Below are 72,089 nucleotides of genomic sequence, written 5' to 3'. Positions count from 1 at the left end.
GAGTGTTGTTACATTTTCAAAAAGTAACAGGTACTTATTTCATTGATTAGTTTTATGTTATTAAATTTTAAGTCACATAATGACATGAATTACTGATCACTTTTTATGCACTATTTGTGTATGAACTGAGAACTATCCACACTCTAGTAGGTAATGCATCAGTCTTCAGTCATCTATACATCTGTTCATTATGAGTTGCTATAGAAATTTACTAAATAGTTGATGTTCTGATCACCTATGGAAATGCAATGGGTAAAAAAGACTGACCCTACAGATTTCTTAGAGGGGGAAGAAAAAATTAACAACTAAAAAACGAACCAAGAAAAACTAAAAGGCAGAAGGAGGAGCAGAATGTATCGGCACAAGGAATGAGAAAAAGAAATAGTAATATTTAAAAAAATATATGTCAATGTAGTTTTTAATGCTAATTTTTTTTAAGACACAATACTATACCAGTAATACACATCATGAATCCCACTGTTTTTAATTATATTCTTTCTCAGTTTAGTAATGAGCTTATTAAAACCATAATACCATCCAAGCTTATTTAAAGTAGTACCACAGTACTGCTACTTAAAATATGTAAGTAACATGACATATGTCATGATAATCCATATTTTCAGAAACATTTAGTTTTATTCTGTCAAAAGTACCTCCTAGATAGTTGTCATAGGTTTACTTGTTCTAAAAAGCCAAGCAGGGAATTTTTCTTTCTTTTGCATCGCTGTAAGGGGGGGATGCTGAATGGAGGAGGGTAGTTTTGCCTTGGTTGATTGACCTACACAATAGAACTATGCAGCAGATCCACATTCCAAGCTGATGGCCCTCCGAAGACTGTGGGGAGGGGTGAGGAGTTGGTTTTTTTTCTCTCTGCTTGGAAACAAGAGGCACTTCACTTTTACCTTAACTCAGGCAAGGTGTGTGTTGGAGGGTTCTGAGGTTCACTTTATTTTTCAGACTTGTCATGTGGCTGTTTTTCTGGCCCCAGCTTGCCTCCATTTTTTCTGCGCCCTGTTCTGCCCTCAGCCCAGATCTGCTTGGATTTCATCGGAGAGGCTTGAACCATCTGCAGAGGAACTTTTTGGGGAGGAGGTCGCCCTTTCCCTCCTGCGCTCCCACGTTTGGCAGAAGTTTGTGCACATCGACGAAGGGGGGGGACATCCTGGCCACAGCCAGTCGCAGACAGCATGAGTTTCATGAGAAGAACCCCTTTTTTCCCCTTTTCCCCCTCCCCTTCTCGGTGCGGGGGGAAATCTCCATTTTCGGTTTCTGTCGTTCCCCGGGGCCCCACACGGCGACAGCCGGAGCCCAACAGCGCCCCCTGCCGGAAACTGCGGAGCAACTGCTCCTCCAGTGATCCAACAGCGCGCCCTGCTGATCGTGGCTAGAACTGCGCCAAAGGGCTGCAAGTGCTGAACTGCTTCCTTTTTGAAGGGGATTTTTGGGTAAAGGATTATTGTTTGTTTGGGTTTTTGTGTTCTTTTTTTTGTTCTGCCAATACACGTATATCCTTTGATAAAGGGCTGGTGTTTTTTCTTTCTCCGTAGTTTCTCAATTGGAGCATCTTAATTTTGGATTTACAATCGCTTAGAGGGAGGAGTTTGGTCTTCCTTGTAACTCATCCTCCTTAGCAAAACACTTCAGTCTCATTAAATTGAGACAATAGTACTGATCACCTTAATTTCTAATTAAGCAAATAAATAAATAATTCACCTATGGAATATGATTCAAAGCATTTCACACAAGAAGTATAATTAGAAACCTTTTTTCATTTCTTTTGAAGTTTGCATTGGTATCAATAGGATCTTTTTTCTTGAGCAATAGTGGTGGATTCTCACTTGTAGTAATGAGCATGGTATGAATCTGTGAGGAGAACCATGGAGAATTTGTGCCTACAGTGAGCCATGTGTCCTTCAGCATCCTGAATGGATGTAGCTGTATTCTGAAGGACTACACAGAGAACTTCAAGAAATTTCCAGAAAATAAAAGTAGAATTTATCATCAGAAGGTTGTGTTCCTTTACAAGCTCTCTCAGTACTGGGGTTGACACTGGGCTCTGAGTAATCAGAATATATATTTCTGTAGCAATTCAGTAGTGGTAAGAGCTAAATGTAAACAGTCAGACAAAAAAAGGAGATGTGTCAGATCAGGTTAAACAAACCTCTAATAGTCTTCTTCACTTTTTTTCTAAATCTCTGAAGATTTTTTCTAAATTAATTTGAAATTTGTATACCTTCCAAATATGTGTAGATAAAAACATATTTCAATTTTTTTCTGTGCTGAAGGAGGAATGTCTGACATTTCTAAATGAGGGTTCTGTTAAATAACAGTTAAATAATATGCTGATAAATAAGTGGAAAACATTATGATTTTATGTAAAACATTTGTGTTGCATGATTTCATATTGCGTAGAACTATATGCAAAACAGAATAAATTTACATCTGAAGTTTTGCCAGTCCTCTTAAGTAGGAAGAAATGAGCACAATACAAAAATAGTCCACAGAAATCAGAGTTTCAACCACTAAAAAAAAATGTTTTGATATGAATAGCTTTATTAGTGCTTGCAACTTCTAGTGAATTGAAAAGTTACCATAAGCTATTAACATATTTTTAGGGTGTGAAATCAGAATTTTCCAAAAGGTGTAATTCTAATTCACACAGCAATCAATTCATAGAATCACTATCACCTGTATTATTCAAGTTATGGGTATGAATGTTTATGGTTTTATCATCACTGAATCTACAATAAATAAAAAGACATTTTAGAATAATTTCCAGTGATGATTGTTACTCTGTTATTACCTTACACGACCCTACTTAGAAAGGAGATCTATGCGCACACACGGACCACTCTTGGCTGTCAGCTTGGGTACATAAAAGCCAAGTGATTTTATATATGAAAAATACTTCTTTGCTCTTTTCCTACAGGGCTCTTAGATAGCTGTCACATTTCATACTGTGACAGACACAACCCAAAATACTGACTTTCTCTGTCAACTCTTTTTTTCAAGTGAAAAGTAGGCTGAGTGAAAATATGCAAGCAGCCACCAGCTCAGTGGGGAAGAGGAGGTCACTGTCAATCCATTATAGTTTACACGTGTAGAGAAAAGATTTGAGGAAGTCGTTTTGTCTTCACCAAGATCACCTGTGTAAATCAGATCTCACCCTTGGATAGCTGAAAGCAATGGGGTGTCTTTTTGCAGATGACTGAGCATTAGCAGGAGATTGTCATAAAAGCAAACTTTCAAAATATTGCTTCTTATGAAGCATATTGAGAAATGTCAGTTCTGAGTTCACCATTGCCTTAATGGCTGTGACCAACCTTACCTTGGACTGCCCCTCAAAACTGGTGATGTGCCTTTCACTCTGCCTCTCTCTGGTCATGTCACAGTCTGGACAGGCTTCTTGATACATGCAGGAATCTATGTCCATCAAATGAAGAACATAAAGTTATTGCAGAATCCAATTTACACAGTTGTGTTGGTTTCAGTGCCAAAATAATTTTTTATTCAATTACGTCTCAATGGCCCCACTCAATACAAACTTTGTAAAAACAAGAAAGTTAACTTGTCACATCTAACTCACAGATTTTCAGAGATAAACGGCTGTTTCCATATAAATTTGTTCGATATTATTTTACTTTACTGTATTTTAAAATTTTAAACATTTTTCCACCATGAAACATTGTTTATTGTAAAATTGACATTTAAACTGAAAAACACATAGTAAATGGAAAGATATTTATCAGAGGAAAGGCATTATCTTATTTTTTTTCTTAGGTTTATAATCAGAAGACAAATAGTACAGGCAAGGAGAGGAAGAAGTATAAAATGGACAAGATGCAATCGTAATTTCTGTGTGGTGGCAAAGAAAGGCCTATGGTAGAAAAGAAAATATAACATTATGCAGAAGTGAGAAGCTTCTTTCCAGACAAAGAATGAACAAGGAAGAAAAACGAAGTTTGGGGAAAGGAGAAGAAAGACACTTGACTTACTTTTCCTCTTATCCAGTACTATAACAAACCGAATTGAAAATTGAGATCAGTTTTTATTATCACATGCAATACAGTTGACATACACTAAAATCCAACCTCTTATTGTACAATACTGAGTGAACTAGCTTTTGCAGCTATGTTAATACATGAAGGTCCTTCAGACTATTACTGAACATTGCTAACAAATAATGACTAACATAAACTAATGTAATGGATACATGGCAAAAGGAAGAAAAGTTAACTACAGCTATAAAATAGATCTATGTTTGCTTTGTTACAAATGTGAGGTAAAAATTAATAAATGTTGTGAATGCTGGACCATAATGGTGTTTATTTGGTACTTGTCAGTAGAAGAGGAAATTGATTTTCAGTAAATATGAACCTACAGTGCACTGTGGTAGCACATATTTGAACTTGATAGAGCCCATGATAAATGCTACTTATTAAGTTTTTTATTGCTTTCACCTTTTTATAAATGTAGTATTGAGCTAATGAAGCATACATAGGAACTGCCATGTGTCCACCCATAGATGCCAAATTTGATATTTTAGCAAATCATAATATTTCTTGTGTAACAAAACTGTTAATTCTGTAAAGTTCTACTATTTCAAAGAGAGTTGGGAATGTTCAGTATTTCGTATTTTCATGAATGTCTTTAGGATATACAATAAAAATTATGATCTTCTGCAACATCACAGTGTTCCTTTGTACTGATATGTTAATATGTTAGAAGCCTCATTCTTGGCTTTTCGCATTGCTTCTTAATAACAAGATCTCCTTTAGTAATAAATCCTAGAAGGTAAGATAATAGATATTCAAAAAAAGGTAATTAAATAGTTCCTAGAAGTCTGATAAAATTAGTCTAAATCCAGTATCAATCAACATACACAAATCAGGATAATATCTGAAGTATACTCTGACAGATGTCATTAGAACAGTATTTGTTAGCAAAAGCCTACGAATGCAGAACAGGTAAGCTAACTGAAACCTGCACATGACAAATAATTATCGCTTATTTAAGTTTAGTAAGCCTATTTTATTTATTTATTTATCTTAAGTAATGCGTAAATAGTTAAACAAATCCAGGTCTTCTAGTAGTATTTCTGGGATAACAAATACTTTTTCATGGGATACATTAGTTTTTTCAAGAAAATATAAAGGAAAATCTTCATAAATAAATAGAAACATACAGAGACTAGATCATACCTTTTTGTACCTACATTTCCCCTGCCATTGCTGAAGGATGGGCAAGGTCCTGGGGTCTAGCTCTTTAAGCTGCAGTCTTAGAAAAGACTTTATCAAGGCCTGTCCGGTAACAGCTTTTTCAGTTTATATCTTACTTCCTTTGTAAAACATTGCAACTCAGGAAAAGCTGTTATAATAGAGAGCATCAAACACATTCATAATATGCAAAGCAGTATAACTGAGGTGTCCTAAAAACAAGCAGAAAAAAATCCATCATTATGCCAAAAGGTGATTTTTGTAATTCTCAAGCAAACTGAGCTCGCAAATACCTAATCCAAATTGAGGCAAAGTATTACCTAGTTTTCAATTATATTTAGATGTGACTGTATCCTTTCTGAATTCTGGCATTAGTAGCATTATTTTCAAATAACAGTAAAAACCCCAGGACAAATAGATTTGTACTACTCAAATAAAGCAGAAATCAGTGTGCAGAACCAGGTCTCACATGGGCTTCCAGGTAGACTGAAACTTTGAAAATACTTTTTATTATTAGCCATGCTTCCTTCTTTTGTATTATGAATTGTAACAATAGGGATAGTACTAGATAATTATAATACATCTCTCATTAGATATGCTATTTTCATTTTAGCAGATTGTGCATTTTTTACATTATGTGATTACTTAGATGTTTATTTGGCACCTCCATTTCAATGGAAATATGCTTAGAGATATGCTGAATCATTTTGCTATCTTTGCTTTTGACCTTAATATGATCTTTTACATTTTTTTAGATTTTTATGTACAATACGAGTAAGAAAATTTGAGAAAATTTGAGAAAATTTGAGAAAAGTCTTACTTTGTTGAGAAAAGAGGTTTTACAATAGTTTGATACAATGTTTAACAATTGTATCAAACTATTTTTTGCAGCCAGTTTCACTTTTCTGTCTTCCCAGTCAACAAGTGTCTTGATGTTGATTTGAGAAAAAGGATTGAGCCAAATGTAAAGATTCTCCTTTACCTAGACACCATTTTTGAGGGAAAATATTCAACACTGCTTTTCATCTTTTGGTTGTTTTTATCAAAACCAAAAGTCAAGATACTGAAAAAAAGTAAAGGACAAAAAATTTCAAACAGCACTACATTAGCAGCCCAAAGTCCTGTGGGAATTTTATTATGTGAATTTTGTCTGATCGCTGGGCATATTCACCTCACTCAATCCTAGAACCTAGTCTCTCTTTGTCTGATATTCTTCCTTATATCAGAATAAAACATAGCTTAACATATAACATAACATAACCTCTTCTACAACATACCTTTTCATTACAAGCCTTTGCTAGAAGGTGCTATGCCTTCATCAGTGCAATGACACTTTGATAAAGCACTAGTGCAATACATCATCAAGGAGCTGCATAGGGTGATGTATTAGTGTAATACATCAAAATGCCACTACTCTTGAGAGGTTTGATCCTGCTTCTGTTGAAGTCTGTAGAATATTAGCATTGAGTAAAATGAAAAGAAGGATCAGGACCATAATGTACTTCATACAAAATTATTTTTATATTCTTGTTTTTCCATCTTTTGAAAATATTTTTAACTGCCACATTTAGTATCTGAATTTTGTATTTTAATGAAGTTTTGTATTATAAGATTTAAGAGAGAAAGACAGTATATTATGAAATGTGTATGTATTATTCTTCCTTTCCATATTCACTACAGATTTATGGGATAATAAAAGGAGAGGATTTTGAGTTTGTATGGCTTGCACTGTGAGATTCAGAGTTTGTTGCAATGGGAATAAACCTTAAGTACTGGTAGTGTAAAAAAATATTTGTTGAAAATGCCATAAGAATCAGAGATTTTAAAAACAGCAACAATGGCCTGGGCCAAAAATCACATATATCAACAGTATCTTGCCCCTGACAATGCCTAAATGACCCTTTCTTAGACAAGAATGAAAAAAACCGCGAACAAGCATGTTGCTCTACCCAGTGTTTGGCACATTCAAGGTCTTTGCTATCCTTTGCCAGTTTTGTGCTCAACCTCACAGAATACTTTCCATATACGGTTTCATAACCTCCTGAGACCTACCAAACCCCCCTGGGGCAGCCCCTGGCATTGTATGAAGAGTTTCGAGATGAGTGAGAAATCCAGAGTATCGTTGTTTCTTTTATGATTGAACATAACACTTTCCTGCCATTCTCAGATGTTGGGAGGAAATGGTTAAAAGCAGAAGAAAGATAAGGAGGATGATAGATACACTCAAGTGACTTAGCAGATGGGAATGCCAAGGCCTGGAGAATATCAGTGTGGGAAATCCCATATATTGTGCTAAGTGCTGTTTACCCTCTGTCTGTTTTGACAAGTACAATCTCTGTGTAGATTGTTTGGAAAGACTTGAAGGCACTCTCACTGACATGCTTGAGCTCCCTGTTTTGGGAGAGAGAAGATCAAATCTCAGGCATCATAAAAGCAAATGTGAGGTCACAAGGTGGTGGTAAAACTACACGTGCCCAGGCTCTTGACAGATTGGTGCCTGCTAGGATTGGACTAAACCTGAACTTGCCTGCTTTCCCACTTGTGTGTCTTCGCCTGGGTGTTGCTTCAGGATCCTCCAGTTAGGTAATGAAATAAATTTAGTCTTTGCATTTCAGCCACGGTTTTCTGGTTGCTCTAGCTAACTGCCTGTGTTGAGTCACACACTAGAACATTTTTTCCTAGATATGTCACTTTAAAAATTTGTTGCTAAATATGTTTTGTCATGATATTTTCTAATATTGAGTTCTGGAACTGCCTTTTTCCTGTAAAGAAAGAGAAAAGGATTATCTTTCTGTGGTCTGAATATTAGTGGTTCAGGGTCTTTCAAGTGGTGTAATTACATAGTCCGTAGTGTCATAAAAAAACCCCCATGTATCTTTTTCCTGATGTAAAAACTTCTTCTGGATAGTTGTGTAATAATTTCCACCAAGTCATATCCACCCAGTCAGTAGAATTTTAGGGCTGCCCTTGATTCCTTGCCAAGACATTGAGCTGTATTTCTGATATGATTTTTAAATAATAGATGTATTATTTAAATAAAACACACATGCCTGAGACATAATAATAAAAACACATCATGCAGTATAATTATGTATTATATAAGAAGCCATGGAACATGACTCATCTCTGTCGTGCTTTGAGCACTTCTATAATAAGTAAGACATAAGAACTTTTTAGCAGCAGATATCTTCTAAGCTATTGTAAGCTATAGTGAATACCTTGTTTCAGGACAGACTTCACTGTATTTTCTGATTTATGTAGAAGTGAAAACCAAAGAAAACAAACATTTTGAAAAAACAAACATTTGAAAAAAATTTTTTTCAAAGTTTCCTCTTAAAGTTTCCTCTGTCAAGATTTTCAAACCTGACAGATACTATGACATTATGAAAATCTTTACAGCTGAATGCATTAACACCTGAAGTTTGTTATTCCGTTTTTGTGTCTGTAGTAGAAAATTTCTCTAAATAGTATAATTGCCACAGATATTGAGCCAAGGAAAAACAAATATGGAAATAGGAAAGCTATTGAAGTGGAATTCAGAGAATGTTTTAAGCTTTTTATCTGTAACAGTTGCATTCGATCCTTAGTCTTCAAACAAGTCCTTGAAAATGTAGCCAAATATAAATGGATGGAACATTTATTGAGCAGTCTTTAAGAAAACAATATCTTAATTTTTAGATTCCTGGGTACTTTCAACTTTCACAGTTTAACTTTTGCTTTTTTAAAGACAAACTGCAACAAATATGCTTTAATGTGCTTGTTTATTTTTGCCCTTTTTTTTTTTTAGACAAACTAAAGAAAATGAATTTACCTTTAAAAACATCAAAGCAGTCTACTCTTTTTCCTACTGGAATTCCTTGGATACTGAAACTGCAGAACTGAAAAATGTGTTTTTCCTAGGTTTCTTTTGATAAGAACATAAAATAAAAGGTCTGAGTAACAAAATTTCCTAAATACTGTGAAAAGCAACTCTGGTTAATGGGAAGATTTGCTACATGTACCAGTGCGTTCTTCTTTCTGAGTCCAATAGGAACAATAATAAGGATTGAAAAAGTAAATATTGCGTTACTACCTCGAGGTGCTGGTTACTTTCATAATGAGTCTTTTGAAGGCTACTTGTCAATGGAAAACTACAGTAACAAAAAAGGAATAGAGAAAGTCCGCTTACTGCCAAAAAGGTTTAATAGAAATTCAATAGAAATTGTGCAGTTTTGAGAGGGAATAGGGATTAGAGGGAAAGATGAGTGGTTTTCTTTGAGAATTTACATCCAATAAATTTAGTTGTTAGGAAACTGGAAGAAAAATAACTTCTTAAACATCAGTTCAAAAAATACAGTTTTCATATGACTTAGTTCTGGATATTGAAAGACAGCAGTGGAAATTGAGTATATAACTCATAAAGACAGCTCAGAGATTTTGAGGTTATAAAACCTGAAACCTGTCTAAGAAAAAGTGAACTTCTAAACAGATGTAGTTAAATCTGTAGATAACCTGAAGGTTATCCTGTCTGAATCAATTGGTGTAGTCACTCAAGGTCTTTATCAGTGCATCATTAGAATCTGAATACAGCTTAATAGTAGGTTTCTTAGACTTAAATATCAGTTTCAAAGCCAAACTTCATGGCCCACAAACAAAAATAATAGAAATTACAAGTTGTAGACAAACTTATGCACAGAGTTGGAGGGGAGCAAAACCTCCTGAAAATGAAAAACAAATTGAGTGCTGCAGGAGAAATAAGCAGCATGCAGCAATGACATTACCAAAGAAAAAGAGTAGCACAAACTCTTTCTGCAATATCTCTTGATAGCAGAATGTTAAAAAAGTAATCACCACAAAAGAAATCCATAAGAAAATGTCTGCATTTAATCATTGTGAAGAACAGCGGGTGATCTAGGGAAGTTTCACAAATTTTAACAACGACTTAGAGAAAAAGGATTCTCAAACATTTTGGATCCATGTTGATAGTTTTGATGTATGATCTGTGGCAATTGGCTGAAATTTACAGCATAGTGAAATAAATTTTCTTAATTAGATGTTAGCATCAAGTGAGGGGTTGTTTCAAAGGAAACTGACTTTTCATCTAGCACTGAAGTCAGGAGAGTTTTACCATTATTAACAGTGAAAATACAATAAGGCCTCAATAAACACCTTTGAATAACCTAGTCTTATTGTTTACTCTGAGTTTAAAAGCTGTCAAACAGAACTTTAATGGGAATAATTAAAGAAAAGTTTACAATAGACTACCACACTGCTTATATGCATGCACAGAGTTTCCAGTAATATATAATTGCCATGTATAATAAATATATTTTTTATGAAATTTTAAGGAATGAAGTACTGAATCAGTGATGGTTTTAGTAGAATTAATATTAAAGAAACTTTCTATTGTTCTGTCCTTGTTTCAGCTAGGGTAGAGTTAATTTCCTCTCAGCAGCTGCTGTAGTGTTGTGGTTTGGATTTGGAATGAGAATGGTGTTGATAATACACTGATGGTTTGGTTTTTTGCTAAGTCATGTTTGTCCTCAGTCAAGAACTTTTTTTGTCTCATGCTCTGCCAGCAAGGAGGTGCACAAAAAGAAACTAGGAGGGAGCATAGCTGGAACCAGTGACCTAAACTGACCAAAAGGATATTCCACACCATAGAATGTCATGCTCAGTATATAAACTGGGGGGCAGTACCCAGAAGGGCAGCCAATCTGGGTTTGGGAAGGGGGATCTGGCATCAATCAGCATGTGGTGAGCAATTGCATTGTACATCACTTGTTTTTTCCCTTTTTATTATCATTATTATTGTTTACCTTTACTATTGTATTTCACTTTATTTTCAGTTATTAAACTGTTTTATTGCAACATACAGGTTTCATTCTTGTCCCCATTCTATTGAGGTTGAGTGAGGAGCTGCGTCCTGTTTCATCTCCAGCTGGGGTTAAAACCATGACATGTTTGAACTTAGGCAATTTTTTAAAGTGAGCTCAAAGAGCAACAGGTGAAGTAAATTCGTCATGTAAAGGCTACAAAACAACCAGAACGGTCCATGCATCCAGCTCCTCTGCACATTTGGGAAACTGTTGTGCTATATCAAGAAGATGGAATTGCAATTCTTCCAGCACAGAGTCTATGAAATTGTGCTTTAGAGAAAATGGGAGTTAAACTTTTGCTCCATGACTAGATTAATAGAATAAGTAGAAAAGAGTAGGAGTCAAAGTATAAATAGGTCACAGCACCAAGCCTGCCAGAGTTCAAGAAGCGTTTGGATGATGCACTCAGGCACATGGTGTGACTCTTGGGGATGGTCCTGTGCAGGGCTAAGCGTTGGACTCGATGATGCCTTTCTAGCTCAGCATATTCTGTGATTCTGTAATTATGTAGTTAAGTTACCATTTCATCTGAGCAAGAGCAAAGAAACAAAAACTAGACAAACAAGTCTTTCAGGAAGGGGGTGTTACAACCCGCCCTTGAGGTGGAGTAATTGAGGTTCTTGTTAATAGATCCCTTGATGCAGAAATCAGTTGTATACATGTATGGCAGATTCATTTTAGAACACTTAGTTGCAAGGGAAAGGAGGTATTTTGCTTATTATCTATAGAAATACAAGAATATAAAAGTATAAAGATATCACTGAAGAAAATATATAAGAAAAAGAAAGGAAGGAAGAAGGGAAGGAAGGAAGGAAGAAAGGAAAGAAAGGGGAGGAAGGAAGGAAGAGAAGAAGCAAGAAAGAAAGGAAAGGAAGGAAGGAGGAAGGAATGAAAGAAAGAAAGGAAAAGAAAAAGGAAGAAAGAAATAAAGAAAGAAAGGAAAGAAAGAAAGAAAAAGAAAGAAAAAGAAACAGAGGGTAAGGGGATAAGGAAAGGAAAGAAAGAGAAAGAAAGGAATAGAGTATGTCACCAAAAACCATGAAATAAACTCTCCAACCAGTTTGGTAGGTTAAATAGCTGATATTATTTAGTGCTGGGTACATGGGGGATCACTCCACCTAAATGCACAGCCAGTAGCATAACAGGCCAGATTATATTCATAAAACTAATACATATTCACTACATTTCTATTACATATTAATTAAACCCTGAATATATGCATATATGCTATTTATTTCTGTGGACTTATTTGGATATGGTTCAGGATCTTCTAATGAATCTTTTCTCCTTGAGAGTACCTCAAATATGTCGTCAGGTCATAATGTACTTCTCTTATCATTCTTTGCTCTGACACACAGTCCTTGTTCTCAGAACTAGGACATCTGCTAGTACATGTTAATCCCTGATGCAGGGATCAAACACTATTGTGCTAAAGTTACAAGAATTTTCCAACATCTTTCCCCACTGCTGCAGAGACTCTTTTTGAAGAAATATAACTTGTTTGGTAACAAGTAGCTTCTGGAGAAGAAAGATACCACTGCATGTGGATGCAGCAACGAGACTTGATAGTTGCAATTTAGATGTCCTTTGGTTGAAGTGATGGTTGCAGTCTTGATCCATCAGGGATGGGGGGAATGCCCAAAACAAAAAATTCAGTGGGCTAATATACTTTCAGATTCTGGTGGGAATGCCCAGGTGCCTTCCCTGGGCAGAGGAGTTTTACACTGTCTGATGCAGCACTGTGGCCCCAGAAATTAGTCTGGGGGTGCTTCAGGGGTGTTTGTGTCCCATTAGAAGGTATGAATACCTTCAGGCTTACAGGTGAATGTCCTGATAGCTCCTCCAGGGCAGTGCCGGGAGTTTTACAGGAGTCTTATCAGGAGGGAGGACACTGGCATGATAAAAAGCATTATCCTGCCTCACAGGATCTGCTTCTTATCAGCCCTTTCCTTTATCTGACTCAAAAAACAGCTTGTTGCTAAACAGGGGTTGGTTTGTCATGGTCATCCTCTGGTGATGGGTGCACATCCACTCTGCATCTGGGCTGTTCTTATGCAGATCAGAGGTTTCACCACCATGTATCCAAAAACTCTCCTGACTCTTGCCTTTTAGTTGGGTGGTGCAGAAAGTATAAAGATATCACTCAGCAAAGCAAGTGCTGCTTTTGCAAGTGGAGATTGTTTGAGTCATTAACCTTTAACATTTCAGTCTCTTACAGGTGGGAAAAAAGAACTAGAAAAAAAAAAAGAGATCCATATGAAAGTACTATAGTTAATTTCTAAGCTAACCAGAAGTTACTGATTTCTATGTGTATTTTCCTACATTTCATGGCACAAAAGCAAGGAAGGAAAAAGAAAGGCAAAATGCTGGAACCTTTCTAGTTTTACTTTCATGTTCTGTTCCTTACATATATCAGTGCATCAGTATATCAGTGTAAAAGTATGTTGCCAAATTTCCTGAAAGCTTGATTCCTTTTACAGAATGGCAACAAAATGCTTTGATTGGCACTTGTTAGTCTGTTCATTCTGAATTGAAATTACTGAAAGTAACTGTTCTTGTCAATCAAAGGCAGCAGGTTCAGCCTCCTTGAGGCCAGTTCAGCATAGGTGAAGATAAATGCCTCAGAAATATAGATAGCAGGAAGAATTTTAAAACAGCAGCACTATTTAAACTAAAGAAAGGTGAGTGATTTTGGGCATAAATTGAGATAAGAAAACGATGAAGAGTTTAATGGGCAGAAAGAACAAAAAACACTAGTATAGAAGACCACTACTATTTTAGCATGACCTAAAGGATTGAATAGGAGATTTAAAACTTCAGGTTTTCACAAACAGTACTAGTATCTTTTGATTCTATTCTTATATAACCCATGGACAATGTTTTTTTTTTCGGAAAACTTTAGATACTAGTTTAATGTTAATATATGTAGCATAGGTATGAATCCATGTTTCATTAAATATCATTTATAACAACATTACACTTCATTATCAGAACTTAATATTTATGTAATAGAGTTGATCCTCAGCTGTAGTCAGGGCTGGAAAAAGCATATGTTATTTGTTTTGGGTTTTACACTTTGATCCAATAACCCTCCTGTCTGATGTTAGTACCTATTCCTCATCTTAACTGAATTTGTAGAATCATAAACCAACATAGAATATTCCTTCTTCAGAGAGGCATTCTCATTGATCAGATCCAAAATATAACCCCATAATAGCCACTGTGAAGAAAATTATCGCTATCCCAGCCAATTCCGGCACATTCAGTGATTGGATCTTTCAGAAATGGTAATTTATTTACTGTTTCATTGCAATGATGCTGAACTGGGATCCATGGAGAAGACATTGTATTTAAGGAGTCAGTGATCTTGATCAAGCTATGATGCTCTATTATGGCTGCACTTAGGGCATGAGAAGTCTGTATGTTACTAATACAGTTGATGACTTATAGTATCTTTGGGTGCATGTGGGTCAAGAGGTGTAATGCATTGATCCTGACTGGGAGACCACTGTGTATAACAGAGTTGCTGATCCATACAGCATTTAACCTCAGCAATAAGTCCCAGTCCTGTGCAGTGCTGTGCAATCAGTACGGCCTTTTGGTGCACGGATCCCTTGGGCATGGGTCAACCTCAGAGAGCTTATTAGAAAGCAGGAGCCTGTAGGCAGCTCCCACTTGGTGCTGTGTGACCTTGCCTTTATCTAAAAGGGAGGAATGGAATTTTTTCCTTGTTAGAAAATGATATAATAGATGGAATGAAAAAAAAGAAAGACCTTTTTTCCATGCACCGGTTCTGTACAGTGTGCCACTGGAAAACCTATTTGGGGTGCACCTTGTGCAGCACAAAAGTGGGGTTCCCACCATCTAAAGAAACACAAGATTTACTTACTATCTATATTCTTCCTTTTACTCTATCTTATTAAAACAGCTATTTTACAAAACCATTTGCAATTGGATCTTTCCTATTGGGATCCAGGAAGAACCCTGCACCATCTCTCTGCCTTGCTTGCCACCCCCACTGCAGAAGTTCTCTCCCAACAAAAGCAAAAATAAAATAATAAATCTCTCTCAAGATTCTTTGTAAATAATAATCACATACTACATCATGGTAGTGCAGGTTGTAGACCAACAGTTCATCAAACTATTCATGATGATACTGCACTAAAGTATTCTGCAAGATATCTTTCTTTTTCTAGTCATAGCAGCTAAAGATCAGCAACTGTTTTTTCTGTTCTAAAAAAAGTGTTTTCATGTACCTATTTTGTTAGGCTCCAGCCATATTAAAAAAATTCTGTCACTTTGAATATCCAGACTTTATAAATAAAAATTCTTCAAATGATACCACATATAACCTTTTTTTTGTCTGAGATTCATCCTTACACCTTTTAATAGCAGCATACACTGACTATATGTATCTTAACTTCTGTTAAGGAACATGATCTACAGAAAAATCTTCAAGAGATTGACATTGTTGGTAAACTTATGAGGTTGATATGAGATCTACATAATCATAGGACCGTGCACCTATTGCACTATAAAAGGTTTTAAGTGCAGCTACCTGAAACACTATTCTATAAGCAAAGGATAGGCTATTCAAACACATCCTTAACTGTTACTGTAAGTGCTTGTCACAGTTTTTTGACTGAACAGGACTTAAAAAATGTTTCCAAAGTCATGAGAGATATTTTTTTCACAAACCATTCACTATTGGAAAAGGTTTTTTATGTAGCAGAGAAAACAGCAAATGGAAATGTCATATTTAAATGTATTGATAAACTGTGAATACTGTGAATACTTTCATTTATGTATGTTTCTCATGGCCAGCATGCTTTGATTAAATAGTGTACCTCAAAGAATAAAGTTAAATAATATATGCTTGGAATTCAAAGCAAGAGCTTCTAATAGCAGAACTTACAGAATAGCAATGACTGCTGCTGATTTTTTCTCCCAGAACCTGTTTGTCACACTTGCTACATAAAACCTTTAAGACCTCTGAGGTTCTTTATTGGCACTTCAACGTCATCTGCTTAACACTCCACTGGTCCGTTCTCAATAGACCTCCAAGGATTCAACTCACTTTTTTTTGAAATGGATCAATAAAAGAAAAAAATATACTCTCTTTTAAGCAAGTATTTATAATACAGTCTGAAATTACTTCCATGAAAAGAAAAAAAATAGCCAAAAGTCCTAAATACCATAATTCCTACTTGTAGAAATAACTTATGTTTCCAAAGAAAACCTCAGCTACCCAATAAGCACATCATAATTACAATCCAAGATGTCACTACAGTCCTATTGCTTAGGTATCTGAAGATTCTAAAACACCCTTTGTAAAAATATGTGATTCCTAAAGCTTCCCATAATATCAGAACTGTTTACATTTAAATAGTCTGTCTAACACTGTGATCATATTTGAATCAGTCAATAAGCCTTGAATCTGAAAACTAGGTATGTAATCTCATCAAATGGCTGTATATGAATAACTGCTCTAAATTCTGCAGCTAGTCAAAATAGTTTCCTCAATTTCTAGTTTTTTTGTGGGTTTTTTGTTTTGTCATATAATAACTTCTTGTTTTTTGATTAAAAGTATAACAAGAACTAAAATGCAATATAATACAGTTTACACAAGAGTACACAACAAGTTGCTACCTAAACAAAATCATCAGCAACAAAAAATCAATGAAAATTTACCTTGCATTTGTAGTTGGTTGGAAATGAGCAATTTTGGTTCATAACTACAATTTACAAATAATCTATTTGATTTACTATTCAATTTAAATGATGCAGCTAAGCATAAAATCTTGTTTGGAATATTGATATTAGAATGAATTAAGTGTCAGGTGAGGTAAAAAGACTGGGAAACTTCCTTCCTGTTTCTAAAAGGATTGCTAATCTCTGATTGCACTTTTGGATTTGCAAAAACGAAATCAACCACATGCATATACATTATTTCAAGGTGTATGCACAGTATAATAAATTGGTATGGTATACCTCTGGAGACAATGAAAATTACAAACCAACAAAACAGAATATAATATCAACATTACACATAAAAATTCTTATTCTAGAAAGCTATAAAAAAACCCAGCAACTTTTAACCCAGTTATACTTTTTCAATAGTGTCCACCATTAGAAAATACTGACCAATGAATCAATAACATGGGAGGAAAAATGATCAAAAATTAATTAAATAAAAACCTAATTATTTTTGTTTTCTGGTTCTCATTTTGTAAGCGTAAGTATAAGAAATTATGATCTTTTGAGAGTATTGGTATTTCAGCATACTGACTTTTTAAAATCAGGTTATGTACTTTTATGTCTAAGTGATGTTGCAACTGAAATCATAACACCACAGTTCATCGATTTTAGAACACATCCCTGAATTACAGAACCTGATGATTTTAAAAACAGAATGAGTTAATAAGTTAGTCTGTTAGATTCTGCAATAATCACATACTTGATATCACTCATCCTGTGGGAAGTGTTTCCACCACAGAATCATAGTCATAGAATCATAGAACCAACCAGGTTGGAAAAGACCTCCGAGATCCTCAAGTCCAACCCTTGATCCAACACCACTGTGGTTGCTAGACCATGGCACTAAGTGCCACATCCAGTCTCTTCTTAAATACCTCCAGGGATGGTGAATCCATCATCTCCCTGGACAGCCCATTCCAATGCCTGATTACTCTCTCTGTAAAGAATTTCTTCCTAATATCCAACCTAAACCTCCCCTGGCACAGCTTAAGACCATGCCCTCTTGTCCTACTATTGGTTGCCTGGGAGAAGAGACCAACCCCCACCTGGCTACAACCTCCTTTCAGGTAGTTGTAGAGAGTGATGAGGTCTCCCCTGAGCCTCCTCTTCTCCAGGCTAAACAACCCCAGCTCCCTCAGCCTCTCCTCATAAGACTTGTGCTCGAGTCCCTTCACCAGCCTTGTTGCTTTTCTCTGGACCTGCTCCAGCACCTCAATATCCTTCCTGAACTAAGTGAGTAATGGTATTTAGAGCACCAAACAAAATGCTAACATTTCTTCCAGAAAAAAACTCAGTATAAAATTTCTCAAGCTCTAAAGACGTTTTGCTTACATGAATATGTACATGCATACATCTCCATGTCCATAGTCCTTTTGATAGGATCACTTTCACTCTAATATGAAAAATTGTAGTACTCACAAAATCTGTACAAGATTTCTTTAAGATATCTTCTGAAGTGAGTGGTTTTGAATGAGACAACAGACATTGTGGCTCTGAAAAACAGACTCCTTGATGATTTTTCAGAGTAAGAAGGTAAATAATATACTTTGTGCAACTATTGCCGGTACTTTTCTTCCTTTTTTACGTGATGAGAAATCAAAAATTTGGACAAAATCGGGAGACATTCATTAACCTGCACAATAAATTCAGTGCGTCAGCTAAAATGACTACTTACAGCTTTCCACCTACACTGTCATTTGAAATGCTATCAGAATAAACTTAGAGCAAAGATGCATATAATGAAATATTTCCTTCTGTTACAAATGATCATTAGCAATAATGTAGGCACCTTCATCTCGCTTAACATTCTCCTATTTATAATTATGCCTGTGTATATCTTTTGAGCTATGCAACAATTAGTTTCCATCGTGTCAGTTGTAAAGATTCAAAACTGGTATGTTCTTGACTCAGTCAGCGATACAACATCACACATTCAAATTTTTGCAAATACAGTTGGGTTCAAAAGGCAATCCAAGCCCAGGATGGCTGTACCATAATGTCCATAATCCTAAAACTACAATTACATATACTTTAAAAGTAACAAAAATATTGTTCTGTTGATGATGTTCTAATGTTCGTACGTTTTTACCAGTGGAGTAGCTAGTAGAGGAATAATCATTATAAAAGTGTGATCTCAGGACTATATATGCAGTATTACCCCAAACTACTAATCCTGTCTGAGATGGTGATCTCTGATGGTAGTCTGCATAATATTCAAAGGCTTTTAAACTGAGGAAGAGAAATTTAGGCCCTAATCACAGCTATTGATAAATTATTTGCACACAAATAAATAAAAAAAATTCCTTCAGTAATTTATCCAATTTTAGTCAGATAAATGCTGTATCTGTTGTGCAGTGGCACATGTTGCCTCTGAAGAGCCTGTTAACTTTAATTGTTTCAGTGACATAATCTAACTGGTCTGATGAGGAAAGTAGATACCTGGAATCATAGCTCAAATTTCATCAGAAATTTCTGCTTCTCTAACAGTGAAACAGTTTGATATTGGAGTGCTTATGTGTCCCCATTTTAAAATCTGTTGACTTTTTTCATGAGGTGTCATGAACCTGAAGTGAGAGGGATCCTGGTAAGAATGGATAAAGGTAGCTTTTAATACCATTGAGGGTTTGAGTGTGAGACTTCTAAAAACGTTTTAATGTCAAAAAACAAGACTTTATGCATTAGGTGCTTATTTCTATATGCACATTAGTGATGTCCATGGATGTCGACATGCCTATTATTTTCAATAGACTGAAGTTTACAAATATATTGCACATATGTAGTAAACTAAAATATAATAATTTTTTTCTAAGAATAGTTTTTTGTATGCACAGTGTTGTTATATTTCCTTGTAACTAAGGAAGGTTGCAAGCCATAAATAAAACACTTTAAAGAAACTTTGAAGTGCAAGCCATAAATAAAACACTTTAAAGGACCTGGGGGTGCTGGTTGACAGCCAGCTGAACATGAGCCAGTGGGATGTCCACGCGGCCAAGAAGGCCAATGACATCCTGGCCTGTATTAGTAGTAGTGTGGCCAGCAGGGCTGGGTACGTGATTCTTCCCCTCTACTGGTGAGGCCACACCTCAAGTGCTGTGTCTAGTTCTGGACCCCTCAATTCAGGAGGGACATTAGGGTGCTGGAGCGTGTCTGGAGAAGGGCAATGAAGCTGGTGAAGGGCGTTGTTCAGCCTGGAGAAGAGGAGGCTCAGGGGTGACCTTATCACTCTCTACAACTACCTGAGAGGAAGTTTGTTAGAGGTTAGAAATTCAGGAGAGTTTTTCTTTCCCCTGCCCCCCCCACCGTAGGAAAGACGGAGTTTGAATGGAAAGGGGGAAGGGAGTTAATTAGCCTTACAAAAGAACTAGCTAGCTAGGCTGCATTCCTCGCTGATGGCCCATCAGAGGCTGAGGGGAGAGGGGAGGAGTTTTGGGAGGGGGTGGCGGGCTCTACTCGGAGGGCAGAACAGCAAACTGCGGAGTTCACGCTCTGGGATGGAGACGAGGATCTGCGTGCGGACATTTGGAGAGAAGGCCTGGAAATCTGTCTTTCTGGCTTTTCGTCCTGGTGAGACCGGACCACCGGACTCTATCGACTCGCACACTGCCTCGTGACTCCAGCCAGGACCTACTGGGTTTTCATCGGAGAGGGGTGAACTGTTTTTTTTCCTTCTGCCTTTCTCCCATTGGGGGAAGGGTCTCCTTTTTCCTCTCAGGTTCTCCCGCAATCCGAGACCACCCCCAGACCCCTCCCCACGTGGTGACTGCCAGAGCCCAACAGCGCCCCCTGCAGGCCAACACAGAGAACTGCAGGCCCTGCACCTCCAGTGATCCAACAGCGCCCCCTGCCGACCAAACTGCGCTAAAAGACAGGGAAGTATTCAGACTTTTTCTTTTGTTTGAAGGGAACTTCTGGGTACAGGACTATTGTTTAGTTGGTTTTATGTTCTGTTACTGTTCTTGCCAATATACATATATCTTTTAATAAAGGGCTGTTATTTCTTCTGTTTTTCCACACTTCCTCAGTTAAAGTCCCCTTGATTTTAAACTTACAATTGCTGAGAGAGAGAATTTTGGTCTATCTCATACCTCATCCTCTTTAGCAAACATTCCAGTCTCTTCAAGCTGAGACAAAGTTGTAGCCAGGTGGGACTTGACCTGTTCTCCCAGTGACTAGCAATAGGATGAAAAGACATGGTTTTAAGCTGCTTCAAGTGAGGTTTAGGCTGGACATAAGGAAGAAATTCTTCAAAGCAAGGGTGATTAGATATTGGGCTATTAGATATTAGATAATGGGCTGCCCAGGGAGGTGGCAGAGTCACAGTCCCTGGAGGTGTTTTAAGGAAAGACTGGACACAGCACTTAGTGTCGTGGTCTGGTTGACAAGGTGGTGTTCAGTCATACATTGGACTTGGTGATCTCAGGGGTCTTTTTCAACCTAATTGATTCTGTGGTTCTGTGATTCTGTGAATAGAGAATGACTGCAAGAAATTTACTTAAGTAGAGATTGTTGTAGTAAAGATCAGTAAAATAAGGTCTGAAAAGTAGAAACTTACAAGGTGAGAAATATTTTAGAATAAAATATAAATATTGCCTCAACTGCAATAGGATAAATCCCAGGAGATAGCTATAAAGATATTTTTAGAATGGGAGATACAATGTAGTTCCTCTTAAAAATAATAGTCTGGTAATACAAAGATCCCAGAAGACAGCACTGTGTAATAAAAAAATACACTAAAAGTAGAAATCCATGACACAGCTGCTGAAACTTGGAGAACTCTATTATTCTATTTCTTTGTGAAATATCTATTGTAAAAACAAAAACAAAACCAAAAACAAAACAAAAAAAAAAAACCACTTAAATATTGTGCATCTGTTGAGCTATACCAACAAAATGATTCCTAAGTGTGATATGATGTGGACTCAAACCACACATCAGGAATCAACTGGCAGAATAACAAGTGGGGTTTTGTGCCAAAGAGGAGCATTCAAGCAGATGTTTATTCTATGACAACTAACTGAGAATTACTTGAGTATAAAGAAAAGAGAACTACATAATGTTTTTATTGATTTTAAAACACATTTGGTGGAGTGTGGCAAAAGAGTTTTTCTGCATCTTGGAGCGTTACAGCGTCCTACAAATCTAAGAGCGATTACTCCTGACTTTAATAAGAATACATAAAACACAAAGAAAGTTATCAGCTCAATCTCTGATTGTTTTCTCCTCAGACATTTCCTTTCACCTCATGTAGTCAACCATATTTTATGAGTGTGTCTGAGTAGATAGCTTAAATAAAATTGTCATGTCTGATCCCTGCTTTCTAGACTGTATTAGCCCAGTAACTTTATCTTTTAGAGCCATCTCATCAAATCCTCGAAGAGAGTTTAAGGTTTAGATTTCAGATTAGAAAAAGACAAGGAAATGCTGTCTGGACAAAATGAAGAAGCTAGATAGATAAAGGAGTAAATTTGAAGCAGAAACAGATTAACTGCTTCAAGTTAAAATGACTACATATAATAATGATATAAGAAAACAAAAGCCTTGACTTAAATGACTCAGTAAGAGGGAAAAAAGTAGGGAGTATGTAAGATAAATCAAACCCACCACCTACAATGAATACAAAAAGTTAAGCTTGTCATGCATTAGGCATATATATATCAATATATGAGAGAAAGCATTTTTAGTAGACTAAAAACTAGATATAGAATGCATGTTTTGGGACATTATACACTTCTATAGTGCCTAGAGAAGTCAACATGCATCAGTCTAGTAGGGTGATTAAAACTCAATTCCTCCCACACTTAATAGAGAACCAGAAGACAAGCATTATAGCTGTTGTCACAGTTCTTTGTATTCTAGAAATTAGTGTGAGTCAGTATTGCAGAGAAATATGAACATTTTATTCTATTTTGAGGATATATGCTGCTTGAAATACCACTGCATGCATATTTTGCATATTGTGAGTGTGTTATTGGGGTTGTAGTTACAGGCAGTTAATGATGCAGTGATAGAGCCTTTCAGGTAGTCACCCATCACTGTTCATGACTCCCCCCAAGTTCAAACAGTGGAATCTATGCATAATTAAGTACAGGTTCACTAAAATATAGTCAGACAGACATGAGAAATACTCTTATTTTTGAATTTTAACAGTCATTTGGCTAAGAAAAACTGCTGTATTAAGACAAATGTAAGCTGAATGCAAGGGAACAGGTGCAGCAAAGTGTTGTGAGTTTATAACCAATACTGTTTTAGATCTACTGAAAATAGGGCTTTATTTTCCAAATGGCAAACATGCAAAATTAAAAGCACCACTTAGGCAATTAAATAATCTTTTAGCTGAAAAAAAACAGCCCCTTCAGTAAGACAAAAGCACAACGACCTGAAATTTGCACCAACTTAAGAAATGAGGAGGAGTGAATCTAGGAGAAAAAATCCACAGACAAAAATAGAGAAATGATCACAACTAGGAATCATGTTGGGAATCGGAAGAGAACCAACAAAGAAAGGTGAAATGGGCTAATCAGCAACAAAAGCTGCTGTATTGGGTCTGGCTGAGCTGGAGTTCATTTCGCCACAGTAGCCCTCACAGTGCTGTGCCTTGCATTGGTAGCTAGAAGGGTATTGATAACATATCAGTGTTTTGGCTGCTGCTGAGCACAGCATCAGCACTGTAACATTACTTCCTCAATTGAGGACTAAATCCTGGGAGGGGACTCAAGTAGGCCAGCTGACCCAAACTGACCAAAGGGATGTTCCAGACCATATGACATCAGCTCAGATATAAAAGCTGAGGCAAGGAGCAGGAAGGGGGACATTCATTGTCTCCAGTGGCTGCCTTCTGAGGAACCATCACACGTGCTGAAGCCCTGCTGCTCAGGAGTGGCCGACCAGTGCTGCTGATTGAAAGTAGAGAATAAACTGTGTTATCTTTTGCTTCACTTTTGCGCATGCAAACTTTTGCTTTGCTTCTGCTTTAATAAACTGCCTTATCCCAAACCACGAGTTGTTTTCCATCTTGCTCTCTCCCCTGTCCAGCTGGGGAGTGGAGTGATAGAGTGACTGGGTGGGCACCTGGCGTCCAGCCAAGGTCAACCCACCACAGCTGCACAGTACTTTTTAGGTCTGAAGATTGGGTGAGGGTGGTGGGGAACAGGATGGTACGAGGAGGAAATTAAGAAAAAAATATACAAAATATAGGTTCAAGATAATCAAGATGTAGATCCTAAGCTAAACAAAAATATTGTTTCACTTTTCAGTAAGAAGCATTTTGGTAGCTGTTTTGAATGAAGATGCAGAAATGGTAACTAATAAACTGTAGCAAGAATCGGATCTCAGAGTTTAACCTTTTCAGCAATCATAATTTTTTTTTTACTCTAACACGTAACTGCAAATCTGAGAGCAGATAATTTGTTTTTTTATTTTATTCTGCATGACTAAGGATAATTACACATGACACCAATAGTACATATGAATGAAGAAAAACATTATTTCAGCAAGCTTTGAGACAAATAATAGATGCAAGAGCTAAAAGTCTGAAGATAAAAGGAAAGCACAAATTCTGTAACAAGGATGTGATTAGTATAGGATTCATTCCTCTTGAGAGGGAGATAAGTATTTGAACTGAGAGGTGGAAAGAAAAGTGAACATAAATTGAAAGTTAATATATATAAGATGTATTTGGGAAAATTTCCTAAGTACCCTGCAACTACAGTTTTGAGGTTTAAATCTTTACAAGCTACAAGCCTCTGAAGGCATGCCTAGAAATATTACTGTTTTTCAGGAAGAAGCCAGAAAGTTTTTAAAGAGGAACCATAAGAAAGAAAGTATGAGTCTCCTGAATAACTCAATTGGAATACAAGTCTGTTACTTTTTATCTTTCTTCCCCAAACGTGGTACCTTTCATCCATCTATCATTTCTGAGAATAAACACTATAACTAAACTGATAGCGTATAAAATAACTAAATATAAAATACAACAGATTGAATCTGCATCACTTTATGATTCTTTTGAGAACACCACAAAAACCGTACTATTGATGTAAGGAAAAGTTTTTGTTCCGTGCCAAGAAACATGTGAATGGAAACTACAGTGTATGTGAAACTCGAAGGACAGAAGCCAGAGAATAATTAGCAACTGCAAAATCTTTCAATACAGACAGTATGTGACAAGATTAAATATAATTACTTCAAATGTAATAAAAATATTCCCTTTCCTACTATTTAGGGTGCAAGCAGAGCACTCTGATATTTCTATCCATTTCAGTACACTGATGAAGAAAGGTAGCAGATGCCATGACAGGGAAAGTCACGGTGCTAGACAAATCTATCAATAGCAAAGACACTGCCTTCACAGAGAGCTGTTTATCTATCTTACACCTCATAGTAAAGTTACATCATCAGTAGAAAGACATGATTTTAATAAAAACATACATAGAAATATTTAAATAAAAATGGAAGAAAAGTATAATTCAGTTGTAATCAGTTCTTGGTTATTTCTGTACAAAGATTTTTTTTTTTAATGTAGCTTTTCCCTATAGATGAAAGGTATTTCTACATTCTTTGCATTTGAATTTAAGTCCAAAGCTTTTAACACTCTCAAAAATAATGTTTTATCATCAAGGGACTTGTGCTCATATAGGCTCGGCAGCTGATTTGCATTTGTTTTTTTCTTTTTTTTAAATTATATGAAAAAGTTCTAATGAAAATAGCAGCTATGATTACTGCAATCTAAAACTACAGATTCTAGTCAAATAAAGTATAAGATTTTTATACATAGAGAATTATATGGGTTGTCTAAGAAAGTACAACTTGATTTAATATTGCCTTTAGGTAAATATATCACTGTAGGAAACAATTGAATAGGAATGATTTTGGTACATAAGAACATCAATGTTGCAAATGGCAACTTTTAATCAATTTGAAAAATTACACAGGTCCTCAAGTAGTATAAAAGACTTTCTGAATATGACAAATGACTTATCATTGTAATTTATAATACCGTACCCATTTGTAGAACAAATCTCTTTGGTGATATTATCTAAGCTTGGTAAGGTGATGCAATATCTTGTTAATGCATGTCATTTTAACTAGTTTTTGATGCAGTATTTGCGTAGAATAGTAAGACAAATTAACACTTGGTCTCTAGTTACAGTTTTAGGAAGTGTCTTTTAAGTGAAACTCTGGAACATGGCTCAGATTTTCTACAAAGAATTTATGTAGAAGAGTTGTTGAAAACATACATTTCCATTCATTTTCATTATTGTTATTAAGACCAGTAATACTGTAATTATGATGGCTAACACAAACTCCCAAACACTTTAACATTTCTACCTGTATATATATTATCTTGGGGTTCTGGATTCAAGGAGATCTTAAAATTTTAATAAATGCTTCATCCATATTCCTACAATATAAAATGTTTCTAATCAGGTTGTAAAATTCAAAAATTATAATGTAAGAAATGGAAAACTCAAGAAGTTATATTGGGTTTTTATATCATTCATTTAGTTACAATTTGTTGTTAACAATAACAGTCAATCTAATTCTTATCTATGACTTCAGTTTAAGTGCAGGTTTTTATAAGATGCATTTTTCTGTATTTGCATAAGAATTCTAATTCATGTTTTAATTATCTATCAGGTACCTTATTTTCATTATGATCTATGCATTCCTTTGCTCTCCTGGTGCTTAATTCAAAGGTGATTTTAGTCATTATAGCCTACCTTGTGTTCAGGAGGTAATAACTGTAATGATTTCCCCCTGCACAAAATACGATATAGGGCCTGTTGCTTTTATGTGAATCTAGTTCCATCACTTAACTTTTGGATCCTGTAACATAAACATAATCTGAAAACAATCTTTTCTGCATCTGATGTTAAGTTCTATTTTAAAGAGGAAACTTATGAAAGAATACTGTGGAAAATTATTTTTTACAACATATTCTTATTTAAATTGAAATAATTTTTTGTTTAGTTCTTGACTTTGGCATAATTTTGCATGAATTATCTGAGATAACTCCAGCACCCTTATTTTTACTGGATATCATAATATGATCAAAGTCTTAACATTTCCACAATCCTAAAAGCCATTAAAAAGTAAAAAAAACCCCAAACCAGAAGATAGACTTCTGGTAGATACGTTGATTGAATTAATCTGGTTACTTGGAAATTGCAGTACTCAAGAGGTTAATTAACACACATTAGAATTTCTCAATATACTGCAAGCTGAACAGAAGGAATAGTAGATTAATACTGATAAAGCCTCATGAGCTGAGTTAGGAAATACCTTACAAGCACTAATGAGTAAAGTTATGAGTGACCGATCTTTGGTTGCTTAGAGACTTCTGGTTCCATCTAATTAACAGCACAAGTTAATAAACAAGACACTTGTGCTCTGAAGGCTTGTTTTAAATCAGTATTGAGATAATGTTAAAAAAACTGACCTCTCTCACTGTAGATAATTTCATATAGGAAGTCAGCGAATATAGGGCTTATTTTATGAACTAGATGTAAATTTTCTTATAAATGCAGAAAAAAAGATACAGATTTATCATGGAAAATATTTAGAAGAAATGGTATTCCCTCAGTGTAGGATCCCAAAAATATAATGTCAGCAGAGAAGGAGGTGATGAGATTATGTAGCAGGCTGTGAACAGCAGGAGCTGGGAGAAACTCCTTACTCTGAGGACACTTCATCACAAGATCTGTAAAAGTTCAACCTTGTGGATTAAGCCTGGCTCCAGCAGAAACAAGAAAGGACTTTTGAAATGATTTTATCAGACCATGTCTAAACCCCTTTAATCCCTTTCCCCTTATGTAATCTTGGTTGAGAGAAATATTAACCTATTGGGTAAACTGCAGAAAAACTTGTGTAATTCTCTAATTAACATAGCTCATCCTCCTCATTAACATGTCCTGCCCCCAAGACCCTTATATTGCGAGGCGCATGTTCAGTAAGATATTCCAGTTTATACCCCATACTGGGATTGCGTAGTTTTTAGACCCCCACTCCTCAATGTTTTAATATTTTTCCCCTGTTTAACAACTACTTCACCAGGACTATGCATTCCTGAGTTAAAAGAAATACTAGTGAGAAGGAGGGAAAATTTTAAATATCTAGAATTAAACTTTGTTGTTCTCCACCCTTCTGTCCCTCCAACTCATGTTGATTTCAGTGGGATTTTTAGACAGTCGGGGTGCCTCAAAACTAGGGAATGTACATTGAGGTGCTTAAAAATATATTTAAAACCTACTACTATACTTCTATTTATACCTTTTTTGACCTATATAGTTTGGAAGAACAGGTACTTTAAGAGAATCATGTCCCTGTGTACAGTTTTGAAAAAGCAGAATATGAAACTTTATACCACTCATCATCATCTTAAAGCTTGTTTTAAGGATATTTCTCCATAAATACATATATATGCACAGAATATGCATATATATATATATATAAATGTGTATTTATGAAATTAAATAGAAAATGGGGTCATTGACGTGTCTAATCCCTCAATTGAGACAGGAAAGCGACAAGTTGCCTGAAGGGAAGTTGTGTTCAAATGCTGACACTGGTGGGAAACTTCTAAACTGTAACTACAGAGTACTCAGTGCCTGAAAAACTTTCAGAACAAAACTTCCAAAATCATTTAAGAAATATATTAGCCTGACTTTAACCTTCAAAACCCATTAATTATTTATATTTTTAATGACACTTCTAGTTCTGTTTTATATACATTCAACAAGTTTATCTATGGTTTAGTTTGCATCAATTTCAGGATGAACAATAAAGTGGTGAAACATAACATATATCTACATTGACAGAAACATAACTCTTAATCTTACAATAAAACAATAATTATCTTGAAAGAAAGCAAACTTTATGGTATTACAGATTTAAATTGATCTACATATGTAAAAATATATGACTGACCAAAATGTAAGTTAAGAAGAAATGAAAAGATGTTAGAGAAAGGACTGAATGGTCTTTAAGGTAGTGAATACAAGAGTTTGAATGTTTAAATTCCTGTTTCTCTGACTTATTTACCTTGTAGATATACAAATTATGAGAATGGTTGGCTTCCCTACATTTAGAGTATAGAAAATATCTCTAAGCATGACAATAAAGGGAAAAAATATTTGTTACAGAACTTTAAATTTGTGTTTGGCTCTGTGGAAGGCCTACTAAAAATTATGTGAATTATTCTGGATACTGAAGGAATATATGCCTATCTTAAATTTTTGGAAGTTGTTCCATTTATATTTACCTTGATTCTGGCATTATTACACCAGCTGGTAAAAAGAGAAAGGTAGCAAAAATCAGATTACTAAACCTCTCCTCACAGGTTTAAGTTTAAATCAGTGATATCACATCACATGTAGATGCAGCAACGAGAGACATTTAACCTTTGAGGAGTTGAAAAAAACTGTACTTGTCTGTCTCTGGAGGAATATGTCAGTGTCATACAGCTTTTGTAAATTTAGCAAGCACAAATGTGACAAGAAAGATGCTCTATAATACAGTGAATCCATAGCAAAAAGCACCATGATCTGTGCCATTTCACAATATTAAAATATTTCTCACCTTTTGTACACGCTTTCCTATTTACAGGCTGTGTATTATTGGTATTCAGACCAAATAATGATGTGTAGGTGTGCTATACTAGTATTCATTTAATAAGTAACTTATTCACTAAATAAAAATAAATAGATACTTACATTACATAAAATATTATCTTATTTCAATTTGCCAGCTTCAAGTGAACTGAAACCAAGAAAAGCACCATCAGGATCAGCTGAAATGCCCCTTTCAAGAGGAGGGAAAACATCATAAGAATATGAAACAAGATGAAACAGAGAAGAAAGAAGTCCATTTCATCTTCAATTGCTCCAGCAAAGGAGTTGTCAAATCTGATCACCTCGACCTCCACATTGAACATTATCAAGGACTGCAGACATCAATAACAGTAGCTCACAGCTAAATTACTATTTTTTAATTTTTTTTTTAAGACTGACAGCTTTGTATTTGTAGTATAGTGATTCATAATACATAAAAATTAAACATTATCATGGAATTAGTAAAGCTTTGCTTTAAAGCAAAGAATGGCCTGTCTTACCAGTCTTCTAAACACCCTCATCACACTGATCTCAAAATTAATGATATAGATAAATATAGAGATATAGACTCAACTGCAACACAGTTACTTATGCCCCTCAACTGCTGAAATAAATAATTAAAAATTTGACCCATGAACATAAATATTGACTCATCAAGTCAATTTTTCCTGAGATGATATTGTTACATATTTTTTTGATTAATGTTTAGTAGATTCTTCTGTCAAACATGAAAACATATATTGACTTTTCGAACAAAATAATTGGTATACAGCCAGCTTTGCTGCAACGTTTCCAAGAAAAATAATAAGAACATTCCCCTGGCTGATCAAAATATAAATCCCTCTTACACATGCACATGTAATGATAATAATCAGATACAATCCTCACTTCTATTCTTACTAACCATAAGCTTATTTCTCTGAATAACTGTTAAAAAAATAGCATTAGCTGAGAAGGTAACAACATTCATCAAGTTTGCAGATGGTGTCAAATGACACAGAACAGTTGATAATTTTCTGTTAAAGCTGAACACAAAGGGACCTGGACAGGATGGAGGAATTGGATGCCAGGAACCTCACAAAATTCAGCAAGAAAGAATGCTAAGTCTTGCTGGTGGAAAGAAAGACCACCTGGGAATGACATGGGCTGGAACCTCACCGGCTGAGAAGCAACTTGTTTGAGAGCGATTCGGGGGGTGGGGGGGGGAGTGTTGGTTGATAGCAGATTGGGCGTGAGCCAGCAGTGTGCCTTGGAAACAAAGAAGGCCAAGAGCAACCAGGGCTGTACTAACATGGCCAGTAGGTGCAGGGGAATGATCATTCCCCTCTCCTCATTGGTCATTAGGCTGTCAGTTTTGTGACCCTCTACTGAGAAAAGTTATTGATTAACTGGAGTATGTTTGGCAGGAGGCTACCAAGCTGGTGGGGGGGCTGTAGCTTGTTCAACCTAGAGACGAGCAGAATTTGAGGGAACCTAACAGTAACACACCTTGCTGAAGGAAAGAGGGAGTCTTCTCATCACAGTGGCACATGATAAGAGGATGAGACATAGCAACCCTGATTTTAAACAGTGGACATCTGTCTGTATATAGGAAAAACATATTTCCTCATGGAGACAGTCAGAAATTAGAGTAGGTGGCTTCAGAAAGGTGGTGCAGTCTCCATCTTTGGGAGTTTTTGATCTCATAATTGACCTACTCTGAGCGAGAGGTAGAAATAGTGTCCTCCCGAAGTCTCTTCTAAGCTGAATGATCCAGGAAAAACATGTTACTGTGTGTGACATCAGATAACTACAGAATGGCTGCATACTTGTTCCATAATAAAAGAAAAAGAAAAAAAAATTCCAGAGAAACTGAAACCCAAATGACTTACAGGACTTCAGTGAAATTTATTTTAATTCCATTCTATTCTAAGTGAGATTAGAGCAATGTTAATTACTGCAGGAATAATGAGACCTCATATCCTCTTTCTAAAAAATGTCATTATGCATGTATAATAGAAAAAGGTCTTTCTATCAAACATAAAATTCTCTTTAGCAAAAAAATGTAAAGTGCTCTATTAATTTTAAGTCCTTTATTTTGTAAACTTTTGGAGTGGCTGACTTATAACAGCAGCAAATAAAATGTTATGAGTTTTTCAACTATTGTGTTTGAAGAACAGGTTTTGATACGTTATGTTTTTCTGAAGCCTTTTTTTTTGGTATAGGGAGAAGTTAAAGTGGGCTTTGCCTTTCAGATTTTATTTAATAAACCTCAGCATAAAAACTAATTAAGACTCTTAAAATAAACTGCAGTTATAATTGTGTATATGTAAATACATATTTATATATATAAAAATTCTTATGAAAAATCAGAGCAGTCAGGAAATAAGACTGGTGTTGTTATTATTTTGCACAGTTCTGTCTGTCTCAGAAGCTCTTTGCTCTTTGCAAAATGTGTGTGTGTAGCACAAACACACATGCACACATAAACAGTCTCATATCTTCACTTATTCAATATAATAATTGAAAACAGTAGCATCACATTAATATAAATTAACTCCACTAGCATTTTACCCTATATTTCACACCTTTAACAGTACTAAAGTGAATATTTTTTTGTTTCCTTTCTCATAAAGGAAATTCATTTATTCATGTGCTTATTATGCAATGATTATACAAAATTATTAATATTTTATAAAATTCTAATAGGATTAGTCATCATTAGTCTTTGTTCATCAGTCTAATTGTTCACATGGTTGTTTGAATGAATTGTAGAGAACTTACAGAAGGACCTACAGGTAAATATATTTATCTATTCTGATATAATTCCATAATTTTGGAATCCAGATTAAAGTTCAGTAAACAAATAGTGGTGTTTGTTTCCTTCTTTTTTACTAATCCTTATTAATATTAATTATATTTTATTTAATTATGTGATGCAGTTGCTGTTAATCATTGCAGATAAATTGCAATGTCTCAATTTTTTTAGTTAAATGCCTTTTAGGGTACTTCATCTGAAGTGTTGCAAATATTTATTAAGCCCCTGCTATCAAAAACTTATTTAAAAATCACAAAAATACCAAAGCAGTACAAGTATTTGTTTCTCAAATGGAAATGAAAAGGTGGAATAATATTTTCTTTATAAATGTCAAGTAAGGGAGAGAAATCTAAAAGGTGGTTAAGTGTTGTACAACATACAACATTATTTTTAGATGGCTACCTATTCCGTATGCTAATAAATTAACCATAAAATAATTTAAAAGTATTGCTTTGTAAGCATGCAACAAAAACTATAAATGAAATTATGTTAAATCCATAGATTGCTTTGAAAACTCAATCTTTATAATTTTTTTAAATAATTATTTGTTAAATAATTAGTAATAAAATAACAATTATTAAAATTTAATAGTTAATAATGTCACTTTTTTTAACTGAAATTATAATTTCATTTAAACAGCCCAAATCATCACAGGTGTTACGAGTGACTTTTCATTCACTGAATCCTTGCAGTAGATGAGCTGTTCACTACTAATTTCCTTTCATTCTGATAACAGTCTCTCATTTCTCTGAAGTTCCAGTTTGAGATACTAATCAAGGAAAGATCTAGCCAAGGAAAGATCTCAAAAAGACACTTATAGCTACAAAACCTTAAGCATATCCACATTTTTGCAACGTAACCAATGTGAATTAATTTTCAATCTTGCCGTGATAATTTATGCTGGATTGAACTATAGATAAAATTTCCAAATAGTTCTGACATTGAGTTTGAAAAGAACAAAATAAATATTATTTTTTTCTTTTTTTAAAAAAAATTGATATAATTGGTTTTAAACTAAATCTTTAGAGGAGTTTTTAGTAATATTTAAATATTTGCATTGGCATTAAGAAATGCAGTTGGTATTTGCACTGGATCTTTAAAAAGTATTTATAAATAGATTTTAGAGAACTCTATTTAGCATAATTCATGAATTTAGAATTGTGTGGCTTTGTAGTCGCTGTGAATGTCTGTCTCAGTCTGAAGAGACTGGAATGTTTGCTAAAGAGGATGAGTTATGAGATAGACCAAACTTCTCTCTCTCAGCAATTGTGAATTCAAAATTAAGAGGCTTTAATCGAGGAAGTGTGGAAAAAACAGAAGAGATAACAACCCTTTATTAAAAGATATATATATGTTGGCAAAAACAGTAACAGAACACAAAAAAACTAGACAGTAGTCCTAGAAAAAAAACAAAAACAAAAACAAAACAAAAAAAAAGTCTGAATGAATACTTCCCTGTCCTTTAGCACAGTCCTAATCGTGGCCTGCAGGGGGCGCTGTTGGATCACGGGAGGTGCAGGGCCTGCAGTTCTCTGTGTTGACCTGCAGGGGGCGCTGTTGGGCTCTGGCGGTCACCGTGTGGGAAGGGGGTCTGGGGGTGGTCTCGCAGGAGAAGCCGAAAAGAAAATGGGGGACCCTTCCCCCAATGGAAGAAAAGGGAAAGGGAAGCGGTTCACTCCCAGGGGACTCACTGTTGTCTCAGATGACAGTGTCTCAAAGCTCCTCCCTTCTTTCCCCGTGGGCACGCAACTCTCCGATGAAAACACAACAGGTCCGGGCTGGAGACAAGAGACAGCTCGCAGGCAAGTTGAGGCCAGTAGTCAGAGCTGACCAGGATGAGAATCCAGAAAGGCAGGCCTCCAGGCCCCCTCTCCAAATGCAAGCACGCAGACCTCCGTCTCCATCCCAGACCGAGAGCTCCGCTGTCTGCCCTGTCCTCTGTCAGGGCAGCCAGCTCCCCAAATCTCCAAAACCTTCCCCACTCACTCCAGCAGTCAATGGGCCATTAGCTAGGAATGCAGCCTGCCCAGCCATTTCTTTTGTAAGGCTACTTGATTCCCTTCTCCCTTCCCTATTCGAACTCTGTTTCTCTTACAGGGAAGCAGGGAAAGAAAAATTCCTCTCTCAGATTTATAACCTATAACAATGTCATAGGTATGACAGCTGACAAAGAACTTCCAGATCATATAGGTGCAAAATAGACCATGAAAAGGTTTGAAAGCCTAGTGTAAGTGTTGAGAAAGTAGATTATTGCTAATGCCTGTTGTGGCATAGTTTCCTTCAAAAAGCTCATCAGATTTACTGTTAACTAAATTGGGCTGAAATTCAGATCAGTCCAACAAATTAAGTCTTTTATAACCTCTGCTTTTGAACCTTATGAATATAAATAATTTCAACCTATGAAGCTATCAGGAACATTTGGAAAAAATTATAACTAGCCAGGCAGTTGTCACTGTGGAAAGCTATTGTTAGTTTAGAGTTCTGGGCAACAAAACCCTTGGAATATGGCAAAGGTAATTGATTTTGCTGTCTTTCTCTCTAAAAGAAAAGAAACTCTAGGAGATATTTTTTGAAAGGTTAATAGTTCTGTAGTTTTCATACGATCTGAAAACTTTGGGATAAAAGAAGACCAAAGAAGGGCAATGAGGCTGGTGAAGGGTCTCAAGCACAAGTCCTACGAGGAGAAGCTGAGGGAGATAGGGTTGTTCAGCCTGGAGAAGAGGAGGCTCAGGGGAGATCTCATCGCTCTCTACAACTGCCTGAAAGGAGGTTGTAGCAAAGTGGGCATCAGTCTCTTCTCCCAGGCAACCAGTAGTAGGACAAGAGGGCACAGTGTTAAGCTGCACCAGGTGAGGTTTAGGTTGGACATTACGAAAAAGTCCTTTACAGAGAAAGTGATTTGGCATTGAAATGGGCTGCCCAGGGAGATGATGGATTCACCATCCCTGGAGGTATTTAAGAAGAGACTGGATGTGGCATTTAGTGCCATGGTCTAGTAGACAAGGTGGTGTTGGGTCAAAGGTTGGACTCAGGATGGTCTCAGAGGTCTTTTCCAACCTAGTTGATTCTGTAATTCTGTGACTTTCATCTATAAAAGTCAGTTCCATATCATTCAAAGGATTATTTTGTTGCTCATCAGTAGCCAGAAAGAGACAGGGAATGATGAGGTGACGATCCTAATATCAGTGAAAGAAGATGTGTGTCAACTTTGAAGTAAATATTATAAGCGTATCTATACTATAATTATGTTGCTTTGAACAAGATAATGTAATAAAGTCTAAGAAAGGGCTAGGAATGGTACCTACATTTGCTCATTCCCATCCCATTGTTTTAATTAAAGATTAAATCTTTCTGTGGTACTCAGTTGTTACAAAAACAATATATTGCTAAAGTGAGAATACACCTGCATAATCAATTTAAAAAATAAGAAAGACATAAGAAACAATGCACTGCTCATTTGGACACTCCTTACTTTCAGACCTTAGAATTTGTGCTTTCTAAAACTTTTTACTAACAGTTTTCAGGCAGAACAACATAAAATATTTCAAAGGAGATGTAGAGGGCTGTTTTCTTTAACAGCAGTACAAATGGAATGTCAAGAAAGACATTTCTAAAATTTACCAAATACACTGAATATTCTTTGAGGGAAGCCAAACTATCTTATTTTTTGTCAATCTTTGGAATTTGAAAGGTGTTTAAAAAGTAAAATTTAGATAATTATAACTGCCTCTAGCTGCATCTAAGTAATGTCTTTTTTACCTTTGAAAACTAAAATGTGTTAAAAACCAGAAGATAAAGTTTTATACTGTTTCTTACTTCACTGAAAAATAGGCAGAATAAAATCAAAACCAATGTCATCCAGATTTAAAAAAAATATATCTGCTAGCTAATACTTGCCTTCTGATACATTTCAGAATGTGATATTTACTGTAAAAAAAGTTTGCTAATATACCTGTGTATTGAAATTTAAGTTTTCAAAATTATGTTATTTTTTGTCTTTTTTGAATGCATACAGAGCTGGATAGGCTAAAGCATGTCCTTTAATCTCCCTTAGTGAGATACACACACCTTTTCACAAAAAAAAAAAAAAAACCCAACAAAAAACTGGTTGTTTACTGTGTGCTTTCAGAGAATGACCTTTAATTTTAGAAATATTTAATGTGAGAAATAATTAACAGTCTTCTGAAAACTTTATTAGCTGTAAAAACTAAAATACTAGTCCACCATGTTGGGCCTCTCTAGAGCAAGGCAGACTTTACCACCAAATGCATTTTACATGACAAATTAATTCTGTTTCCATATATCATAATTTTTCATAGCCATACAACTTGTATTTTCATTCTACCTTATCTCTGACTTCATATTTAATTCTGAATAGTAAAGGAATGCTGATATTCATCCTTTTTTTCTTTCCTGTTGTGCTGATTTTAGCTGGGATAGAGTTAATTTTCCTCACAGTAGCTAGTATGGGGCTGTGTTTTGGATTTGTGCTGAAAACAGTGCTGATAACACAGGGATGTTTTTGTTATGGCTAAGCAGAGCTTATATAATATTAAGTCTTTTCTGCTCCACACCCCATTCCAACAACAAGGAGGCTGGGAGTTCACCAGGAGCTGGGAGGGGACACAGCAGTAACAGCTGATTCAAGGGATATCCCATACTATATGGGGTCCTGTTCAGCCTATAAAGCTGGGGAGAGAAGGAGGAAAGGGGGGACATTGAAAGTGATGGCATTTGTCTTCCAAAGTACCCTTTTATACATGATGGAGCATTGTTTTCCTGGAGGTGACTGAGCATCTTCCTGCCGGTGGGATGTGTGAATGAGTTCCTTGTTTTGTTTTGCTTGCACACATGGCTTTTGTTTCACCTATCAAACTGTCTTCATCTCAAAACAGAGGTTTACTCAGTTTCACTGTTTTTATTCTCTCCCTCATTCTACCAGAGGGATGCGCATGAGTGGCTGTGTGGGCTTAGTTGCCAGGTGGGGTTGAACCATAACATATTTAAATATCCCTGGTCCAAGTATTTATTTTGTCTCTCCAAGTCTCCATGACATCAATCACATCATACCCTGCAGTCATGATTAGGCTCTCCATTCTAAACAAGGTGACATTATGGAAAAACAATAAAAAAAAAAAAAATCAGCTACACAGTCAAACACCAGTTCATTGGATACATCTGCCTTTTTTTTTTATCTTGACCAGCAGGGTGGATGAAAACATTATGGGGGCCTCTGTACTCCTACTCTCACCCACAAAGTCCCTAACACAACTATGGTCAGGTCAGGACTTTCTCTGGCCACATCGCTGGTGCCATCATGGCTGAGCAGCAAGGTATAATAGTCAGGAAGGACATAAAACTCAGTGAGGCTTATGAAATGCTACAAGTCCTGATGGAGATACATTGCTGCTTCAAGTGATGCTAGACATTTCTGGCAAATGAATGCTTTTTTCCCGGGCAAAAGATAGTCAGCAATCACTAACACCTTTCACTTCCTTTTCTTGGACTGATCATAACTTGAAGTCTGGCCTGGAATTCTCCTGTCTGAATTTATTTTTTGTGCCTTCTTGTCAAGACCATGGGTTTAAATATTCGTAGGGGGAGATGAAGTCTTGCTTCTACTGCCTCAAATCACAAAACTCTAGCTTCCATACAGCTGATAGATAGTTCATGTCCTCTGTTGTTCCAGTTCAACATTACCATACCAAACTTCATGTCTGTGGTCCTGGACTCTTGCAGGAGTCTTTGTGAATGCTCTTGTTTAACATTCTTGATTCAAAGAAGTCTGTTCCCTCACCTTACACTATGCCGTATCTACCAGATCATAGCTTCCTGAGGATGAGGCACCCTCATCATATCCATCTTCAACAAGGAGTACCAAACTCTTCCTGTGTTCCAACACCTAGATGGTGGAATCCATCCTCAGGAGTTACATCTGGGCAGAGGGTGCTGCAATATTAAAACAGGTGATTGCAACAGCCAAGGTAGAAGAGTTCATCCTGTGGTGTGTTATCATGATTCATGATAAATATTTTCTCACAAATAGCACTTCTGGTCTTCCAATATGCTGTTTGAAAACTAGCATGTGCTTTCCTCCTATTTTACAGCCTATTCAGAATGCTTCTCGTACTTGTCTCAGGCATCAGATAAATTACGAAGTCAAATACAAGTCTCCACACCTTCAAATAAGTCAGGACTTCATGCTCTCTATGAGATTCTGATCATGGCTCACTTAACCTATGGATGCTGGGTCTTTTTCTCACCCATTTTTACAAGGCACATAAGCACAGTCTTCTAGTTCTCTTTTCTGTACCTTACAGAGGAAAAAAAATTGTAAATAGGCAACCTTCCCTTCAGCTCTGAACAAATGCAATATTTAAAAAATATTCTGTGTCTATGAATACTATATGTGAAAAGAAAAATTACATGTGTAATTAGTCATGTTCAAGATACAATACTGCATGCTTTTATTGGCTGTGGGAATAGGCTGCTGACATGAGCAGAGTAAAAAATTGTTGAAAATTAAATGGACAATCGCTGCTAAGAAATACCAAAGAGAATATATTCTGGATACAGCTACCAAACCCTTGCAGAAATACAAAATATTTTGTGCATATTTTGAAGATCTGAACCAATACATTAAAGACTCAGATTCCCCACTCCATTGCGGCTGCAAAAATGTGTTACCTCACACCGAGGGATCAGTTGTGGTCCCAGCAGATTATATAACAAAACCCCCCAAAGAGCTATTTCCTGGAGTAATGTCTTTCTGGTTACATCTAGGAACATAGCTCCATACTTTTGTTATTGAAAGAATATTAAAAAAAATGAAAAAAAATGAGAAAAATATGAAACATTAAATTTTGAATAGGCAAATGCAGATAAGGTTAAAATGCCTCATACTTTATTCAAACAACAACTAAGAGTCCCTCAATAACCTGAATTATTTTCTAGATCTAGATGGTATTTTTTAGACTGTATTTGTTTTGACTTTGTGTGATTCCTAGAACCATTGGTTATATTTTCAATTCATACCAAAAGCTCACTGGTGTAGGACAATTTTTTTCAAATTTAAAAATTAATAACTGTAAAGAAAATAAGCATTAATTAACATGTTAACTTATTAATTGTCAGATTTTATTTACATTCCAGCTTTAAAATGTGTCAGTAAAGTAAGTACAAGTGAGAGTAACCGTAAAGACCATTAGAAACATGTTAGGAGTACATACTATCTGAATTTTTAGTGTTACCCCGTAGATTTAGCATTGCAGACTTTTTTTTATCAAATTGCCTAGAAAATTAAAAACATGTATTTTTCTTGTGGAATATATTCTGTCATTCAGAGCACCTGGATTTTGTAATCTGAAAAGAACATCAGACTTACTGACTAATGGTATAGTAGCTAGCAGTTGATGTGCTACATCCTGAACTTTCTGCAACTGGGATATGAACAAAAATATTTCCTTGATTAAAACTCCAGCTAATGGTAATAATAATAATAATAATAATAATAATAATAATAATAGTAATAATAATAATAATAATAATAATAATATGGCATTGCTGTGTAGCTTAAAGTATTTAGTTACATCTGTAACAGTTACTTTCAGTTTTCTCTCCATGTTTTTAAAGCATAGTGGCAATGAGTGCTTTATTTTTGCAGCTAGTGAACCTTATTCCCCAAATTACTTATTGTATGTGTATATACCCTTTCTTTTTTCTTTTTTTCTTTTTTTTTTCTTTAATATTCCTTCATTTGTTTCTCTTTGCTGTATCTTCCTTCTCTGTTTTCTAATTTAGTCTTGCTTAACGTCCTTGTTTTTCACTTGAGTCTTCAAGTGACCTTTCAGCACCTCTTGTAGTGCATTTCAATCAGGCTGTTTTGAATAACCTTTCCATATATGATTTTTTTTTTTTTTTAGTTTCCAGTCATTTTGGAGTGAAAATTCACTGTCTTTAAGCTACAAACACTCTGCCTTGTCCTCTCAGGCCATTTTCATTTATTCACTCAGTGTAGCAATAGCAACCCAAGTATTGCAGGTCGTCGTTCTTTGCCAGGAAACTCTCTGTAGAGATCATAGCTTGGTCTTCTTGATTCCTTAGAATTATTAGAATGATATATCAATTATCTGGAACTGAATACATCCTAGAAATGGATTTAAACAAAAGGTTGAAAAAACCCAACTTTATAGCTACTAATTCAGTTACAAATTTAAACACTTTAAATTATTTCTATATTAGTGCTATCTTCTGAATATATATTGTATTGAAATTCTAATTTTAGGTAATTCCTAATTATAGAAGTATATACTGAAGAAAAGCACATAAGAAAAATAATAAAATGGGTATTATGTGTGCATATTTTAGGATAGGATATGCATAAGAAAGGTTATTTGTCTTCTGAGGATTAGAATTTACATTATTAATTTCCCTGTGGCTTTTGGGGTTTTGTTTTTTTAATGCTACAAACCTTTTCTTTCTGATTCAATAATTGTAATTGTTATTTAATTTTTTACCTTATTAATTCAAGTTTTATCTTCCCTATATAAACCTAGTGAGGACTGAGGAGTCACTACATCTGAATGCAAAAACAAACAAATAAACCAGATGAAACATTATAGTGAAAATGGCTCTAAGAATTATAAGTTCTCAAGTTTTATTTGCAACCGTTTCTTAACATTCTTTTAACTCAAAAACTAATAAAATAATCTCTGAAAATAAAACAAACAAATAAAAGACAAAGTCTCTTGAAGGCTGTTTTATCGCAAGAGAATCAGCTGTCATCCTTCTCAATCTATTCAACATGCCAAACACACACAAAAATTGAAAATAAACAAGAACTCTATTAGAGGCTAACTTTATATTTAAGTCAAACTTTTAAACTCAGTCAGGTTTTAGGTGAAGTTATCACCCTGGCTTTTGGACAGAATTGCTGTATTAAATGTAAAGAGATACAATTACTCTTTTTTTTTTTTTTTTTGCACAACAGAACAGGTTGTCACCAAAATTCTTTAATACTTACTATGGATGACCACGGACTCTTCTAGTGTGAGAAAGCATTTCTTAAATATTTTATGTTTCAAATAAAAGCCAAATTGTTGAATATGGATTTTGCAAATTTTTTGTATGTACACACGTTCAATTAGCATGAAATGTTAAAGCACGACTGTACTGGTTTTATCATTCAAGGACAATAGACAATATTTCATTGCCTAAGTAAAACAGATTTAATTGTTAAACAAGATTTCAAGGAACTAAACTTCATTTTAATCACAAACAAGCTGCAAGGCAATTTTCAATTACAGTATGCTTTTTATTTTTATCCAGCTGTGTATCCCTGCTGATTCACGAAATTACATGTAAATCGTCCTAGATTTTGAAGTGCTATAGCTACTGAGGTTTTTATTTTGTCAGCTGATGAAGTATCTGTGATTAGAAACTCACTAAATTGGCATTTTTAAGACTCATTACTCCACCCTGTATATTTTTGGACTGGATGATTGAATATGAAGAAGGTTTTCTTGTCCCAAGAGACATTATTCTTCCTAATTAGGCTGTTGGTAGTGCAAACTACTCACCTATCCTCCAACAACTTCAAAAGGTAATACAGAAACTAAGCTTTAGAGAGGAGTCTGTGGGGTATTGAAGAATCAGGTCAATAACTCTTGTCTTAAAAAAGTTTTAGATTAAATTCGGTCTGGGCCAAACTGCACAATGATGCTACCTTTAAACTTGTACCGTTATTCTATTAATTGCTCATACCTTAGATTTAGAGATATGTACGTCTATATTTTATTTAACCTAATGGTTCATATTAAGGAGATACTTATTTTAGTGCTAAGAGTCTTTATTTGAACTCACGAGGTTGCCTCTTTTCCTACTATCACTATGCATGATGTTAACAGAAAAACAGAAGGTCCATTTTTATTCACAGTTAACATATATATATTCAAATGCAAATGAAATGTTTTTCAAATGAGAGATCTTCCAAATATATTGTGATAGAAAAAGAATTTTGTGTAGTAAATTATTAAGGAGTATTAAAACAAGCTTGTAGGTTGCATTGTTCAGGAAGATTTCAGCACCTTTGACAGGTACAGCACAGCCGTCTTGGACAACGACCCTCTGTATCTTGCTAACAAGTCCATAGAAGGGCAATGAAGCTGGTGAAGGGTCTAGAGAATCAGTCATATGAGGAACTGCTGAGAGGGCTCTGGTTGTTTAGTCTGGTGAAGAGAAAGCTCAGGGGAGACCTTATCGCTCTCTACAACTACCTGAAAGGAGGTTGTAGCTAGGTGGGGGTCAGCCTCTTCTCCAGGCAACCAGAAATAGGACAAGGATATAGCCTCAAGCTGTGCCAGGGGATGTTAGGGTTGGCCATCAGGAAGAATTTCTTCACTGAAGAGGTTGTCAAGAATTGGAATAGGCTGTGCAGGGAGGTGGTATAATCACTATCCCTAGAGGTATTCGAGAAATGACTGGATGTAGCACTTGATGCTATAGTCTAGTTGACAAGGTAGTCATCAAAGGTTGGACCCAATGATCTTGGAGATCCTTTCCAACCTTAATGATTTGGTGATTCGATGATTAATAAATTAAATAAGTGTTTTTGCAGTATTTTGTAAATTAAACAGAGATTTGCAAAGTAGTGAGTTAAACATAGTTGTATTTGCCTTTTCAGATATTAGATAAAGCATCACCAGCTAGTTAAGGGAGGGGATTGTGCTGCACTGCTCTGCACTGATGTGGCCTCACCTGGAACATTGTGTGCAGTTTAAAAAAGATATTAAGCTATTAGAAAGTGTCCAAAGGAGGACCATGAAGATGGGGAAGGGCCTTGAGGGGAAGCTATATGAGGAGTAGCTGAGGTCTCTTAGTCTGTTCAGTCTGGAGAATAGGAGACTGAGGGGAGACCTCATCCCACTCTACAACTTCCTCATGAGGGGTAGTTGGAGTTCAGGCACTGATCTCTCCTCTATGGGGACCAGAGACAGGACCCAAGGTCTGAGGTTGTGTCAGGGGAGGTTTAGGTTAGACATTAGAAAAATGCTCTTCATCTAGAGATTGGTTGGGCACTGGAACAGCCTCCCCAGGGAAGTGGTCACAACATCAAGCCTGCCAGAGTTCAAGAGGCTTTTGGACAATACACATAGTGTGATTTTGAGGATGGTCCTGTGCAGGACCAGTAGTTGGACTCAATGATCCTTTTGGGTATCTTCCAACTTGGCATACTCTGTGTTTCTGTGATTCTGTAAGGTAAATTAAAATTACTAACTTGGAAAAATTAAACTGAAGGTTTACGTTCTTCCTTCATTTCCATAGCAATTAGGTGAAACTGAGAAAAGGACTTCTATTTAAAAGAGATGCTCTTTTCCAGTTTGTCAAATCTCTCACCAGGTAACAAATAACTCAGTGATGTGTGGCTGCTTCTGATTTGGCTGTGAGATCACCACAAAATGTTTTTGCTCTTCAGTAGGATAAATATATAGATAGTTACAATAGATTAATTAATTTATTGAAATCACCAAATTCAGATGCATATTTCCACAGCTGCAAGATGCTGTTAAGTTTAGTTATCAATTTAAGCTTCAATTAAATTTATAATATTGGGGAATTTCTATAAACATTCATTTTTTATGAAATAAAGATATGAATCTGACTGTTATACCTAATAGTTGCAAGACACTATTGTGGTTGCAAGCCACTACTGTGTTGTTGGTAGTAATTTGAGGATTTTAATCCTCTACAAAACCAGTCAAATTTTTCTTCTTTTATAGTACATTATTTGTCTAAATCTTCCATAGGGTGTCACAAGCAGTTATTTACATTTGTCATCTTAATTCATCAATGAATTTTGTTCATCTAAGTAAAGAATTTTCAGTAGTATAAGAAAAATTTATCATTTTATTGAACTTGCTATAAGCTGCTCTTTATAATGAGGAAATAAAACCTACTTTCTCAGAGGCAGTATTTACCCTTGGTGATCAAATACATTATTATGACTACAATTTTCAGGTTTCTCTTGGGATAGCTGTGCTATGGACTCGTGTCCTGAATGGATGTAAATCATATAAAACTATATAACAATAATTATAAAACAAAACCTATACAGATATATGTCAATATTCAAAGTAATATTTTTATTTGTTCATGATGTTGTAGCGAGTCAAAGGCAACACAACAGGAAAAATTCTATTTGATAGAGTGAATTAAAAATCCACTTTAAAAGTAAAACTTGGCTCATTTTATTATAATATTTGCAAATCATTCTTCCCTGCGATTTTTATCATTATCTCTTCCTCTGTCAATAGCAATCCACTACTGCATTTGAACATGCAGGGTTGTGGGTGTTTTTATATCCCCTCCAACTGTAATTTTAAGAAATCTGTGTTTTCTCCCCCAGCTTATGATTCAAAACATGTTTTTCTGTAACAGATCAGAACACTTGACTATTTTGAAACAAGTAAACTTCATTGAAGTTGTACTCTAAGGAGCGAGATAGTAAGGAAGATGAATTTATTCACATTCTGCTTGCAAAATACCTTTTTATTCCTCTATTTTTCTTTTTCTTCTTGACTGTATCAATGCCAAGTTGCTACTCAAAGAACACTGCAAATGATAGTTACAAAAATGTTTACAGAAATTCTTTCAAATGTTATGTTTAAATGTAACATAATTGTAACTGAATTGTCTTTTTTTTTCTGAAGTTAGNATCCAACATTCTCCACTTGTGCATTTCTTTGCCTTCTCTTTACATTTGTCAACAGTCACTTCCTTTCGAGCTAACATAAAATAATATGAATTTAGACATTTAAAATTCCATATGTTTTGATAGAGAGTGTAAATTTAAACTAAATCTGGTAGCTTCCTTCCAGATGCATTATTTTAAAACATTAACCACGAAATCCACTGAGCACTTTCAAAAAAGCAAAAGTGGAAATAGTATAAATTTATTTATACTGCTAATAAATGTATATACTTTAACTTTTTGTGAAAAAGAAATCCTGTTACTTTCTAGCTTTACAAGAAGCTTGTTTGGATGTATAAATACAATAAAACTGAATGCTAACAACAAAGTATTCACAATTATAGAAGAAAACCTGCACTGAACAAGGGATTCCATCAGCTGAGAGAATGATATCTAGCAGACCATTGGTGAAATTTTCTTTAGAACTGAAAAAAAAAAAGGATAGAAAAAGGAATACATGAAAGAGATTCACTGTGAAAATGACAACCATAGCAACACTATAGGACACACAGTTTCAAAAGCTGGAAAGTATAAGTTAATAAATTCAAGAGGAAAGAAAAAAAGGTAGCAAAACCCTACAAAACTTTTAACACACACACACACAGACACACAAAAACACCAAACCTAAAGATCAGGAGCCAAAAAACTCGCCAGACTAATTTAGTAGAGATAAGGTAGAGAACAGCTCTTTAATGAAGACCTTCTGGCACGAATAGCACAAAAAAGGCACGTGCCCGTGTCCAGGGGTTCCACAATTTGCGATCTGATCCAAGAACTACCTGCCCCTAGATCTGCCGTCTCCCCCCCGGCACACCTCCCTGGAAATTGAGTCGGAGGTCCCAAGACCCCTTTCTTCCTCATCTTCCTCTTCTTCATGGTATATACTGTCTTTGGAGCTTCTCCAAGGTTCCAGGCTTGAACTGGAACTCTGACTATCATGGTATTTTGTTGTTCAGGCCTGAGGTGTATATGTTCTTAAACAAAATGTGTTTATTATACTCCTGCCTTGAAAGGAGTCTAAACAAGCCTAAAGAATTTAGAAGATTCAATATGACATGGGGGAATAGGTTTTGGTAAGTGTTAACTGCTATTCTAAAGTGTGACAGAATACACAGCTACATTAAAATCTGCAAAAAGCTAAAAATCCTAAAAATTCAAAGGCACCACATACAAAAAACCCTCAAAACCACAGAACATACACACACACAGACAGACTATGGAAAAAGTACAAAAACTATCATTTTGTTAAAATATTATTTTTGTCAAGTCTTTTTGGAGATTTGAAAAAACACTGTGACTGGAAGTGTTTTTATCACACCTCTTTCCTTAGTATGGTATATTGCATACATTGAATCCTTGTCAAGAAAGAGAGATGGTAAAAAATGTTACTAAGCGATAATATGATGTTCAGTCATGTTATTATCACTGGTCCAGGGGAAAGATTTGCATTCACTTCTGTCCTGGTTCTGTCCAGGACAGGGTTAATTTTTGCAGTAGCCAGGAGGAGGCATAGCTAGGATCCAGAGGGTATTCTGTACCACCTCACATGCTTTTAAGGGGACAGGGGAAGGGGTCCCTTCCACATTCGGTAGCACTTTGGAAGGAGCAGTCCAGTAGTATTGGGGATGAGTATTGTTGCCATCACTGTTCATTTTCTTTTCTCATTCCTCTTGCAAGTACATTGTTCTCATTTCAACCTGTGATCTTTAGCTGTTTTGCCTCCAATTCTCCTTTCTGCCACTTCACAGGGGGAAGGGAAGAGGGACAAGTGAGTGGCACATGGTTTGGAGAATCTCACTGGGAGCACAAAATTAGGGAGTGCCATTCCTAAACCACAACATGTTCCAAAATGGAACTTAAATCCACTCTTAGCACATGAGAATATCATATTATTTGAATAGTTTTCCACTGGCCAAAATCATAAATTGAAGGTTCTAACAATACCTATGGGAATTTTTATAGAATAATATTTGCTAATACATACATACATACATACAGATATATGGATAGATATACAAGATACGAGTTGGACTGGTTTGGTGGTTTTTTTTTTCCTTAAGGGACTAAAGATTACTTCAGTTTACTCAGTCTATTCTCATCAAACACTGCTTGTGTATCTCTGTGCAACACATCTTGTGACAAAATCATGCCCACTCTGCCCAATATATTCCTTTAACTTTTTTTTTCCCCACTAATGGTTATTTAATGTGGATAGAGCCTTCCCAAATCTTCGTTCGCGAAGCCTAGCCATGAATGGTTATTTACCAAATATTTTGTTTTATCTCAAAAATGCCTGTATGAAACTCCCAAACTACCTGTACCACTGTGGACATTATATAAGTGTCATAAGTGTTATAAGGCATCATAAGTAATCACGACTCAAACACAGACCACCCTTTCTGTTCTTGAGAAACATCAGCCAATATACAAACCTGCATGTAAGTTACGAAAGGACTTTTAGTTAGAACTATATAATTTGTTTTAGTTTTCACCATTTCTGAAATTCTAATACAGTATCAGTTCAAACTCTGACATTATTGGCATTAACAGTTACCAGGGACAGTAGTAGTGTCATGATTTAGGAATGGTATTCTCAAATTTATTGTTCCCACTTAAACTACTCTAAACCACACACTGCTCACTGTCAGAGACTGAAATGTTTGATGATTTATGCATTCTAGGGGACTTTTGCAGGTTTTTGACTTGCATTATACCTCTGATGAGCAATCCGGCCCCTCCCTCCCTCCAGTGCCGAAGGTGTGAAGCCCTGAAAAGGCAAGAGCTGAGCTAGCAGGCTTTTGACCTTTGATGGACAATTGAAGGGGAAGGACCTCTGATGGCCCATAGGAGCCCATCAACCCCCCACCCCGGCAGTTGGGGAAAGGGCGGGAACCAGGCCAGACACAGCAGCTCTTGCGCAGGGCCCAGGGAGAGATTGGAGGCTCGAGGCATGGCCCATGACACTGACCATGGATATAATAACTCATAACTTCTTGGAGTGTGGGGGCTTCCCTCCTTCACCCCCAGCAGATCAAGGCCACCACTTCAACTGACAGACATGGAAGCTGCAACTACCAAGTTTCATCGCTGAACCCCGTGGGCAGTGACTATATACATCTGTCCACTCTCAGCTTTTCTTTCCCTTACTCTTATCCTGCTTTTCTCTCCCCTATGCATTTTCTCCCCCCCTCAAAGGTTATCTCTATGTCACATTTTTATATGACAGCACCTAAAATTCTAGCATACCTGTTGATGCAAAATTGTCCCCTATGCATTTTTTATCTCTATGCCACATTGTTATATGACAACACAGAAATGCTAGCATACCTGTTGGTACAGAATTGTTAAAATAAACCTTGCCAGTATATGTTTTCAGACACCGATTATTCAGTGTCGTTTCACTCTAATCCACCCCAAGGGAATTATTGATAAAACCCGGGTTACCTCCCTCCCTTTTTCTGGGGCGGGTCGTAACACTCACTCACTTCCCCCTCTTGCTCCCAGCAGCTGCGGGCTGGAAGGCACAAAACTGGAGGCACAAAAGATGAAGATGACAGGTTTAGACAAGAAGAATTTACTGGAAACAGCAAAGAGATAAGAAAAAGGAACCATAACAGCAACAATACTCCTACAAGAGAGGAGAAAAACTCATATGCAAATACTCACTACTATATAAGGAGAGCCTGACAACACCCGATGCCGCCCAACCACTGCCTGGCTACCCTGACTCAGAAGGGACCCCTTCCCCCGTTCCCAGAAAATGACATGAGGTGGTCCTAGCCATGCTGCCTCCTGGCTACTGCAAAAATTAACCCTGTCCTGGCTATTTTACCAAGTGGTAAAATTATGCTAAGCAGCAAGGTACAAATAAACAAATGAGAAAAGTAACATAATCTATGAATACGTTATTTGTTGTTGACTTAATTAAACTGATAGTCAGTGTAATTACAGACATCTCTCTAGATACGTAGGAATACTTCTTTTTTCTCATGTGTATGGAAAACCACTTCTGAAATTCTAAATTTCATTAAATGCAGAGCTTTCTTGTATAGTAAAGTCTAACTGTCAAGAAGGAAAATGGTGTATGGAACTGCATAAAATCCACAAGAAGTCCTGTTTATCATAGCTATTTCCATCAGAGCTATTCCCAAAGCTTACCACAACTGCTTAAATACACCAGACACAAGCTAACTCCTTGTGAGAGAGGTGGGGGTGTCGGCATATGCCTGCTAGGTAAACATGAAGCAAAGAAATGTAGACATGAAGTCTGAAAATACAAGTGAGTCAACAAAGACCTTAGACAGTGAGAGACGGAATGCTCTGGTGTTTTTAAAAACATAAAGATTTTTTTCTTGGTGTGAATGACACTGCTGAAGAGAACACAGCTTTAAGCAAAGATTTTTTGTTGTTTCTTTATTCTGTGGTGTTGTTAGACAAAACATAAGACTGCATAACAACCTGTAAGCAATTTAGACATCAATCACAGTTGCCTTTCCATAGCTATAAGACTGTAAGGATATATCTATAAGACTGTAAGGGTAGTGATTTAGACATCCCATTATATTCCACTTGAAAATATGAACTCAACATTTTCCTATGGTATCTTCTATACTGATTAATTATTATACAGAAGAAGTGTGGAAATTGGAATTAAGAAAGGAATCATTAAACAACTTTGTACTGATTTAGTAAAGTAGCACGTTGTTAATGCTGTGTTGAGCATAAAGGTGGAAGAAAAATCCTCTGCTAATTTTTAAGCAATATTAGCGATCCTCATAGGGCCAGAAGCATTAATTTAGGTAGTAAGCAAGAGACAAAAATAGTATAAACTGAGCTTTGAAAGTGTTATATAATCTTTGATTGATTTCTAATCGTAAATACAGGTGTGTGACTATAGTAGCACAAGTAAAGCGGTAACATCTCCCTCTTGCTTGCAGTGAACTTTATTGTCAGTGAAACAAATGAAAAAAAGAGCTCTTATGAATCTAAAGGGCAAAGTTCTGAAGTGGGAAATGTTATCCTTTGCTTCTTATCCTGAAATGCCAAACCTGGGGCTTGGCCTTTTGTTGCTTAAGAAGCTCCTTTCCTGCTTTGTCACAATAGATTAAATGGCTTTGTGCCCCAAAGCTTGTCCCTTACACTCAACTCAGCGCTCCTTTAAAGAGTTCACTTTTTGCAGCAAACTCTTTGCATAGTAAATCCTGTGCTATTTTAGTCCTATTCCAAACTTTCCTGCTTTTAGGATTATAAAGTCTTTGTCTTACCGGAAATTAAGCTACCTATTCATATACATTAGTTGTAAAATGTTTTATATTAGCTTTTTACTGGTATAACTTATTTACCAGGTAAAGGCCAGAGCTGTCAGAAATACCATCACCAAACCAGTGACAATGCTGGAACTTCTGGCAATAATTTACCAGCTTTCACACACTGTATCTGCTGCATGAATGCTAAGAGAATAACAACTCAGAATAATACTGCTATCTGAATGAAAATAAAATTGAGGTGGTAGATGCTAGACTTTGTGAGCTACAGCTACAAAATAAAGATGGCATATAATCCATCTGTAGGAAAAGTTCAGTCCATTATCTGTAACTTAATGAACTTCTCAGCAGCTTATTTCCATCAACAAATAGAATCAACAAATTAGAATGGTCTCAAAGAAATAGATTTAGCAACTTACTAGAAAGAATATTTTCTGTTTGGAGGCTGGGAGTCATGAACTTAAATATAGAATAAATTTTAGTAAAACACTTGTTTAACGCTTCAGTAAAAAAATAATTAAAGGACAGTCATTTTTCAAATTTGGAAAAATATTAGGTACTTTGATTAATTGTTTAAAAGCAGCTTTTGTTCAATGTGGCCTGCCACAAATGTCAAAAACATTGTAATACAATGGTTTTCATTAGCAATGCCCAATGCAACTCAAATAACATCTGTAATAGCTACTTACAACAGCTAGTCTTTTATAAATAGCAGAAAAACAGGATAAGGGGAATGCATACTCAGTATGTTACCCCAATGTTAAGAAATAAACAAAAATCTAGCATAAATAGTAGCAATACATTAACTGGTTTTCAAAATGGAAAACAAGGGAGCATGAGTGGTCTTTTCCACTGCCAAAGCACTTTGCTAAATGCCCTCTGGAAAGACATTTTCTTCTGAAAGGTATTAGGTCAAAAATGGATTTGGAAGAAAACAGAACAGATTTCAAAGCGCTTTTGTTATTTATTTATTTATTTATTTATTTAATTCCTGTTTTTTAAGCTAGTGAGTGTGCATAGTTGTATGTGCTTGCCTCAGGCTTGACGATCTAACAGGACAGTTTACTGGGGCTATCTAGTTTCTATCAAGCTTTTGAGACACATAGGCTGCTAAAAGCCTTGATAAAAAAATATGTATGGTTTAAATTCCAAAAGTCTCAACTCAGTTATCAGCATTTTTATGCATGCGTACGAAGATTAGAACAATTAAAATGGAGATAAAATGTCTTACTCTGCTACCTACTGCTTCCTAATGTATTATCAGTTTACTCAGTTTTTTTCCCATGCTTGAAATTTTCATTAAGCAATTAAACCATTTTATTAAGCTACTCACAGGCTTCAGATCAGATTATACTTGCTGGCTTTGGTTCATTCCCTTTCATTTTCAGTCCTGGTCTCCCTGTTACGCTTGAAAAATGTGCCCCTTTGTGTCCTCTTTTAATCTGAAGAATTTCTTGCATGATAACAATGAGAAACATCATTGGTATAAAGGGTCAAAACAAGGATATGAGCAAATTTTATATGCTGTTAACCCTCAGCTTGGACTCTTTTTGCACACATGTCCAAAATAAGTTTAATGCATCTCTAAAAGTGATATCACAAGTATCTTACAATAAACTTGTAATTGTATTTTCTCAGTTCAGAATATGTCAGAGTGGAAGATTATTCAGTTTAATAATGATAGGAATTGGGAATTTTAGCAATTCTGAAATGAAAGCAGTTTTTATTTTTTAAAATTTCCCTGTGAATGCATGAAATTCAATGTGATATCTGATATGTATGCAATGATACGTAGGAGGGTAACAGTGAAACTGTTGGTGGCTGTGGATGTCCAAAACTGGAAAAGACTTAGAACAGTTTTACATATGGTGAGAAACTACTGAAAAAATTGTAGTCAGCTCTGCCTCATTTATCTATGGCAAATATGGGCGCTGAAAGAAATGAGGCTGCACACGGAGTTCAATTTCAGGACTTGTCTGCCGATCTTTCCGGCTTTCCCCTTTTATTAGGGTTCCTTTGTAAACAGCACCTGGTGTTTGTCTTTTAGTTAACCAAAATTCCCAGGATCGTCCTAAACCAGGGTCTTGATCCCACACATTCACCTCACATCATGTGGTGGCTGTGTTCAGCCACAAGAGAAGAACACATGCCATCATGTAGACTGTTCAATGTGGTTTTCCACTTTGAGAAACAGCACTCTCTTTATCAAAAACACCAGTCGAGGCCACAAATACTCCTTTCTGATCCTAATTAACTGAATGCAGCTGCTGCTGGCTTAACTTGTTCACACATTTATCACTTGCATATTTCTCTTTGCATTTCTCCTCAAAAGGAAAAAAAAATTAAATCCATTATGTTAAATGTCAACACTGAGTGCATGACTGCAAAGACATTTGTGACACTTTGCAGCAACATATAGCATATGTAATTATGTGGTGTGAGTCTGCACAAGAACTACAGCTCTCAGGTGTTACCTGCCTATTATAAATGATGATTAGATATGCATCAAACCAACATAACTTAATGGGCATGCTTGGGAAGCTACCACTTCTCCCTGATTCACTATAGAAAAAAAGTCGCCACAAAGTTACATATATGTTTTCCACATTAAGGTAAATTTTAAAAAGATCTTGAAAACAATCTTCTATTCTACACCCTTCCCTCCCCTCCCTCACCAAAAAAAAGAAAAGCAAGCTTCTTGTTTAAACTGACTTTTTGCATATTAGAAGTTGAAGAAGGATGTTCACATGGGCCTGAAAACTGCGCAAGGGGATTGTGTGTGGAAATTAGGAACATGGATAACTATAAGTACCCTTGGAGTGCAGTTTTCCGGATTAGATAGACAACATTTTTGCCTTTGTGTTGTGGTTTGGTATTGGCTGGACACCAGGTTCTGAACAAAGACACTCTACAACTCCTCTCCTCAACTGGACAGGGAAGAGAAAATATCATGAAAGTTTCATAGGTTGAGATAAGGACAGGAAATGATTACCATCACGGGCAAAACACTTGGGAAAATCAATTAAATTTTTTACCAATCAAACCAGAGCATGATAATGAGCAGTAAAACCAAATCTTAAAAACTCCTTTTTCCCACTCCTTCCTCCTTCCTGGGCTTAACTGTATTCCTCATTCTGTATCTTTTTCCCTTCAGTGGTGCAGGGAGATGGGAATGGGGGTTACAACTAGATTATCACACATTGTTTCTGCCACTGCTTCCTCCTCAGGGGAAGGACTCCTTCCCATGCTCCAGCCCAGGGTCCCTTCCATGAGAGAGTGTACTCCATGAACTTCTTCAAATTGAATCCTTCCCATGGGCTACAATTCTTCATGAACCACTCCAGTGCAGGTCCCTTCCACAGGGTGCAGTCCTTCAGGAACAGAATGCTCTGGTGTGGGTTCCCCATGGGGTCACAACTCCTGTCAGCAAACCTGCTCCAACATGGGCTTCCATTGCAAGTTACCACTTGTACTTAAGTCTCCTTCCTTACTGGTTCCATCTGAGTGGAAGCATCAGACTTCTCAGGGGCTATCCCAGAAGTCACATTGGTTTTGGCTCTGAGATAAGTGCCCACCATTACGGCAGAGACCTGGAGCACTTAGCATTTACCTGAGTTGTGGACCTACTTGCAGATTACAGCACCCTCCCCGCAGGAACTGCTGAGCAAACTGCTGTGCCGTGTCCTGTGTTCCTGCTCTGTTCTTCACGCTCCCTGGAGCCATTTAAATCTGCCTGCTTGTAGCTACACCAACTCCTCATCTGATTGCCTCTCAAGAGCTTCCAGGTCCAGACAGGGCTCAGGGCTGCTACTTGGGTGTCCCTGGTCTTGTGGACTTCCCTGTCCAACTCAATCTAACCCTCACCCCTCGACTCATTTTAGTCACCACCTCGCCAGGAGACTGTTTGTTTTGGTCTTACCATGTTTAAATGTCCCACACTGCTCCTGAGTACTTTTTTTTTTTTTAAATTTTCCTTTTTAATTTTCGTAACTTTACTTGTGTTTGACTGCACCTGGACTTTGAGGTGCATATTTCAATAATCTATCCGCAATGACTTAATGGTATTTTGATTGAGAAATACCTAAATTCATGCCAGCTGCTGTATGCACAGATCAAGCCTGGGTTTTTTTTTCTTTCTTTTCATGCTTTACCTCAGAACGTGGAATTTCATCTGCTGTTTCACTGAGCAATTACTCCTATGTGAGATCCTGCTCTAACTCTCCTCTATTCATTTTATCTTTGTAGAGCCCCATATACTTTACGTTGGTAGCATAGTTCACTATTCATACTTATTATAGATAGTTTATGAATTTCTATAACAATCCTAATTCCATGACTGATTTGTAAGAGGTTCCATTGGTTACCATCAGCTGTTGTGAAAACTGATCCTTATGGTCACCCTTCATTTCTACATTTCACTGACATTAGTAATTTATAAGGCTATCTCTCCTTTCACCTTATAACACCTTAAAGAAATTAACCAAAATCCTTTGAAGGATACCTGGATACCTGTATCAGTTCACTGACTCCTCTGAAAAACTTTAAGAGATCTTTGAGTCACAATATACCTATATGTGACTTGTTTACATCTTCCTCTTTATTTTGTTGTCACTGTTGGCACTTTTCTTGTTTCTAATGTGGAGGCTGATTCACTCAACATATTGCACGTATGAACTCATTCAGAAGTTTCATATCTAAATTCCAGCATCTTATTATTTCTCACTGGATCAAACTGATCTAAAGCTTTATCATGTTGTTTCAGATCAATTTCTTATGAAGGTTTTGATGCAGGAATATACCTTAGTTTTTCCACAGCATACTTCAGTATGAAGAATTAAATTAATTTTTCTGCTATCATCTTGTCTTTTTTTCACTAGTACTTTGACATGAAAAAAGACTGCAATTATATTTCTCTCCATTACCGGTTCTCTCGAAGACACTTATTCCATGATGCTTTTGAAATTCTTATTAATTATTGTTATTTATCATTACTTAATACCTGTAACCAGTTGATCCTCAATATTTTAATTTTCTTGCCTTATTATGGATATGTACATAATTTCTGAGTCAAATTAATAAAAAAAAAGAATTTTAAGATATTTATTTTCCCTACATTGCTAGACTGATGTTAAATGGGAATATATCATGCAACCTACAGAGACTTTTCAGGCTATCATACCAACATCATTCAGAATCACTAGATACTCACTGATTTTTTATTTATTCCCTAACAAACAACACATCAAGATGAAAAGTAAACTTTCTTTCAACAAAAATACTTCTACTATGCTAAGCCAATGCAAACACTCATAGAAATTAAGGTGCTTATTGAGATAAAAATTAGTGACTCTGGTCACACATATGTAAAAAGAAAGTTTCATATAAGCCCCTATTGAGGTTTATTTTAATAATGAAATAAACTATGGAGATCTAGAAGTAAAATAAATAAAGTACATCCCATTTATAGGGGTATATTTGTACTGATAATTACAAACTCTTTCAAACTGGTACAAATTTTAGTTGCCTGTTTATTGCAGTTTTAAGTGCACTTCGTGAGACAAAAGTACATAGGTTACAATCTTCAATGTCTTTAGCTCTATAAAAGTTAATGGAGTAAAACTTTAAGGCTATATTTCTTAAAGTCCACAGTAGCTTCATAATTAAGGAAGGAGTTTAAAAGAAAAGATGACAGTTAAACATATAAGCAAGTCTTTGACAAAAATAATTTTTATTAATCTAAGATGTATAGTTGCCTAAGTCTTTCTTATGAATGGATTATTATTAGTGTAAAAATTCCTTCTACTATTTAGCATAATTACTCAGTTAAAATTGGGTTTCTCTTCTTATTAGCTAGAGATTCGCTTAGGAAAAACATTATTCGTAGTAGAGCAGTAAAAACAACTGTTTTCAGCAAAAGATGCTGAAGAGAGAAATGCATCAAATATATTAAAAATGTTTATGATCAAAAACCTGCTTCCTCATACACACTGTTTTGCAAACAATAATAATGATTTTGTGACTGCAGAAAGAAAAATAATGGGCTTAAAAGTTAGAATTCCTGTAAGTTCTTTCATTATATTTTCTGTTTGCTGGCTAATTGTGTGTGAAAAATCAGAGGTCACCCTGAAACAATCTTTTTAAGGTCAGCTTACTGAACTATGAATCATTAGTATATATATTTTCTTTTTGTTATTGTTCAAAACCAATCAATTTGAAATGCTTGTCTGAACTGAAGGTTCAGAATGATGAAACCAGAAATATAAAACATCATTTTCAAAGGCAAGCAATATTTGTTCCAAGTTTTAGCTGAAATAAATCTCATCATAGTATTTTTATGACATTACTTGAAGTACTAGCAACAAAGACACAATCATAATGAAGATATTAATCTATATCAAAATCTAAAAAACATGTATCTGACAGTCAGATAGCATGACAAATAAAGAGATAAGAGGAAAAAAGAAGAGAAAGGTTTGGAGGAGACAAAATGTATGGAGGAGTACATGTGTTTGGACAGGTACACAGGAAAAGGAAAATCAAATGAGTGAAGGTAGAGGAACAGAAAATACAACAGAAACATTAACTGCAAGAGACTGAGCAACAACCATATCGATTAAAGTAATATGCTGTTTGTAATGTAAACATTGATATTTTAATGAACAGAGAGAAGTTTGGGTGTTTAAACATTTGTAGTATTTCCACATATGTGAACATATACAGTATGTATGAACACACACGCACACATAGACATACACCTGGTTCCATAGGTGACAAAAGTACATTGGAAAGGAAACCTAGACTGAGAGTAGTTCTACTGGTTTAGGCTGGGATAGAGTTCACTTTCTTCATAGTATTTTGTACAGCTGAGCAGCTCTTGCACAGAGTCAAGGTCATCTCTGCTTCTCATCCCTCCCCAACACCAAGGAGGCTGGGAATGAACAACGACTTGGGAGATGACACAGCTGGGACAGCTGACCCCAACTGACCTAAGGGATATTCCATACCGTATATGGTGTGTTTAGCTTAAGGAAAGAATGAATCAGTGGAGGGACGTGCAGAATTATGGCATCTATCTTCAAAACTTTTAGGCATGATGATGTCCTACTTCCCTGGAAATGTCTGAGCATCTGCCTGCCAACAGGAAGTAGTAAATGAACACACAGTCTTTGCTTTACCTGTTAAAGTGTTTCATCTCAATACTCAAGTTTTTTTCTTTTTGCCCTTCTGATTCTCTTCCTATCCCACTGAAGGGGACAGAATGAAAGGCTTTGTGGGGCTGAGCTGCCTACAGGGTTAACTGAGAACAGTAGACAAGCTAAAGAGATTATAGGAAGATAGAAACAAAGGTAAATGGAGGTCTAAAATACAGGTTACAAAGATATTATATTAAAGAAATAAGAATGTTATTTGGTCAAAAGTTGGACATGATGATTTTGGAGGTCTTTTCCAAACTTAATGATTCTATGATTCTATAATCATGGAAATAATGAATCTGTTTTATATAATGTCAGATCATACTGATATCTCATGATGCCTGTTCATACATATTTTGTCATACTCTTCAATCTAAACTCTATCCACTATTCACACTGTGTAGATTATTTGGATGCTGTTCAATACTGTGAAGAGAAGCTGAGAAATATTCCCTTCCAGAAAGTAAATTACCATGACTGAAGTAATTTCATTTTCATAACTGGAGTTGATTTTTTATAACTTCTTCCTACCACTTCCTCAAGAAAAACTTCATAATGGTCAAATGAATACAGCAACCAACTCTCTGGTGTTAGTCAGCAGTTTCACAGAGCTATTGGATGACCTGTAACGGAGCTGAATTTTCTTTCCAACAGGATATAGACTTCACGTAAAGTTTGTGTCCAAACTGTGAGATTGGGATTCCCAAGTTATGAAACCTAATGGAGTTCATACTAAAATGAAATCAATGCCTGATGTTTTGCGTTATTTTGGGACTTCAAGGTAACTTGGGGAAGGGAAGAGTGATACCTGTTGCCCTTATTTTAATTTCTTCTATTCTCATTTTTCTTATTTCAAACAGAGAAATTTGTACACCAGCTTTTCTAGAGGAAAAAAAAAACATGAAAGGGAATATCACATGCACAGGTTTTGTCCCAGGATGCTATCAGGACACAGATATAGAAAATCAGTATTTTACGTATTTAAGCATTTCCTTAGGTCAGAGGGAAAACATTCTGAAGTTTTCACTCTTCTATATTTTTATACATTAATCTAAATCTACTTCCACTATTAATTTACTTTCACTTGGCATTTTTGTCTCAAAAAAAATCTGTTTTCCACATCAGTTGCTAATACTAACAATGTCGCAACCAGATATTTCTTTTAATGTGGTGGCCTTCTTGAGAATCATACGGAATCAAAGGGTTTAGATTTGTCCTCTTAATAGTTCAGTTCTTGTTTATTGTCCTGGGCTTTTTTCTGCATAGGCAACCTTTGAAATTTGAGATGGTCCACAGAGGGTGCCAGATGAAAAGCTGTTAGTTAACTGCTAACTGAGCTTAGTGTTAGGCATTTTTCCTGATCATAACTGAAGTTGACATACTCAGACTGAAGATATGACTGAGCCACTAAGTAGTTTTTCTAGCCAGCTGTGGCGCATAACTTTTACACTTGCAAACACATAGGGATAAATTCAAAGCTAGTTCCAGCACTATTAGTGTTTATAACTAGAGTAATTTAGGTCAAAGTAGTGAAGGTTATTGTTACAAGATGGAACAGAAGTATCTGCCTTGCATTCTGATGAAGAAAAGCTACAGAAGTGACACAATAGTCCTTGACCATGGCATCTGTTGTTTGCACCATCTTTGTTCTTACATCTATTTTTTTACTCAGCTAAAAGGGAAAAACTTGGAGAACAAAGTCTGTTTTCTAGGAGTTTCAGTAATATGAAAGTATTGAATTTACATAGAATTTTATTACTTTTTATTACTTTATTACTTATTACTATTTTATTGTTGCATAAACTTAGTGTGTTCCACAATCTGCCCACCTCACTCATCAAGTAGTATCTAATTTTCGGTTACAAGCAAGGCTTCCAAGTTCACTGGCTACAAGGATGGCTCATAAGATGCAGGACACAATGACAACCTTTTTACAGACATACTTTAAAGGAATATAAAAACTCTGGGAAGTAGAAAAACTAAAATTCAAGCATTACTAGTGTTTGTGGACAGAAATGGTTTTTAAAGTAGGTGACATAAAGGCTTTACTTCTCTTGATCAATTGTAAAACAAGCACTGTAAGATGCTTGTAAATCATTAAGAATTTATTTCTCGTATCTGATGCAAATTGACTTTAGAAGTTTAATCAATATTGCTGCATTCTGTAGGGATTAAAATTAGGCTCTTCTAAGGAAAACAAATACAGATGAACTGAAATCCTTGTAAACATAAGATATTTTTTCTCTCCCAAGAAGGTCATCCTTGTTTCCTAGACAACATGACTCAACTAAGTAAAAGTGACGGTTCAGATGTTTTTGTTATGAATCAAAGTAGATTGACTTATTTTCACCAAAATAAGTACCATCACTTATTTTATTGCAGGCACAATAAGTGCTGAAAACTCTGTTTAATGTTTAATAACATCATAGTGTATTTATTGTTATTTATCAAGAGAGTATAAATTAAATGCCAAAGCCATGGAACAAATTTTTGCTGAAATACGTAGGACTTACACAACACAAAGGGTAAGCAATTTTCAAAAGAGAACTGGGATGGGACTAATAGAACTGGACAGAGTAAAGCAAGAATTATGGGAGATAATACAGTGACTCATTGAGAGGTTGAACTTAGTCTTTGTTATGAATGACTCTTGCATGAAATTAAGTTGAAAAGAATAGGAATTTCCATGCCTAAGGAAAGATTTTTTTCATAAATTCATCATAAAGCACTGAGTAGCACTTTGAAAAAGATTATGTTTTCTAAAGAATTTTTCAGTATTTACTGGCTACCAAATGTTACCTCATACATGTCTCAAATATACCTCCTAAATATATAGAAATGGACAGGAAAAAAAAGTGATAAAAACCCCTTGGACCTTACCCTGTCAAAATAATACAAGACAAAGAAACCCCTCTTTGAGCCTTCTTACTTATCATTACAACACTAAAGGATGACTCTGTACTGTACATTTTATGGCACCAATAGAACTGCAATTTATGGCATCAATAGTACATAAAAACTGCCATTTATTGTATGTTAGATGTGTATTTAATTTATTTTTTTAAATTTTTTTCCTCCTATTCCAGGTGAAAAACTTTTGCTTATATTTCTGGGAGATCATAGCTGACCAAAGTTGATTCATTTTCTTATTCCAGAGAAACACAATATGAATTAAAGAAAGTACAGGTATTCTTGGATATGCTTGAAAAAAATGAAGATTAGAATGCAAATTAAATAATTCTCTAAGTTTAAAAATAGGCTTCCAATAATACTTCATCTTTCATAGTAAGTGATTTTAATCTGTCCTAAATTATTTTGTAACATAGTTCAAAGATAATAATAAAATCACATTCTACACAGATTCTATACAAAAGAATTTCCACTTAAACAAAACTTTAAAAGTACATTTTCAATATTAAACTTATCATATTTCTCTCTATCCTTATTTTTCTTGTTATTATATATGACTCATTGGTTTTCATTGTTATCAAGTCTCAAGTACATAAAAATCAACTGAATATTTGTTCATTTCATTCACATAGTAAAGTCAGTGTTAAACGAGCATTGACAATTTTTTTAGCATTTGTCTCTTTTTCTGAAAGCTGACATTTTTTCAAGAGCAGATTACAACATATTCAATCCGGAGTCTTAACAAGGATGTTATGCATCTTTATTTATTAACACTAGGAAAATTTTAAACTTATCAAGTTTGCAAAGCTGAATAACCAAAAGAAATAATATTACAGCATTAATCTTATTGTGTTATGCAGATGCATTGAAACAGTGTTCTGTATTATGTTAGAGTCCCATTATAAACAAATACTTTGCTAGAATGTGGAATACATGGTGCTTACAAAGTAGAAAACTATTTCCTCTGTCGGTGTGTTTCTACAGTACTCTAAACTTTCTCTGAGTACAAAACTATTGTTCACCAACTTTCATGTGCTATTCATTGAAGCAACATTTGCTAAGATGTGATGCAGCAACACATAGACATTCATCTGACCTGGGTCACAAATGTATTTAAAATCACATGCTTCCATCCTAGTAAAGAGCCTTGCTAAAGTAGAACTGGCACGTATGTGTGGCAGGCCATATACCCAAACAGCTTTAGGGACAAGAGATCCTGAGATCTCTTAGAAAGGGGAATCCCTCAAATGATATAGCATAAATAATATCTGTTGCATTAAAAAATGAAGGATAAGAAAAGATACGTAAAGATACGTAAATATACGTCTTATATTTCTATGATATTTCATTCTATTACAAAATGTTTTGTTTTCATATGGTAACATCCATAGTAATAGTAACTGGCAACTTCCCCAACATAAACTGATTTTTGTAGCACCATTATATAATGAAGGATATCGTTATTATTATGTTCTATTATCATTAATTGAACCCAGGTTGAGAAAAAAGACACTGAGATAATAAGGTCAAAAAGAGCCACTAATTTTATGTGCCCAATTTCACATAACCTGGATCTGATTTTTAGAGAACATAATTGAATGTTACATTTTATATATTCAAAGCACTTCTCTAACTAGCTTATGCTGCACTTAGGAATACCCAGTTGTTTTTCAAATCAGACCAGAGGGAATAAAGTCAGTCACCCAGAAAATGAAGAATACATAATCATTGTCTGCCTGTGAAAATGTGCTTTAAGTGACTGATCCACATTTACATGGGAAAGGTGAAGCAGAGATTTGATTTGAGATCATTTCTCTGGGCACTTCTGAGCTGCCTTCTCCATGAATGTGTCCTTTTTCTTCCTGCAGGTCTCTGCCTCACTTACTTAATGCCTTCCAATCTTTAGAACAATTGAAGCAGGAGTCCTGTAGAGAGCAGTCTCCCTTATGTGACCAGGTTTAGGATATGTGGTAAAAGCTCATCTGCACACTCACAAGGAAGCACAGAGAGACAATGGCAGGCTTCGGGGAAGATCATGCAAATCATACCCTGCCTGACAGCTCCCTGTGACATCACAGAAGAGCCATCAGCCCATCAAAGGCCCATTTCCACAAGACCAAAGGAGCACAGAGGTACAATGTCAGGCAGGAAGTCAAATTAAAGATTTGAGGAAGAAGCCAGGCCCTGTCATCAGCCCCATTTTCGAGGCATGAAACCCATTGATAGAACCAGCTCTCCTGATCACCTTTCAGATTAAGGGGATTTGCTGCTTTAAGATGTAGGAAACACTGTGGGATGCGGGTGAACAGCACTTTGGGATTCCATGGGATTTTTCATGAGGTATTTAGAGGAGAAATCAAAGGTGGGAAAGGGGAAGGATTTTTGTGATTAATGGAGGACTAAGTGTGTGAAGGATAAGGGAATAAAATTGTCCATTCTCAAGTAAGTGGGATCTGGTCAGTATGCTGGTCTGGCCACGCCCTGAACTCGAATCCCTGTGGTCTGTCCTTGCTGTTTATTAACATCCGGCTTCAGTTATGTTCTGGTAAGAGTCTCTATTGTGTGTGCGCGTGTATGAAGTTTAACAGGGGCAAGAGCCAGATTCTGCACCTGAGACAGGGGAACCCTGAATGTACATACATTCAGGGTATGTATGGGGAAGGAGATGCTGGAGAGCAGTGACATGGATACAGATTAAGGGATCCTGGTTGATGGCAAGTGGAATATGAGCCAGCAGTGCCCAGGGAACCAGTAGGGCCAACTGTGTCCTGGGGGGCATCAGGCAAAGCATTACCAGCCAGTCGAGGGAGGGGATTGTCTCACTCTGCTCTGACTGGTGTGGCCTCACCTTGAATATTCTGTGCAATTTTGGGCACCACCATATAAGGATATAAAACTATTAGAGATCATCTTAAGGATGGCCTGAAGATGGTGAAGGGTTTAAAAGGGAAGCCATACAAGGAGCAGCTGAGGTAACTTCGTTTGTTCAGCCTGGACAAGAGAAGACTGAGGAGAGACTTCATTGCAGTCTACTTCTTCACAAGGGGAAGAGGAGGGGCAGACACTGATCTCTTCTCTGTGGTGACCAGTGACAGAACCGAAGTGAGTGGCCTGAAGTTGTGCCAGAGGAGCTTTAGGTTGGATATTAGAAAATAGTCCTCCACCCAGAGGGTGTTTGGGCACTGGAACAGGCTCCCCAGGGAAATTGTCACCACACTAAGCCTGCTAGAGTTCAAGAAGACTTTGGATAACACTTGCAGACACGAGGTGTGATTCTTGAGGTTGTCCTTTGCAGGCCCAGTAGTTGGACTTTGATGATCCTTGTGGGTCCCTTCCAACTCAGGATGTTCTGTAACTGTATGTATGAGGATCTCTGGTATAGGAACTGAAGTGAGTGTTGGGGTGCAAATGACATCAATCCAGGTTATCCACTGTAAAGGTGAAGCATCCTGGGACCAAGAAGGCCCTCTACAGACCTGCTCGGGGTGTGAAAGCATCTCTGTGTCTTTAAGGGCAAGAGCACAGTGCGTTGGCTATAAGACCAGAGAACTCCTGGCCACCTCTGTGTGTGTGCATGCATGTGAGTGAAATGATCTGTAGCCATGAATGGAGTAGGGCTGTGGCTTTGTAAATCCAGATACCGGCAACTGGGGAGACTGGGACTTAGGGATAGCCACTGATGTCTGAACCCAGGTGCTGTAGGGATCAGTGCTATATGTATGTATATTTATTTCCACTAACAAATTCTGTCCTGCTCAACCAGAAAGCAGGATAAGCCCATTGGTGCTGGCTGTGTTCACATGAATGTTGTGTGTGTCTCTGGAATCTGCATGGCCAGCCCTGCATATGAGTATATATGTATGTGTGGTATATACATGTTCTGTGTATGTGTCTGCTGGGAACACATTTTCACCCTCACTACGGGCTGAATGTGGGGGCAAGGAGCTCTCCCCTCTCTCAGGCTGTCAAATCCAGCATGAATTATTTTCCTCTGACAACTGGGATTTATTCTCAGAGTGATGTTGTATAAACTTAGTGGATCAGGGAATTCATGGTGTAAATGGTGTGTCATAAGTAAAATAGTAACAGGAGGTGTGCACATACACAGGCAGGTCTTATTAATGTGCCTAGGTTATATTAATCATAGCTTTTCCTAACTTATAAGTTTTTTGCTCTGTAGCCCCTTAGTACACTCCTGCTACGACTCTGCAATGTTTTGTAAGGAATCAAAGCAAAATTGCTGTTTGCCTGTATAGATGTTGTTCTTCTTAATGTCCTATTTTTTAAAATAATTTATTATTTTGAAATAATTCTGATATTAATATCCATAACCTTATAGAATCTCTGCTGTCACATGTATTAGGATAATAAAATTGTATATAAATCCAGGAAAATTATTCTTGCTATAATTCTGAAGATCTGATGGCTGAAACAGTTTCTCAACTACAATTATAATCCTTCCTGGTAAATTCCATGTTTAACTTTTTTTTATGCACTAAACAGATTGTCACACAACTTTTATCATACATGTTTTTAAATACTACAAACATCCTTTACTTTAAAGGGAAAAAAAATTAACTGCTTAATATTCATTGACTTTTTTTAAGTGTTAGTAAAATGTATGAGTTAATGAAGGTCATGAATCCTATATTTCTGCCTATATTTTCTTCACTGTTAGATACCCAGTAATTCTAATATGCTCAAAATAAGTTTGCTTATGCCAATGCACCATACAGAGGTACTCTGTGTGCAGAGTAGGCTGACAGTCTTAATGCATTCTCTAGCAGTGCTGCCAAATTATAAAATTTAGGTAATTAATTCCATTTCTTATTTTTTTCCCATACATGCAAGCTTAAATGTCAGCCTTTTTTTTTCTTTTTCCTCAAGCATAGCACTATGAGTTTTTTTCTTTTCTCCATTTTTATTCAGTTGGCTGCTAGGATATCAGAACATTAACCAATTTTAATCTGATGTGGTTTTAGCTTCATAAGTTCCAATATATTATGAAATATTATTTCTGTATATTTTTAAAAATTCTGAGGCAGTTTATTTTTTGTTTCATTTCAAAACAAGGAGTAACTATTTTTCTTAGAGTTAAAAAAGATCAGGTGTCAGGTTTATTGGTCCTTCTCCAAAACAAATAGAAACAGCAATCATCAAAATGTATTATAAATTGTAAATAAATTCTTTCTGTTTAAATAATAATGTCACTCAGCTAGACCATCTGAAAGAGACGGTATCTGAGTTTAGACAGAAAAACACATCATTATATCTGGGAAAGAGAAACAGCAGGGGGTAATCTGTTATCCTGTTGAATAAACAGAATGAACATATTTTCATAGTTATTCTACTGTATTAACTAAAAAACTGTTGAGAAATGTATTAGAATGTGCTATTACAGAAATGGTATCTACTATGTGGTAATATACATAGTGTGAACTGTAGTATACAGCGTGAACTGTTATTTATTATCTTTCACGTCTTACATATTTTTTCCTCTCTTTTTCACTCAGGTTATTTTCTACAAAATTTCTACTGATATTTCTAACATGACAAATTCTTGCTGGGGGTGATATTTTTCAAATGTAACAAGAAACCTTTTTTAAGATACTAGAGTACTGAAATATAGATTATTAACTCTAGTCTTCTGGCCAAATTCATGTTGGGACATCTACCTTTTGAACTCTTAAATCATCCTTGCTATTTTAGTTGGAGAAGTTATTTATCTTTATTACTGGCCTAAGGCAGGACTGATGTGATTTGTTGAACAATTGTTGCATTTCAGTGGCAGTAAATTGATTAGGCTTCCTAAGAACCCTTGAAAAATTTGTTAACACCAAAAGCATTTGAACTAACTGCTTTTTGCTCACAGACGTGGCTTTATATTTCAGTCATAATTATCTGAATTTTCTTTATGGTCCATGCAAATGTTTGTTAGGTTCTAAAGATGATTTCTATATTGAAGAGTTCCAAATGTATAAGAGTTTATCTTCAGTTTAATGTTAACAAAAATTATCTCTAAATTTGGTTTACAGCTTCCATATAATTTCAGTCTCATTCTAAAATATTTGAAGATCATCTGAGAAGAGTTTTGAATGTTATAGATTCCTTGTCTTAGTGACATGATTCTGAATAATATGCAAAAGAAGAAAATATAACATTTCAATTTGTTATAAAAAAGCTGACGTGATGTCATATACAAATAGTTATCACATGTTTTTCTTTATAAATAAATCTAACTCTTCCTATGACAAATAAATATCTACTAACATAACTCCAGCTTTTCCTGCCAACTGCAGGATTTTGATATTCATATGGGTTACATGCTTCTATCTACTTGCAGTGTAAAAAGAACTCTAAAGCAACAGTAGATATAACTTAATTAATGGAGACACAGATAATTGAAGGCATAACAATTTAACTGTACCAGAAGTTATGTTTCTTTCCTGATGTCAGAGGGACCCAACACAGAGAGGTCACTGTATCCACTAAATGACTTACCTATAGTTTTGTATATACAACTCCTGACAGTGAAAATTTCTTCTGGCATTATTTCAATCTTTAGATATTCATTCTTCTCCATAAATAAGGGACTCGGCTAGGAACTGAAAAAGGGACTGCACATCACAGTTTAGTTTAGACTCTAAACACAGTTTAGAGTTTAGGATAAAGAAATGGAATTGAATGTCTTCTGTAGAGTGATAACTGTAACTTGAAACACCTCAAAATCTGTCCCAGTGGAATATCATAAACAAAATAACAAGACTGAATAATATATTTAAAAACTGGAGCACAAAGCATAAGACAGAGAAAACAACAATGTAAGTTAACTCCCTGTTTACCAGTAAAATCACTTCTACATAGATTTAACAGATTGTTGTAATCTTTCCTATCAAGTTCCTTAGAGCTTTATTAACAACGTCAAAATCATTGCCTTCCCCTCCTGTTATAAATTATAGCTGAAAGGAAACATACGGAATCAAGGAATGGTTGATTTTGGAAGGAACATCTGTTGGTCATCTAGTCTATGCCCCTTGCACAGGTAGGGGCAGTTGCAATAGTTTACCCAGGACCATGTCCAAATGGCTTTTGTGTATCTTCCAAGGATCTCCACACTGTACAACTTCTACTTCTCTATCATACAAGATTCTACAACCTCTATAGGCAACTGGTGCCAGTGCTTTTAAACACTGTTTCCTGATGTTCAGATGGAACCTCCTGTGATTCCGTATCTATATATTTTTCAAGTTTTATATTTATTTCATGCTGTAGTCTCTGCATGTTTTGGTTTTGCTATTCTATTTCTATATGCAGTTATGAGTTACCCTTTTCGGTTAGAATGTTTCAGTCATTATTTAGACAAATAACATTGAATGTAGGATTAATAAAGCTTTTAGTTTACCATGAAGAAGTGAACATAAGGAATACTCTTAATAGCTCACCAGACAAAGTATCCACAAAATAGGATGACAAAATAGTCAGGGTTTTTCTGGGTTTTTTTTCTGTTTGTTTGTTTATGTAATTATGAGCTGAGCACATAAATTAAATGGGAAATTATGCTTACACATATTGTATGTATGTTACATGCATTTAAAAAGAAATTCAAATTACTGAAAACATAAACAATACAGAAATAACACAGTACACAGTGGATGTTAGATAGAAAAGGAAAACAGAGTGAAATATTTCAAAGACAACTTGTCCATGAAATACAGAAATTCACAATGAATTTTGTGAGTCCCAAGCATCTAAATGCCTTCTAAATATTTTCAAATTGGAAACATTCATAATATCTCTACTTAGAAAAAATGTGTTTATAGTCAATTTTCTGGAAACATTAGTAATTTCATATCTCAGAAATTTACTTCTGAGGTGTATAGTTTGATGAAAAACATAGTTCACTAATAGTGCAATGTATCTTGCTCCTCAGAGGAATAGATTTTAATGTCTGAAAATTCTCTTTTGCTGTAACTGCTTCAATTGTTTTGAGTGTGCAACACAGCATCATAACCTGCCAACAATGCTGATACTGATAATGCTTGCTACAAGACGCACTCTTCAGTTAAAACCAAACAGAGAGATATTAAGACAGTTTAAGAGATCTAACTTGAAGGTCTATTTGATACAGTTTCCTCTCAAAATAAAAATACTAATAAAAATAAGTTTCCAATACTAAGTATATTAAGAGGTTTTACATTTTTTCCTCATCTATCACTCTGAGTTAACTTCAAATCTCATCACTTCTTACTTCAAGTACAAAACGCATTCCTTTAACCTTGCCCTCTTAATAAAAATTTCAGTTCCTGACTTCAAAATATTTTGAAAAGCAAGATGTGACTGAGCAATAAATCCCTACAATGGAAAAATGCTCAGAGGAGAATGGCAAGGGAGATGAGCCTGTGAAGCTCTAGGAATAATGCAGGCTATAACTGCCCACAGCTGTTGCAAAGAGGCTGATTATATCTCAGCACTCTGGGCACTGGCATGGTTCAACAGGTGGTGTAAATGTTTCCCCCCTGAGTTCATTAAAACAATGCAAGTGTGCCCCTAAATTAGTCGGACAAGCATGGGGGGGGAGGGAGGAGGAATGAATATGCGATTAAGCCCAACAGAGATTATGTAAACTAGAGAAAAAGCAGAAGTATTTTGAAGGGAGTAATAGGCTTCAACTCATGTATTTTCTGGAGAGTAGGGATGCCCAGCCTTGTAACGGTGAGCATATTGTAAGCAGCAATAAAGAGGATGGCGTTAGTGTTGTGACTGAACTGTTTATTGCAATTGCTATGTATTTTATTAAGCCTAACTTACATTTGTATTATGTTATGCAGTATAGTTTGTATTGCTCTGCTAATTTGAAAGTCTCATGCAACATCAACTATCTTTCATAAGCAAATTTGATATTAAACATTACACTTTCCATGTGGACTATCTGAAAGAACCTGGTTGGGCAGTATAATGGAATAGTCCTACAGAACTGGGAACTCTGGCAGAAGAGTAACAGATTGTGTTCATATGAACATGATAAAAATCACATAATTTAAAGTCTTGCTGAAAATGTCCTAATAGCCTTGACTTCATAGTCTAACAACCTCAATTAGACTTAGTCTTCTACTTTTAGTCTTAACAACAGCAACAAAAACAAGTGACAAGATAGCAATCATAAATGAAAACAAATGTTGTGCAATATTTAATTGTAACCTACCTTTGTATTGGTCCAGAGGATTATTTTTTGCCTTTTATGCATGATGATTAAAAATATTTTCAAAAGTGTGTAAATGAAAATGGCATTTAATATACCTAAATCATAACATTAAAAGATATATATATGATTATAAATAATAATTGAGATGACTAAAATATTCTTTAAAATGGAATATAGAGATACTAATTCTTAGCTGTTAAAAATAAATGGAATTTTTCTGGAAGCTAGTGGCATTTACAAAAGCATAGTGGTGACTTTTAAAAGCTTCAGATCTTTTAAAGGAAATATGGTTGCTATGTTTTAGTTATCAGACACGTAGGAGACAGGAACACTTTTTTTTCCCAATACAGCATCTAATATCTCTATTGATTGTTTTTGTTTGGTTGTTGTTTTTTTTTTTTCTTTTGAGCTTTTCAAAGCTTTTTCAGAAGCATTTGGGGATACAATAATCTTCTCAGTCTGTGTTTCGAATCTACTATGTCCTCCTATTTTATCTATGCTTTCTAAAGATTAACCATGAGTGGAAAGACTGGCATAAAACTACAAGCAGCAGGTCAATCTAAATCAATGTTATTGATGTTTACTACTAACACATACAGCATTTACCATTTTCTCCCACTTTCTTTTACCTGTAAAGCTACAAAAATAACATTACTACTTCAATTATTTTGATCTAGATTTTCCAATTTCCCAATTTAAACAAAAAGTAGTCAAACTTGCTGGTGTTCTGGTATTGCGCTGTAGAGAATAAACCACATCATATAACATAACAAGATTGCGAGCACGGTGTCGAATAACATTATTGATACTGAGTTATTCATATAGAATTAAAGTTGGAGCTATAAATCTAGGTTGTCCATTTGGCCTTTACTAGATTTACTTTGGCCTGAAAACAGAGTATGACATGTCGAATTACTTGAGAGTTCTCCGTGTCCCTTGTTTCCTAGGAGTATGTTTTGCTGTTATGATTCAGTCTTTTCCTCATGTAAATCTCTGTCAATCTCACTAGCTCTTGCCTCGTACTATGTTGACAAGACAGTGCAACTGTGTAGCGAGGTCCATAGATCAGTGGCATTTGAGTACCCCTGTGGTGTGCCAGCAACAGGGATTTACTCAATCAGGAGAATCCTTTTGTGGTGGAAGTGGGAATCTGCAGCCTGGAGAGACTTCTGTGACTGCTGGGTTATATACTGCCTTTCAGTCTGTTAACCAACTGTCAATTGTCTAAAAAAGGTATGAATTAAGAACTTTTCTGTCCCCCAAAGGAGGAATCAAGGCATCTTATTTTTAATCCTTCTTGGTTAATTAGCTTCTTGATCTTTGTATTGCCAGTGCTCCTCAAACTGCTTTTCTTTCCTCTCATTCTTCTGTTCACTTCTTTCCTTATAATTCCATATATTTTCTCTTTATCCTTCACTGTATCTTCACTTCTTTCTGCCTACCAAACACATCCACTGAATTTGAAGTATCAAGCAAAATGCTAAATTGCTTTCAGAAGAACTAGTGTATTATTTTTGTTATTCCAATTCTTATCATCTGAAGTTATGACACATTCTATTCTCTTTGGAAGTAAAAAAGAAAATAAAGGCAAAAAAAAAAAATTGAACTGACATAACAATTCTTTATAATTTGATTCTTATTCATTGTCAAATAAGCCAATATTTTGAAATCTGTGTGCCTAAATTAGGAACCTAAATAGTTGGTCATATAATGTACTTCAGAAATTGTTGGGTATTTTAAAAATTAATGAGATTAATTTAGTTGTAGGGTTTAGTCCAGTTCAGTCTTGCTGATTTCAATAGCAACCATTAAACAAACACTTTAGAAAATTCTGTTGCTGGTCTCTGATATAGCTTACTCCATACTGATGTCCTCAGAGACAACCACCCTGACTTTAGATCACAAAATGAGTATCATTATTTCTCAAAAATCCATCTACTGTCACTTTCACTTATTTGTGAGGCTCGCTAGTTTTCCAGCTTTTGTTATATTGAACTTTTTCAAGTATTTGACTATAGTAATAGCAAGCCTATCTTAATCACATGCAAGAAAATTCTGATCATAACTTGCTGAAGGTTTTGTTGGGTAGACTTGTATTTATCCGCATGCAAATAAAAAAGATTTTCATCACTACCTGAATAAACTGCAGTTATAAGCAGCTATACATTCAGATGAAATTAATAGAGAATTCTCTTTGAATATTTTTGAATGCTTGCTGTGAATGCATTTCTATATACACAAGTAGCCCATGAATACTGGAATCTAGCCTGCAGTAAGAAATGGAAGTAAGAAGTTGCCACTCTGCATTCAGGTGCTTCACATAAATCCTGAAACATTTCATTTCTGATGAAAAGCAAAGTTTACCAATATAATTCTTTTCCCTCTCAATCTAACTGCATGATTTTATTTTTGGAAATATTAACTGTGATTTTCTTTCTCTTTGTCCTAATTTTAATACTTAACCCTATATTACTAGTAATGGATTGTTAGCCTTGTTCTGAAGTTGAAGTTGTCACTACTGATGTTTTTCAGACTT

The sequence above is a fragment of the Lepidothrix coronata genome, unplaced genomic scaffold (assembly GCF_001604755.1).
Source record: "Lepidothrix coronata isolate B3197 unplaced genomic scaffold, Lepidothrix_coronata-1.0 Scaffold0, whole genome shotgun sequence".
In the NCBI taxonomy this organism is placed as follows: Eukaryota; Metazoa; Chordata; class Aves; order Passeriformes; family Pipridae; genus Lepidothrix; species Lepidothrix coronata.
The sequence above is the reverse complement of the archived record's forward strand: the minus strand, read 5'-3'. Positions refer to the sequence as shown.